Raw genomic sequence first — 64,257 nt, 5'->3', positions numbered from 1 at the left:
CTTTCTTAGTATTTGTGGTCATTTTTTGGCCTGTTTTAAGCTGCTCTTTGCCTATTTCTAATGTGCTTCAGGCTATTTCAACCTCTTGATGCCCATTTCCTAATTCTTCTGAAGCCATTCTGGCAGTTTCCAAACCATTTTGGTCCATTTCCTACCCATTTCTAGCCTGGTCTTGCCGTTCCTAGCTTGGTTTAACTCCTGTATGGTCATTTTATCTACTGTTCTGCATTTCTAAACCTTTTTTGATTCTTTTGGCACATTGTAAACAATGGAGAGGCTTTTCCATCTTATTCTGCCCATTCCTTACTAGTTTTTAAAGCTGGTTTTGTGGCTACTTCTTTAGTATTTGTGTTCATTTTTGGCCTGTTTTAAGCTGCTCTTGCCTATTTCTAATGTGCTTCAGGCTATTTCTAACCTCTTGATGATGCCCATTTCTAATTCTTCTGAAGCCATTCTGGCAGTTTCCAAACCATTTTGGTCCATTTCCTACCCATTTCTAGCGCTGGTTTTTGCCCGTTTCCTAGCTTGGTTTAACTCCTGTATGGTCATTTTTATTTTACCTTTCTCCGTTTCTAAACCTTTTTTAGATTCTTTTGGCACATTGTAAACAATGGAGAGGCTTTTCCATCTTTTCTGCCAATCCTTACTAGTTTTAGCTTGTTTTGGCTACTTCTTTAGTATTTGTGGTCATTTTTGGCCTGTTTTAAGCTGCTCTTGCCTATTTCTAATGTGCTTCAGGCTATTTCTAACCTCTTGATGCCCATTTCTAATTCTTCTGTGAAGCCATTCTGGCAGTTTCCAAACCATTTTGGTCCATTTCCTACCCATTTCTAGCCTGGTTTGCCGTTTCCTAGCTTGGTTTAACTCCTGTATGGTCATTTTTATCTTACTCTTCTCCGTTTCTAAACCTTTTTTAGATTCTTTTGGCACATTGTAAACAATGGAGAGGCTTTTCCATCTTATTCTGCCCAATCCTTACTAGTTTTAAGCTGGTTTTGGCTACTTCTTTAGTATTTGTGGTCATTTTTGGCCTGTTTTAAGCTGCTCTGCCTATTTCTAATGTGCTTCAGGCTATTTCTAACCTCTTGATGCCCATTTCTTCTAATTCTTCTGAACCATTCTGGCAGTTTCCAAACCATTTTGGTCATTTCCTACCCATTTCTAGCCTGGTCTTGCCTTCCTAGCTTGTTTAACTCCTGTATGGTCATTTTTATCTTACTCTTCTCCTTTTCTAAACCTTTTTTAGATTCTTTTGGCACATTGTAAACAATGGAGAGGCTTTTCCATCTTATTCTGCCCATTCCTTACTAGTTTTAAGCTGGTTTTGGCTCCTTCTTTAGTATTTGTGGTCATTTTGGCCTGTTTTAAGCTGCTCTTGCCTATTTCTAATGTGCTTCAGGCTATTTCTAACCTCTTGATGCCCATTTCTAATTCTTCTGAAGCCATTCTGGCAGTTTCCAAACCATTTTGGTCCATTTCCTACCCATTTCTAGCCTGGTTTTGCCGTTTCCTAGCTTGGTTTAACTCCTGTATGGTCATTTTTATCTTACTCTTCCCGTTTCTAAACCTTTTTTAGATTCTTTTGGCACATTGTAAACAATGGAGAGGCTTTTCCCATCTTATTCTGCCCATCCTTACTAGTTTTAAGCTGGTTTTTGGCTCCTTCTTTAGTATTTGTGGTCATTTTTGGGCTGTTTTAAGCTGCTCTTGCCTATTTCTAATGTGCTTCAGGCTATTTCTAACCTCTTGATGCCATTTCTAATTCTTCTGAAGCCATTCTGGCAGTTTCCAACCATTTTGGTTCCATTTCCTACCCATTTCTAGCCTGGTTTTCCCGTTCCTAGCTTGGTTTAACTCCTGTATGGTCATTTTTATCTTACTCTTCTGCATTTCTAACCTTTTTTAGATTCTTTTTGGCACATTGTAAACAATGGAGAGGCTTTTCCATCTTATTCTGCCCATTCCTTACTAGTTTTAAGCTGGTTTTGGCTACTTCTTTAGTATTTGTGGTCATTTTTTGGCCTGTTTTAAGCTGCTCTTGCCTATTTCTAATGTGCTTCAGGCTATTTCTAACCTCTTGATGCCCATTTCTAATTCTTCTGAAGCCATTCTGGCAGTTTCCAAACCATTTTGGTCCATTTCCTACCCATTTCTAGCCTGGTTTTGCCCTTCCTAGCTTGGTTTAACTCCTGTATGGTCATTTTTATCTTACTCTTCTCCGTTTCTAAACCTTTTTTAGATTCTTTTGGCACATTGTAAACAATGGAGAGGCTTTTCCATCTTATTCTGCCCATTCCTTACTAGTTTTAAGCTGGTTTTGGCTACTTCTTTAGTATTTGTGGTCATTTTTGGGCCTGTTTTTAAGCTGCTCTTGCCTATTTCTAATGTGCTTCAGGCTATTTCTAACCTCTTGATGCCCATTTCTAATTCTTCTGAAGCCATTCTGGCAGTTTCCAAACCATTTTGGTTCATTTCCTACCCATTTCTAGCCTGGTCTTTGCCCTTCCTAGCTTGGTTTAACTCCTGTATGGTCATTTTTATCTTACTCTTCCGTTTCTAAACCTTTTTTAGATTCTTTTGGCACATTGTAAACAATGGAGAGGCTTTTCCATCTTATTCTGCCCCCATTCCTTACTAGTTTTAAGCTGGTTTTGGCTACTTCTTTAGTATTTGTGGTCATTTTTGGGCTGTTTTAAGCTGCTCTTGCCTATTTCTAATGTGCTTCAGGCTATTTCTAACCTCTTGATGCCCATTTCTAATTCTTCTGAAGCCATTCTGGCAGTTTCCAAACCATTTTTGGTCCATTTCCTACCCATTTCTAGCCTGGTCTTGCCCTTTCCTAGCTTGGTTTAACTCCTGTATGGTCATTTTTATCTTACTCTTCTGCATTTCTAAACCTTTTTTAGATTCTTTTGGCACATTGTAAACAATGGAGAGGCTTTTCCATCTTATTCTGCCCAATCCTTACTAGTTTTAAGCTGGTTTTGGCTACTTCTTTAGTATTTGTGGTCATTTTTGGCCTTTTTTAAGCTGCTCTTTTTGCCTATTTCTAATGTGCTTCAGGCTATTTCTAACCTCTTGATGCCCATTTCTAATTCTTCTGAAGCCATTCTGGCAGTTTCCAAACCATTTTGGCCATTTCCTACCCATTTCTAGCCTGGTCTTGCCCTTCCTAGCTTGGTTTAACTCCTGTATGGTCATTTTTATCTTACTCTTCTGCATTTCTAAACCTTTTTTAGATTCTTTTGGCACATTGTAAACAATGGAGAGGCTTTTCCATCTTATTCTGCTGCCCATTCCTTACTAGTTTTAAGCTGGTTTTGGCTACTTCTTTAGTATTTGTGGTCATTTTTGGCCTGTTTAAAGCTGCTCTTCTTCTTGCCTATTTCTAATGTGCTTCAGGCTATTTCTAACCTCTTGATGCCCATTTCTAATTCTTCTGAAGCCATTCTGGCAGTTTCCAAACCATTTTGGGTCCATTTCCTACCCATTTCTAGCCTGGTTTTGCCGTTTCCTAGCTTGGTTTAACTCCTGTATGGTCATTTTTATCTTACTCTTCTGCCTTTCTAAACCTTTTTTAGATTCTTTTGGCACATTGTAAACAATGGAGAGGCTTTTCCATCTTTATTCTGCCCATTCCTTACTAGTTTTAAGCTGGTTTTGGCTACTTCTTAGTATTTATGGTCATTTCTGGCCTGTTTTAAAGCTGCTCTTGCTACTTTCTAATGTGCTTCAGGCTATTTCTAACCTCTTGATGCCCATTTCTAATTCTTCTGAAGCCATTCTGGCAGTTTCCAAACCATTTTGGTCCATTTCCTACCCATTTCTAGCCTGGTCTTGCCCTTTCATAGCTTGGTTTAACTCCTGTATGGTCATTTTTATCTTACTCTTCTGCCATTTCTAAACCTTTTTAGATTCTTTGGCACATTGTAAACAATGGAGAGGCTTTTCCATCTTATTCTGCCCATCCTTACTAGTTTTAAGCTGGTTTTGGCTACTTCTTTAGTATTTGTGGTCATTTTTGGCCTGTTTTAAGCTGCTCTTGCCTATTTCTAATGTGCTTCAGGCTATTTCTAACCTCTTGATGCCCATTTCTAATTCTTCTGAAGCCATTCTGGCAGTTTCCAAACCATTTTGGTCATTTCCTACCCATTTCTAGCCTGGTTTTGCCCGTTTCCTAGCTTGGTTTAACTCCTGTATGGTCATTTTTATCTACTGTCTCTGTTTCTAAACCTTTTTTAGATTCTTTTGGCACATTGTAAACAATGGAGAGGCTTTTCCATCTTATTCTGCCCAATCCTTACTAGTTTTAAGCTGGTTTTGGCTCCTTCTTCAATATTTGTGGTCATTTCTGGCTGTTTTAAGCTGCTCTTAGCCTTTTTCTAATGTGCTTCAGGCTATTTCTAACCTCTTGATGCCCATTTCTAATTCTTCTGAAGCCATTCTGGCAGTTTCCAAACCATTTTGGTCCATTTCCTACCCATTTCTAGCCTGGTCTTGCCCTTCCTAGCTTTGGTTTAACTCCTGTATGGTCATTTTTATCTTACTGTTCTGCATTTCTAAACCTTTTTTAGATTCTTTTGGCACATTGTAAACAATGGAGAGGCTTTTCCATCTTATTCTGGCCCATTCCTTACTAGTTTTAAGCTGGTTTTGGCTACTTCTTTCAATATTTGTGGTCATTTCTGGGCTGTTTTTAAAGCTGCTCTTGCCTATTTCTAATGTGCTTCAGGCTATTTCTAACCTCTTGATGCCATTTCTAATTCTTCTGAAGCCATTCTGGCAGTTTCCAAACCATTTTGGTCCATTTCCTACCCATTTCTAGCCTGATTCTTGCCGTTCCTAGCTTGGTTTAACTCCTGTATGGTCATTTTTATCTTACTCTTCTCCGTTTCTAAACCTTTTTTAGATTCTTTTGGCACATTGTAAACAATGGAGAGGCTTTTCCATCTTATTCTGCCCATTCCTTACTAGTTTTAAGCTGGTTTTGGCTACTTCTTTAGTATTTGTGGTCATTTCTGGCCTGTTTTAAGCTGCTCTTTGCCTATTTCTAATGTGCTTCAGGCTATTTCTAACCTCTTGATGCCCATTTCTAATTCTTCTGAAGCCATTCTGGCAGTTTCCAAACCATTTTGGTCCATTTCCTACCCATTTCTAGCCTGGTTTTGGCCGTTTCCTAGCTTGGTTTAACTCCTGTATGGTCATTTTTATTTTACTCTTCTCCGTTTCTAAACCTTTTTTAGATTCTTTTGGCACATTGTAAACAATTGAGAGGCTTTTTCCATCTTATTCTGCCCAATTCCTTACTAGTTTTAAGCTGGTTTTGGCTACTTCTTCAATATTTGTGGTCATTTCTGGCCTGTTTTAAGCTGCTCTTGCCTACTTCTAATGTGCTTCAGGCTATTTCTAACCTCTTGATGCCCATTTCTAATTCTTCTGAAGCCATTCTGGCAGTTTCCAAACCATTTTGGTTCCATTTCCTACCCATTTCTAGCCTGGTCTTCCCCTTCCTAGCTTGGTTTAACTCCTGTATGGTCATTTTTATCTTACTCTTCTGCATTTCTAAACCTTTTTTAGATTCTTTTGGCACATTGTAAACAATGGAGAGGCTTTTCCATCTTATTCTGCCCATTCCTTACTAGTTTTAAGCTGGTTTTGGCTACTTCTTTAGTATTTGTGGTCATTTTTGGCCTGTTTTAAGCTGCTCTTGCCTATTTCTAATGTGCTTCAGGCTATTTCTAACCTCTTGATGCCCATTTCTAATTCTTCTGAAGCCATTCTGGCAGTTTCCAAACCATTTTGGTCCATTTCCTACCCATTTCTAGCCTGGTTTTGCCGTTTCCTAGCTTGGTTTAACTCCTGTATGGTCATTTTTATTTTACTCTTCTCCGTTTCTAAACCTTTTTTAGATTCTTTTGGCACATTGTAAACAATGGAGAGGCTTTTCCATCTTATTCTGCCCAATCCTTACTAGTTTTAAGCTGGTTTTGGCTCCTTCTTCAATATTTGTGGTCATTTCTGGGCTGTTTTAAGCTGCTCTTGCCTTATTTCTAATGTGCTTCAGGCTATTTCTAACCTCTTGATGCCCATTTCTAATTCTTCTGAAGCCATTCTGGCAGTTTCCAAACCATTTTGGTTCATTTCCTACCCATTTCTAGCCTGGTCTTCCCCTTCCTAGCTTGGTTTAACTCCTGTATGGTCATTTTTATCTTACTCTTCTGCATTTCTAAACCTTTTTTAGATTCTTTTGGCACATTGTAAACAATGGAGAGGCTTTTCCATCTTATTCTGCCCATTCCTTACTAGTTTTAAGCTGGTTTTGGCTACTTCTTTAGTATTTGTGGTCATTTTTGGCCTGTTTTAAGCTGCTCTTGCCTATTTCTAATGTGCTTCAGGCTATTTCTAACCTCTTGATGCCCATTTCTAATTCTTCTGAAGCCATTCTGGCAGTTTCCAAACCATTTTGGTCCATTTCCTACCCATTTCTAGCCTGGTTTTGCCAGTTTCCTAGCTTGGTTTAACTCCTGTATGGTCATTTTTATTTTACTCTTCTCCGTTTCTAAACCTTTTTTAGATTCTTTTGGCACATTGTAAACAATGGAGAGGCTTTTCCATCTTATTCTGCCCAATTCCTTACTAGTTTTAAGCTGGTTTTGGCTACTTCTTTCAATATTTGTGGTCATTTTCTGGCCTGTTTTAAGCTGCTCTTGCCTTACTTCTAATGTGCTTCAGGCTATTTCTAACCTCTTGATGCCCATTTCTAATTCTTCTGAAGCCATTCTGGCAGTTTCCAAACCATTTTGGTCCATTTCCTACCCATTTCTAGCCTGGTCTTGCCCTTCCTAGCTTGGTTTAACTCCTGTATGGTCATTTTTATCTTACTCTTCTGCATTTCTAAACCTTTTTTAGATTCTTTTGGCACATTGTAAACAATGGAGAGGCTTTTCCATCTTATTCTGCCCATTCCTTACTAGTTTTAAGCTGGTTTTGGCTACTTCTTTAGTATTTGTGGTCATTTTTGGCCTGTTTTAAGCTGCTCTTGCCTATTTCTAATGTGCTTCAGGCTATTTCTAACCTCTTGATGCCCATTTCTAATTCTTCTGAAGCCATTCTGGCAGTTTCCAAACCATTTTGGTCCATTTCCTACCCATTTCTAGCCTGGTTTTGCCATTTCCTAGCTTGGTTTTAACTCCTGTATGGTCATTTTTATTTTACTCTTCTCCGTTTCTAAACCTTTTTTAGATTCTTTTGGCACATTGTAAACAATGGAGAGGCTTTTCCATCTTATTTCTGCCCATTCCTTACTAGTTTTAAGCTGGTTTTGGCTACTTCTTTAGTATTTGTGGTCATTTTTGGCCTGTTTTAAGCTGCTCTTGCCTACTTCTAATGTGCTTCAGGCTATTTCTAACCTCTTGATGCCCATTTCTAATTCTTCTGAAGCCATTCTGGCAGTTTCCAAACCATTTTGGTCCATTTCCTACCCATTTCTAGCCTGGTCTTGCCCTTCCTAGCTTGGTTTAACTCCTGTATGGTCATTTTTATCTTACTGTTCTGCATTTCTAAACCTTTTTTAGATTCTTTTGGCACATTGTAAACAATGGAGAGGCTTTTCCATCTTATTCTGCCCATTCCTTACTAGTTTTAAGCTGGTTTTGGCTACTTCTTTAGTATTTGTGGTCATTTTTGGCCTGTTTTAAGCTGCTCTTGCCTATTTTCTAATGTGCTTCAGGCTATTTCTAACCTCTTGATGCCCATTTCTAATTCTTCTGAAGCCATTCTGGCAGTTTCCAAACCATTTTGGTTCATTTCCTACCCATTTCTAGCCTGGTCTTCCCCTTCCTATCTTGGTTTAACTCCTGTATGGTCATTTTTATCTTACTGTTCTGCATTTCTAAACCTTTTTTAGATTCTTTTGGCACATTGTAAACAATGGAGAGGCTTTTCCATCTTATTCTGCCCATTCCTTACTAGTTTTAAGCTGGTTTTGGCTACTTCTTTAGTATTTGTGGTCATTTTTGGCCTGTTTTAAGCTGCTCTTGCCTATTTCTAATGTGCTTCAGGCTATTTATATTTATTTATAGATATGATACTATGAAATAGCTTTATTATCCCTTGCTAAAAATGCTTCCTTTTTTGCTTTCTTAGCAGTCAGTGCAAAAATTCAAGTTAATATCATAATATCATGGTAAAAGCTGCAAGCTCTGAAGTGGTACAGGCTGGCAGGAAGCTCCCAGTGTATGGTTTGGTGTGAGCAGCACCGATGTATTAGGTTTGGCATAGTAGTACATGGGTTTTTTTTCTTGTTTTTAGTGGCCATCTATGCCATCTATGCATCTATGCTTAACTTGTTAACAATTTATGTTCATATGTACGAGGAGGAGGAACATAAAGATGATGTAAGGATAGACAGGTTTGTAAAACCAGCCATTTCTTCAAGGGACGGCTGCTGCAGCAATACCCTGCTTGCACGATGCCCTATATGAGTGTCTGTTTTGAGCGAGTTTTACACGTGACCTGCACCCTGATCATGCGTTCTTTTTAGGCTGCACACCCGCCTATCAGCCTCATCAGCGTTGATGCTGTGGACCCACATCAGTGGTTTCTTGAGCTTTGAGAAAAACCCAGTTCTTGTTCTTAGATAAATACAAGAACCCTTCTGTTTCAGAGCAGCGTGCAGCCATGTGCACACTGTGTGTGCCAGAACAGACCCTTTCAAGAGCTCCAGAAGACTTTTTTAGCCTCTTTCTTTCATCTGCAAGACCAAAAAGGAAAGAGAGGTTTCTGCAACTGGGAAGCAGGAGAAGAGAGCGGAGGTATGTCTGGTAATCGTAGCACATGCTTCTCTGACCTTGCCGAGAGAGGAAATCCATTTACTCTCTGCTTTCATCGATTGGTCTGTAATTTGCCTGTAGTTATCCTCCCCATTTCTACATTTTACAGAATCATGGAATGGTTCATGTTGGAAGGGACCTTAAAGCTCATCCAGCTCCAACCCCTGCCACAGGCAGGCAGGGACACCTCACACTAGAGCAGGTTGCTCCAAGCCCCTGTGTCCAACCTGGACTTGAACACTGCCAGGGATGGGGCAGCCACAGCTTCTCTGTGCACCCTGTGCCAGCGCCTCAGCACCCTCACGGGGAACAGCTTCTGCCTAAGAGCTCAGCTCAGTTTCCCCTCGGGCAGGTTCAAGCCATTCCCCTTGGCCTGTCCCTACAGGCCCTTGTCCCAAGCCCCTCTCCAGGTTTCCTGCAGCCCCTTTAGGCACTGGAGCTGCTCTCAGGTCTCCCCTTCAGGAGCCTTCTCTTGTCCAGGCTGCCCCAGCCCAGCTCTCTCAGCCTGGCTCCAGAGCATAGCTGCTCCAGCCCTCGCAGCAGCTCCATGGTTTCCTCTGGCTCGCTTGAGCAGCTCCACGTCCCTCTTGAGCTGGGGCTGAAGATGTGGATGCAGGACTTTGTTTCCTCTTACATTGGCATAATGCAGAGTGACACTTTAACAGCTGGACAGATGTAGATTCTCCTACCTGGGGCCAGTAAATGAGAGCAAAACCACATCCTCTGCTTGAACAAGGAAGAAATTATTTTGTTCACCTTGTTTACGTGCTTAATTCAAGAAGTTTTTTCCCTTCCAGTCAATTACATTCACGTAATTGAAAACATTGTCCCAGGAAATCTCAGCTTGGTTTGCTTTCCTGCTCGGAGACCATTGCGCTGCTTTTTGCTTAAACAGCAATTGCTTTGCTTGCAGGCTGTTTTGCAGCAGCTCTATGGCTATGGGGAATTACCAGTGTTTTTCTAATCATCCTGTTGGATGTTGTGACAATGCAGGTCCCCGGTTTCCTCTTGACATTTGGGTACTGCCAGCAGAGTTTGCAGCCCTTGGTGTTGTCTTTGTTGAATTAGGACCTGCACTGCTGAGGAGAAGGCAAGGCCTGGAGGGAGGGAGGGAGAACCAGGAACAGGTCAGCCCCAGTATTTTTCTGTAATGAGGGTGGTAAAGCACTGGCAGAGGTTGGCCAGAGAGGTGGTGGATGCCCCATCCCTGGGGACATTCAAGGCCAGGCTGGATGTGGTTCTGAGCACCCTGATGGAGTTGAAGATGTCCCTGCTCATGGCAGGGGAGGTTAGACCAGATGACCTTTAAAGGTTCCTTCCAACCAAAACCATCCTGTGCTCATATGATTAGAACCCCAGGGAATGCAGGCATTTCCCTACAGCTGCTGAGGGTCTCTTTAGAAGCCCAAGGCCACAGTTACCCTTCTTTCTTAGGGAAGGGCTTCCCGTCCTCACGCTCTTTGGTGTGTCTGGTGGCATTGTGCCCATGCCGAAGCTTGTCTTTGGCACCTTGAGCTAAAGTGCTTCACTGACATGAGGTTAAATTCATCTGGAGGAGCCTGTTTTAATGCAGCCAGGGAGGGGAAACTGGCTTATTATTTGCAGTACTGAGCTCTGTTCAGCAGGTGGGTCACGGTAAATGTTTGCTGCCACAAGTACCAGTACCAGTGCGAGTAACACCCAGCTCTGGGCAAATGCACCTTGATTTCAACCTATTTGAACTGGTCACTTACCAGCATAGCAAGTATCACATCCTGCAGGCAAAGCTGCTCAGGTGCAGCTGATGGATCCCTGAGCCCAGCAGGAGGCCTGAGGCTGCTTTTCCATTTACCTCTAAGAGCAATGACATTGGAACCACGGCAGGACGTAGAGCTTTCGTGTGCATAACCCCAAATGTATCTGCCTTTCCTAGCCTGCCAGGCAGGCAGCGTTAGTGCCGCTTTCTAGCTCACTAAAGGGTATTATCTGCTCAACATTTTCCAGTGACAAGACTTCACCTGTAACGTAGCTGATGGTGGGCTCACAGACCAGAACACACACAGCCTATTGCACAGATCGGCTTTCCTGGCAGCCCCGGGCAGCACTTGCAGGGACAGAGGTGTGTACTTAGCCCCTGATTCCAAGAAGATGCCGTAACATGGCTGTTTCTAACTCATTTATGCCCACTTCTAAACTGTTTTATTTGCTATTTCTAAATTCTTTCTGCCATTTCTAACCCGTGTTTGGTCACTTCTAACCCTTTTAAAGCCATTTCTTAAAATTTCCCTCTTTTTTTGGCCCTTTTCTCACTCTGTTTAAGCCACTTTTTTATTTCTCTAACCCATTTTTTCCCATTTGTCAGCAGCTTTAAGCCTTTTTTGACGATTTCTAACACAATTGTGGCCACTTCTAACTAGATTTAAACCCATTTTTAGCCATTTGCAACCCTTATATGTCCAATTCTAACCTGGTTTAAGCCATTTTGTCCATTTCTAAACTATTTTTTCTTCTAACCATTTTTTTTTGCCACTTCAAACACATTTTTGCCCATTTCTGAGCCTGGTTTAAGCCATTTTTCCCCATTTCTACCCTATTTTAAGCCATTTTAGTCTATTTCAAAACAATTCATGGCCATTTCTATCCCAGTTTTGCCCATTTCTTACCAGTTTTAAGCCGTTTTTGGCAATTTCTAACCCATCTTTCCCATTTCTAACCCCTTTAAAGCTTTTTTGGGGGCTATTTCTGACCTGTCTGTGGCTGTTTCTGTCCCATATTTATCCACATCTTCCGCATTGTAGGCCATTTTTGCCCACTTCTAACCCATTTTTACCCATTTCTTGATTGTTTTAATCCATTTTGGGCCACTTGTGTTCCACTTTGGACCATTTGTAAGGTGTTTTGAACCATTTTTTTCATTTTCTAACCCATGTTTGCCCATTTCTTATCTCATTTTAGGTATGGGACGCCTAAAAATAGTTACTGAAAGAGACTAAAAGACAAGGACAGCTGGAAAAAACATGAATGAAAAAGGAAATAAAATGTGTAAAGAAAATAAAAAGCAAAAGAGAAGAATGTGATTATAAATCCCCACAAAGCAAACACAAAGCAATAAAAGTCTGAAAGAATCTCGAATAGAAGTTCCTTAAGCAACTTTGCCCCAGCCCCAATATTGCAAACTGTCCCCACTCAGCAGCTGGGGTCCCCGGAGGCTGTCAACGGGGAGGGGAGCCGCCGTTGCTCTCAGGCCGTTGCTTCTGCAGCGTGTGCTGCCACCTCGTGTCCAAGCGTCGGTACTGCAGGTGCTGGAGGTGGGGGGGCACGGCGTAGCTCGGGGCACTGCTCGCTGCTGCCATCCTGTGTCCAAAGCTCGGTACTGCAGGTGCCGGAGATGCGGGAGGGGAAGCAAAGGGGTGGCTCAGAGCAAAGGGAGGTGCTGCCCTCCTGTGGCCAAAAGTACGAACTGCACCCCAAGAGGCCGGAGCCGCCCGAAGGGAACCGAGCGGAGCCGAAGCCGCCTGAGGGGGACGGAGCCGCCCGGAGGGACCGGAGTGGCTTCCATGGGGTCCCAGGGGAGCCGACAGCTGCCATTGCCCCCCCCGTTTGCCTCCGCCAAGTCCCGTTACCCCCATGATTCGCCTCGGCTCGGTACGGTACGGTCCGGACCCGGTTCGGCGGCACAAGCCGCACCCCGACTGGCTGAGACGCCTGTCAGTCACTCTTACTCCCGCCCCGCTTCCGTTCGGCTTCTACACTGGCCCCCCCACTCCTCTGATTGGCTGCGGCGCTTGTCAGTCACGCCTAGTCCCGCCCGGCTCCGGCGGCGCCGGATCACTGCTCTGATTGGTTGCGGCGGTTGTCAATCACGCTTAGTCCCGCCCGGCGCCGACGGCGCCCCCCCACTCCTCTGATTGGCTGCGGCGGTTGTCTATCACGCTTAGTCCCGCCCGGCGCCGACGGCGCCCCCCCCACGCCTCTGATTGGCTGCGGCGGTTGTCAATCACGCTTAGCCCCCCCCCCTCTCCGGCTCCGCCCCCACTCCTCTGATTGGCTGAGGCGCACGTGACCCGCTCCTAGCCACGCCCCTCTCCGGCTCCGCCCCCCCTCTCCTCTGATTGGCTGATGAGTACGTCACCCGCTCGTAGCCACGCCCCTCGCCGGCTCCGCCCCCCCCTCTCCTCTGATTGGCTGATGAGCACGTCACCCGCTCCTAGCCACGCCCCTCTCCGACACCGCCCCCCCACTCCTCTGATTGGCTGAGGCGAAGCCGAACCCTCCCGAAGCGGCGGAACCGGCCGAAGAGAACCGAGCGGAGCCGAAGCCGCCTGAGGGGGACGGAGCCGCCCGAAGGGAACCGAGCGGAGCCGACGCCGCCTGAGGGGGACGGAGCCGCCCGGAGGGACCGGAGTGGCTTCCATGGGGTCCCAGGGGAGCCGACAGCTGCCATTGCCCCCCCCGTTTGCCTCCGCCGAGTCCCGTTACCCCCATGATTCGCCTCGGTTCGGTACGGTACGGTCCGGGCCCGGTTCGGCGGCACAACCCGCACCCCGACTGGCTGAGACGCCTGTCAGTCACTCTTACTCCCGCCCCGCTTCCGTTCGGCTTCTACACTGGCCCCCCCACTCCTCTGATTGGCTGCGGCGCTTGTCAGTCACGCCTAGTCCCGCCCGGCTCCGGCGGCGCCGGATCACTGCTCTGATTGGCTGCGGCGGTTGTCAATCACGCTTAGTCCCGCCCGGCGCCGGCGGCGCCCCCCCACTCCTCTGATTGGCTGCGGCGCTTGTCAATCACGCTTAGTCCCGCCCGGCGCCGACGGCGCCCCCCCACGCCTCTGATTGGCTGCGGCGGTTGTCAATCACGCTTAGTCCCGCCCGGCGCCCACGGCGCCCCCCCACGCCTCTGATTGGCTGCGGCGGTTGTCAATCACGCTTAGTCCCGCCCGGCGCCCAGGGCGCCCCCCCACGCCTCTGATTGGCTGCGGCGGTTGTCAATCACGCTTAGTCCCGCCCGGCGCCGGCTCCGCCCCCCACTCCTCTGATTGGCTGAGGAGCACGTGACCCGCTTCTAGCCACGCCCCTCTCCGGCTCCGCCCCCCCTCTCCTCTGATTGGCTGATGCGCACGTGACCCGCTCCTAGCCACGCCCCTCTCCGGCTCCGCCCCCCCCTCTCCTCTGATTGGCTGATGAGTACGTCACCCGCTCGTAGCCACGCCCCTCGCCGGCTCCGCCCCCCCACTCTTCTGATTGGCTGATGAGCACGTCACCCGCTCCTAGCCACGCCCCTCTCCGACACCGCCCCCCCACTCCTCTGATTGGCTGAGGCGAAGCCGAACCCTCCCGAAGCGGCGGAACCGGCCGAAGAGAACCGAGCGGAGCCGAAGCCGCCTGAGGGGGACGGAGCCGCCCGAAGGGAACCGAGCGGAGCCGAAGCCGCCTGAGGGGGACGGAGCCGCCCGAAGGGAACCGAGCGGAGCCGAAGCCGCCTGAGGGGGACGGAGCCGCCCGGAGGGACCGGAGTGGCTTCCATGGGGTCCCAGGGGAGCCGACAGCTGCCATTGCCCCCCCCGTTTGCCTCCGCCAAGTCCCGTTACCCCCATGATTCGCCTCGGCTCGGTACGGTACGGTCCGGACCCGGTTCGGCGGCACAAGCCGCACCCCGACTGGCTGAGACGCCTGTCAGTCACTCTTACTCCCGCCCCGCTTCCGTTCGGCTTCTACACTGGCCCCCCCACTCCTCTGATTGGCTGCGGCGCTTGTCAGTCACGCCTAGTCCCGCCCGGCTCCGGCGGCGCCGGATCACTGCTCTGATTGGTTGCGGCGGTTGTCAATCACGCTTAGTCCCGCCCGGCGCCGACGGCGCCCCCCCACTCCTCTGATTGGCTGCGGCGGTTGTCTATCACGCTTAGTCCCGCCCGGCGCCGACGGCGCCCCCCCCACGCCTCTGATTGGCTGCGGCGGTTGTCAATCACGCTTAGCCCCCCCCCTCTCCGGCTCCGCCCCCACTCCTCTGATTGGCTGAGGCGCACGTGACCCGCTCCTAGCCACGCCCCTCTCCGGCTCCGCCCCCCCCTCTCCTCTGATTGGCTGATGAGTACGTCACCCGCTCGTAGCCACGCCCCTCGCCGGCTCCGCCCCCCCCTCTCCTCTGATTGGCTGATGAGCACGTCACCCGCTCCTAGCCACGCCCCTCTCCGACACCGCCCCCCCACTCCTCTGATTGGCTGAGGCGAAGCCGAACCCTCCCGAAGCGGCGGAACCGGCCGAAGAGAACCGAGCGGAGCCGAAGCCGCCTGAGGGGGACGGAGCCGCCCGAAGGGAACCGAGCGGAGCCGACGCCGCCTGAGGGGGACGGAGCCGCCCGGAGGGACCGGAGTGGCTTCCATGGGGTCCCAGGGGAGCCGACAGCTGCCATTGCCCCCCCCGTTTGCCTCCGCCGAGTCCCGTTACCCCCATGATTCGCCTCGGTTCGGTACGGTACGGTCCGGGCCCGGTTCGGCGGCACAACCCGCACCCCGACTGGCTGAGACGCCTGTCAGTCACTCTTACTCCCGCCCCGCTTCCGTTCGGCTTCTACACTGGCCCCCCCACTCCTCTGATTGGCTGCGGCGCTTGTCAGTCACGCCTAGTCCCGCCCGGCTCCGGCGGCGCCGGATCACTGCTCTGATTGGCTGCGGCGGTTGTCAATCACGCTTAGTCCCGCCCGGCGCCGGCGGCGCCCCCCCACTCCTCTGATTGGCTGCGGCGCTTGTCAATCACGCTTAGTCCCGCCCGGCGCCGACGGCGCCCCCCCACGCCTCTGATTGGCTGCGGCGGTTGTCAATCACGCTTAGTCCCGCCCGGCGCCCACGGCGCCCCCCCACGCCTCTGATTGGCTGCGGCGGTTGTCAATCACGCTTAGTCCCGCCCGGCGCCCAGGGCGCCCCCCCACGCCTCTGATTGGCTGCGGCGGTTGTCAATCACGCTTAGTCCCGCCCGGCGCCGGCTCCGCCCCCCACTCCTCTGATTGGCTGAGGAGCACGTGACCCGCTTCTAGCCACGCCCCTCTCCGGCTCCGCCCCCCCTCTCCTCTGATTGGCTGATGCGCACGTGACCCGCTCCTAGCCACGCCCCTCTCCGGCTCCGCCCCCCCCTCTCCTCTGATTGGCTGATGAGTACGTCACCCGCTCGTAGCCACGCCCCTCGCCGGCTCCGCCCCCCCACTCTTCTGATTGGCTGATGAGCACGTCACCCGCTCCTAGCCACGCCCCTCTCCGACACCGCCCCCCCCACTCCTCTGATTGGCTGAGGCGAAGCCGAACCCTCCCGAAGCGGCGGAACCGGCCGAAGAGAACCGAGCGGAGCCGAAGCCGCCTGAGGGGGACGGAGCCGCCCGAAGGGAACCGAGCGGAGCCGAAGCCGCCTGAGGGGGACGGAGCCGCCCGAAGGGAACCGAGCGGAGCCGAAGCCGCCTGAGGGGGACGGAGCCGCCCGGAGGGACCGGAGTGGCTTCCATGGGGTCCCAGGGGAGCCGACAGCTGCCATTGCCCCCCCCGTTTGCCTCCGCCGAGTCCCGTTACCCCCATGATTCGCCTCGGTTCGGTACGGTACGGTCCGGGCCCGGTTCGGCGGCACAACCCCCCCCCCGACTGGCTGAGACGCCTGTCAGTCACTCTTACTCCCGCCCCGCTTCCGTTCGGCTTCTACACTGGCCCCCCCACTCCTCTGATTGGCTGCGGCGCTTGTCAGTCACGCCTAGTCCCGCCCGGCTCCGGCGGCGCCGGATCACTGCTCTGATTGGCTGCGGCGATTGTCAATCACGCTTAGTCCCGCCCGGCGCCGGCGGCGCCCCCCCACTCCTCTGATTGGCTGCGGCGGTTGTCAATCACGCTTAGTCCCGCCCGGCGCCGACGGCGCCCCCCCACGCCTCTGATTGGCTGCGGCGCTTGTCAATCACGCTTAGTCCCGCCCGGCGCCGGCGGCGCCCCCCCACGCCTCTGATTGGCTGCGGCGCTTGTCAATCACGCTTAGTCCCGCCCGGCGCCCACGGCGCCCCCCCACGCCTCTGATTGGCTGCGGCGGTTGTCAATCACGCTTAGTCCCGCCCGGCGCCGGCTCCGCCCCCCACTCGTCTGATTGGCTGAGGCGCACGTGACCCGCTCCTAGTCACGCCCCTCTCCGGCTCCGCCCCCCCCTCTCCTCTGATTGGCTGATGAGTACGTCACCCGCTCGTAGCCACGCCCCTCGCCGGCTCCGCCCCCTCACTCTTCTGATTGGCTGATGAGTACGTCACCCGCTCCTAGCCACGCCCCTCTCCGACACCGCCCCCCCACTCCTCTGATTGGCTGAGGCGAAGCCGAACCCTCCCGAAGCGGCGGAACCGGCCGAAGAGAACCGAGCGGAGCCGAAGCCGCCTGAGGGGGACGGAGCCGCCCGAAGGGAACCGAGCGGAGCCGAAGCCGCCTGAGGGGGACGGAGCCGCCCGGAGGGACCGGAGTGGCTTCCATGGGGTCCCAGGGGAGCCGACAGCTGCCATTGCCCCCCCCGTTTGCCTCCGCCGAGTCCCGTTACCCCCATGATTCGCCTCGGTTCGGTACGGTACGGTCCGGGCCCGGTTCGGCGGCACAACCCGCACCCCGACTGGCTGAGACGCCTGTCAGTCACTCTTACTCCCGCCCCGCTTCCGTTCGGCTTCTACACTGGCCCCCCCACTCCTCTGATTGGCTGCGGCGCTTGTCAGTCACGCCTAGTCCCGCCCGGCTCCGGCGGCGCCCCATCACTCCTCTGATTGGCTGCGGCGGATGTCAATCACGCTTAGTCCCGCCCGGCGCCGGCGGCGCCCCCCCACTCCTCTGATTGGCTGCGGCGGTTGTCAATCACGCTTAGTCCCGCCCGGCGCCCACGGCGCCCCCCCACGCCTCTGATTGGCTGCGGCGGTTGTCAATCACGCTTAGTCCCGCCCGGCGCCGGCTCCGCCCCCCACTCCTCTGATTGGCTGCGGCGGTTGTCAATCACGCTTAGTCCCGCCCGGCGCCGGCTCCGCCCCCCACTCCTCTGATTGGCTGAGGAGCACGTGACCCGCTTCTAGCCACGCCCCTCTCCGGCTCCGCCCCCCCTCTCCTCTGATTGGCTGATGCGCACGTGACCCGCTCCTAGCCACGCCCCTCTCCGGCTCCGCCCCCCCCTCTCCTCTGATTGGCTGATGAGTACGTCACCCGCTCGTAGCCACGCCCCTCGCCGGCTCCGCCCCCTCACTCTTCTGATTGGCTGATGAGTACGTCACCCGCTCCTAGCCACGCCCCTCTCCGACACCGCCCCCCCACTCCTCTGATTGGCTGAGGCGAAGCCGAACCCTCCCGAAGCGGCGGAACCGGCCGAAGAGAACCGAGCGGAGCCGAAGCCGCCTGAGGGGGACGGAGCCGCCCGAAGGGAACCGAGCGGAGCCGAAGCCGCCTGAGGGGGACGGAGCCGCCCGGAGGGACCGGAGTGGCTTCCATGGGGTCCCAGGGGAGCCGACAGCTGCCATTGCCCCCCCCGTTTGCCTCCGCCGAGTCCCGTTACCCCCATGATTCGCCTCGGTTCGGTACGGTACGGTCCGGGCCCGGTTCGGCGGCACAACCCGCACCCCGACTGGCTGAGACGCCTGTCAGTCACTCTTACTCCCGCCCCGCTTCCGTTCGGCTTCTACACTGGCCCCCCCACTCCTCTGATTGGCTGCGGCGCTTGTCAGTCACGCCTAGTCCCGCCCGGCTCCGGCGGCGCCGGATCACTGCTCTGATTGGCTGCGGCGGTTGTCAATCACGCTTAGTCCCGCCCGGCGCCGGCGGCGCACCCCACTCCTCTGATTGGCTGCGGCGGTTGTCAATCACGCTTAGTCCCGCCCGGCGCCCACGGCGCCCCCCCACGCCTCTGATTGGCTGCGGCGGTTGTCAATCACGCTTAGTCCCGCCCGGCGCCCAGGGCGCCCCCCCACGCTTGTGATTGGCTGCGGCGGTTGTCAATCACGCTTAGTCCCGCCCGGCGCCGGCTCCGCCCCCCACTCCTCTGATTGGCTGATGCGCACGTGACCCGCTCCTAGCCACGCCCCTCTCCGGCTCCGCCCCCCCTCTCCTCTGATTGGCTGATGCGCACGTGACCCGCTCCTAGCCACGCCCCTCGCCGGCTCCGCCCCCCCTCTCCTCTGATTGGCTGATGAGTACGTCACCCGCTCCTAGCCACGCCCCTCGCCGGCTCCGCCCCCCCACTCTTCTGATTGGCTGATGAGCACGTCACCCGCTCCTAGCCACGCCCCTCTCCGACACCGCCCCCCCACTCCTCTGATTGGCTGAGGCGAAGCCGAACCCTCCCGAAGCGGCGGAACCGCCCGAAGAGAACCGAGCGGAGCCGAAGCCGCCTGAGGGGGACGGAGCCGCCCGAAGGGAACCGAGCGGAGCCGAAGCCGCCTGAGGGGGACGGAGCCGCCAGGAGGGACCGGAGTGGCTTCCATGGGGTCCCAGGGGAGCCGACAGCTGCCATTGCCCCCCCCGTTTGCCTCCGCCGAGTCCCGTTACCCCCATGATTCGCCTCGGCTCGGTACGGTACGGTCCGGGCCCGGTTCGGCGGCACAACCCGCACCCCGACTGGCTGAGACGCCTGTCAGTCACTCTTACTCCCGCCCCGCTTCCGTTCGGCTTCTACACTGGCCCCCCCACTCCTCTGATTGGCTGCGGCGCTTGTCAGTCACGCCTAGTCCCGCCCGGCTCCGGCGGCGCCGGATCACTGCTCTGATTGGCTGCGGCGGTTGTCAATCACGCTTAGTCCCGCCCGGCGCCGACGGCGCCCCCCCACGCCTCTGATTGGCTGCGGCGGTTGTCAATCACGCTTAGTCCCGCCCGGCGCCGACGGCGCCCCCCCACGCCTCTGATTGGCTGCGGCGGTTGTCAATCACGCTTAGTCCCGCCCGGCGCCGACGGCGCCCCCCCACGCCTCTGATTGGCTGCGGCGGTTGTCAATCACGCTTAGTCCCGCCCGGCGCCGGCTCCGCCCCCCACTCCTCTGATTGGCTGAGGAGCACGTGACCCGCTTCTAGCCACGCCCCTCTCCGGCTCCGCCCCCCCTCTCCTCTGATTGGCTGATGCGCACGTGACCCGCTCCTAGCCACGCCCCTCGCCGGCTCCGCCCCCCCCTCTCCTCTGATTGGCTGATGAGTACGTCACCCGCTCGTAGCCACGCCCCTCGCCGGCTCCGCCCCCCCACTCTTCTGATTGGCTGATGAGCACGTCACCCGCTCCTAGCCACGCCCCTCTCCGACACCGCCCCCCCACTCCTCTGATTGGCTGAGGCGAAGCCGAACCCTCCCGAAGCGGCGGAACCGGCCGAAGAGAACCGAGCGGAGCCGAAGCCGCCTGAGGGGGACGGAGCCGCCCGAAGGGAACCGAGCGGAGCCGAAGCCGCCTGAGGGGGACGGAGCCGCCCGGAGGGACCGGAGTGGCTTCCATGGGGTCCCAGGGGAGCCGACAGCTGCCATTGCCCCCCCCGTTTGCCTCCGCCGAGTCCCGTTACCCCCATGATTCGCCTCGGTTCGGTACGGTACGGTCCGGGCCCGGTTCGGCGGCACAACCCGCACCCCGACTGGCTGAGACGCCTGTCAGTCACTCTTACTCCCGCCCCGCTTCCGTTCGGCTTCTACACTGGCCCCCCCACTCCTCTGATTGGCTGCGGCGCTTGTCAGTCACGCCTAGTCCCGCCCGGCTCCGGCGGCGCCGGATCACTGCTCTGATTGGCTGCGGCGGTTGTCAATCACGCTTAGTCCCGCCCGGCGCCGGCGGCGCCCCCCCACTCCTCTGATTGGCTGCGGCGGTTGTCAATCACGCTTAGTCCCGCCCGGCGCCCACGGCGCCCCCCCACGCCTCTGATTGGCTGCGGCGGTTGTCAATCACGCTTAGTCCCGCCCGGCGCCGGCTCCGCCCCCCACTCCTCTGATTGGCTGCGGCGGTTGTCAATCACGCTTAGTCCCGCCCGGCGCCGGCTCCGCCCCCCACTCCTCTGATTGGCTGAGGAGCACGTGACCCGCTTCTAGCCACGCCCCTCTCCGGCTCCGCCCCCCCTCTCCTCTGATTGGCTGATGCGCACGTGACCCGCTCCTAGCCACGCCCCTCGCCGGCTCCGCCCCCCCCTCTCCTCTGATTGGCTGATGAGTACGTCACCCGCTCGTAGCCACGCCCCTCGCCGGCTCCGCCCCCCCACTCTTCTGATTGGCTGAGGAGCACGTCACCCGCTCCTAGCCACGCCCCTCTCCGACACCGCCCCCCCACTCCTCTGATTGGCTGAGGCGAAGCCGAACCCTCCCGAAGCGGCGGAACCGGCCGAAGAGAACCGAGCGGAGCCGAAGCCGCCTGAGGGGGACGGAGCCGCCCGAAGGGAACCGAGCGGAGCCGAAGCCGCCTGAGGGGGACGGAGCCGCCCGGAGGGACCGGAGTGGCTTCCATGGGGTCCCAGGGGAGCCGACAGCTGCCATTGCCCCCCCCGTTTGCCTCCGCCGAGTCCCGTTACCCCCATGATTCGCCTCGGTTCGGTACGGTACGGTCCGGGCCCGGTTCGGCGGCACAACCCGCACCCCGACTGGCTGAGACGCCTGTCAGTCACTCTTACTCCCGCCCCGCTTCCGTTCGGCTTCTACACTGGCCCCCCCACTCCTCTGATTGGCTGCGGCGCTTGTCAGTCACGCCTAGTCCCGCCCGGCTCCGGCGGCGCCGGATCACTGCTCTGATTGGCTGCGGCTCCACCCGCGCAGCCGCTTTTCTTCACCGTGTGCAGTACCGAACTTTGGCCACATGATGGCAGCACCAGTCGTCTCTCGGCGCTGCACCTCCGCTTTCCCGACCCGGTTTGCCGCTGATTGCCGCCCGAAGGACACACGGTAGTACCGGACAGCGGCCCCCAGCCGCTTTCTCCCCCGTCGCCCCCCATTTCAATGCTGAATTTTCGACAGAGCGGCCCCCCCCTCCCGTCTTCACCGACACATGACGGCAGCAGCGAGCGGCTTCCGGAGCCGCTCCGCCCCCCCCACCTCCACCACCTGCAGTACCGCCGTTCGGACGCACGGTGGCAGCACACGCTCCCTTTTTCGGTGCCGCAGGGGAAACGGGCTCCGGAGCTGCTGCTCCGCGCCCGGCTTCAGTCCTCCGTGGAATGCTCCTCGGAGCGGTGCTTTTGGTTTTGCAAACGCCGCAGGCATCACCTGCACACACAGAGCTCCTGCCCTCGCTTGGCCACCTGAAATTCAGAGGGAGCTCTGCACACGGCCTCTCCGGTGCCCGATCTCTGGATCTCTCTCTAAGAGATGGGGCTGTTCTCTGGATAAAGCACGCCGGGGTTTGCTCTGTTGAAGAGCCCTTTTCTCCCTGGATCTCCTCCTGGGCTGCAGCCATCAGCCAAAACGGAAAGCACTGCTCATCCTACCTCTTTTACCCCAGGTGCTGCTTTGCCCCCAGATCATTGAGGGAGGAGTTGTGGCTGCTGCCTGGGGTATAAAGGCGCAGTGTTGCCGGGAGAGGCTCATTCAGCTCTCGGGCTTCAGCGGGTTGAGTTCTCTGTGCTGTGCTTTGTGTTTTGTAGCTTTGGAGTCTTGCGGCGTTTTTGTGCTGTTGTGCTGGGATGTTTGCCGTAATGGAATCAGCTGAGTGCGGAGCATCAGGACCTCTCAAGGCTTCCCAGTGAGTGCATTAACAAGTGTCTCTGTACGGCTTTCTTTTCAGGGCTGTTATATTTATATTGTTATAATTTTATTATACTTGTCAGTCACAGCACACGGAGCGCGAGCGTCCAGCCCGGCTCCCACAGTTGGGGAGCCGCTACCGAAAGCTGGTGCTGGGCATCCCCTACACACGGAGGCACCCGGAGCGGTGCCACCAGTATGCCGAGCAAGCCTGGGTAGGGGATGGCCAGCGACAGCTTTTCCGGACAGATTTCAGCCGTCCATGCCTCAGTTTTCCTATCTATAAGCCAGGAACAACAGCAATTCTCCCCTGCTTCCCTGCGCTTCCCAGTTTGCCGGTTTTATTTATTCTCTTCTCTGTTCCTTTGAAAGGCAGCTCCCACCCGTAAGCACCAAAGAGTCCTCCTCAGCCTCGGGTCTGAGTCAGCTCCCCGGGCATGGGGCATTCTGTGCTGCAGGGAACAGAGCGTGCGGGCGACACGGGTCCTGCATGGACAGTAAGTAAAGGGCTCAAAGGAAAAGAGGGGGAAACAGAAAAGTCTAAAGCCATTTTTCAGGGTTCCAGCCCCTTCCCCAAATTGGTTGCTTCTTTTTGGCACTTCCCGCTGTTTCGAAGAGCTTTAATGATGCTGGGTTGTATGAGCCGATAGGCTCAGAGCCCCGCAGTCATGCTTTTGCTGGGCTGATGTTGTCAATTCTCCTTTGTTTTCCCTCAGCCTCGTTGCTGCTCTCGTCTGCGTGCGATCATCCAGGGTGAGACCAGGGGACATACTAGGAAGACTGCTTGGGATGCCTTCCGTCTTCTCCCTGCGTACCAGGAACTCTGTCATCTGACGGTGAGTAATACCAGTGTGCTTTTGTACACGGTATGCAGCCTGCCAAAGTGTTTTGCTTCCAAGTTACCATTGTGTATTACCCAAAAGCAACTGAGACATTTGGGGTTAGCTTTGTATATAGATACAGATGAGGCATCTGAAGCGTGTCTGTCTGTAAAAAATACCTACATTTAGATCAGACTCAAATCTCTCTGGAGAAGATGTTGTTCCTTATGGTCCTGCTGAAGTCTGTTTGGAAGAGATACCAAGCAATAGTGGCTCTGTCTAAATAACAAGTATTATTAGTTTGGGCCTGTTTTATTGGCTGGAAAGGCTTCTGAAGAAGCACACCAGCGTACTGGGAATATAATGGGAGGTGTAAAGGGCTTTGTTAACCTTTACTGGGACTTGAATGCTTGTGGTGGAAGGAAAATTTGGCAGGCATAGGTGTTAGTTTGTATAAGGGAAGCCTTAGGTTGGGTGGTGTCAGTGTCGGTTTGGGTCTTACAGGGGTCAGGTTGGATACTGCTGGTGGCCCTTTGGGAGCCATTGGTGTTAGGATGGATAGTACAGAGTGGGTGAGGTTGGAAGGGATTTCCTGCTGTTTACTCCAAGCCCTTGCTCAGCCTCTGGTGCCTTGTCCTCTCTGAACATCTCCAAGATCTCTACAAGTTCTTTGGGCAACGTGTTCTGGTGATTGGTTTGTTTGAGAGTAAACCTTTTCTCTTAATGTTTAAATGAACTTTCCTGCCCTGTGTTTCTTTTCCTGCCCATTGCCTCTGTCTGTGGTTTTGGTTGTGTTGTGACACGGGGAACAGCTCCATGGGGTGCTACAAAATGTCATCAGACAGCCTGGGTGACCTTTGAAGGTACCACCTTTTCCATTGGCAGTGAGATAAGAACCTGGTTTGGGTTTTTGCCTTCCCCTACATGTGTTTGCCTTCCCCCTGATGTGTTTGGAAAATAATGCTAGGACTGCTGGCTTTTGTGTTGCAAGGAGGGGAACAGGTAGGCAGAAGTATTTGTAGAATATAATGCATCCCATTTTTATTTTATGTAGATGAGGTGCCAACCAGCAATTAATAATGTGGGAAGTTAACCAGATTTGAAGAAACATGAAAGAGGGTTTATGAGTGAATCAGAACTGAGCAGATGACCTGCTTTGATTGAGCTCTATGCACTTGCTGGAATGTTTTTCTTTTTTTGGGGTTTTTTTTTTTTGGTCAGTTGAGGGAGTCAGTGCTGACATGCTGTAGAGAAGTCAATTGGTGAATCTGGGTGAAACTGGCTCAGTTTAATTTGTATACACAGCCCCACAAACATAGGAATTTGTAATCCCTGTGATGGATTTGAAATGAAAATCTACTGCTGTGACATGTGAGGGTGAGCGGACATTGCAATTGCCAGACAGAACACCAGACTTTAACAGTAAAATTCGCTCATCTCATGCAGAAGTGGAGCAGCAGACTGGGTATTATGGTGCAGTTCAGGGCTCAAACTCAGAGAAGCTGTGCTTCAGCTCCTGTTTTCCTAGCATTTAACCATACGAAGAACCTATGGAGAAGCTTGGTTGCAACTTGTGGTCTGCTAGGGTAGTGAAGGAAGTAGGCTGTGAGGGAGATCAGGTCTTTTAAGTTTTAGGTTGCTACTTCTTTGGGCACTTGGAGGACTAGTTTCAGTCTGTTACTGTTCTCTGCTGGTAACAAGGAGTAGCTGATGACTAAGACAGTCAAGGTAACCAGATGGTCCATTGGGCCGTTCCACCTTTCACTTGTACGTGACAGGACTGAGTGGCACAAGCAAGCAACCTATCCTGTCCTGTAAACTCCATTACTATTTATTCCCTTTTTTTCTCAACTTAAACCACATAAAAGCAGCTACTTTTCTTTCCGGGCATAGAAACAATGTTCTCCCTGTAATGAGCTGCTCCATGGTGTGTTCCTACCCATGGATATCATTAAAATAATAAACTCCAGATCATTAATTTGCTGCACACTGCTTGCTGTGTTAATGGCTGCTGCCTTTCCTTCCCGTCATCCTTGATGATACTGAGGGCAGGTGGCTGTTTCTGGGAGGAGCAGTCTGGTTTCCCATGGAGAAGCTGAATTGTTTCATCTCACTCTCCATCACTGGCAATGGCAAACAAGGCTCTTAGATAAATGCATATTGGTGCTTTTTTTCCTTCCTGTTGGAAAAGGTGGTACAGGCTATGTTTGTGTGTGTGTGTTCCAGTATCCAGGGGCTGGTTCATAGCCTGTTGAGCTGTGCTAGATAGTAAAATATGTTACCTCTTCTGAGAACTGATAAATATGCTTAAAAGTCTTCTGTGGAGGTATATGGATAAACTTGAAGTATCTCAGATATATGGTGCTAGATATGTTTGCTAAGGGTTTATATACACTTTGAATTGAGATATGAGTAGTGATCATCAGGGAAGAAATCTTTTCATTAACTTGATTAGGCCACAGATCCTTATACCCTGTCTTGACAGTTCTTGGACAACAACAGTCTTGCCTTAAATGGCATAGATCAAGGTCAGTCAGTAGAATATGAGATGTCTTATAAGTATCCTTACTCTATCCCCCAGTATCATGAATATTTAAAGAACTAATAACTATTTTCAGTGTATACGCAGGTAAGCTTTATCCAAGTAGACAGGTGCTCATTGTGAAGTACAGTTTTAGTCCCTTCTTTGTAATTCTTCTGTATATAGGTTGTGGTAATGGAGAGACAGAAGTGTTTGGCACTGCTGCCAGATTGTAACCAGACCTTACCTCTGCCTTTTTCTTCTCCTTGTAGCTCCTCCAGATGGACCTCCTTTCCAGCTGAACTCAATCACCACTGCACTGATTTCAGGCCTTGTCCACCTAGGAGTCACAAACGTTTTCTTTTTCGTATGTTCCTTAACTCTTCTGTGCAGAAAGTGGCATGACAGTTCAGTCTTGAGTGGCATCTGAAATGCAGGTTTCAGCTGAAACCGGTGATTTACTTGCACTTTTTCTGTGGGGCTGTCTTTCTTGTCCATGAAATATGATTCCATTAAAAAATGTTGACACAATGTTCCAGCTGTATCCAGCTTCTATACCAGCTGTTCTGTATTTTTATTTTGCTAGATTATGTTGTGTAGGTAAAGCAGCAGTGGTATTGGTAACATTCAGAAATGCTCATAAGTTCATACACACGTAGTAAGATAAGGATCTCGTCTATTTTGTCATGGCATTTTTCACATGTTTGCTTCTCAGAAGGACTTTGTTTTATTCTATCTTGGTTAAAAATAAAAACAAACCAAAACTTGCGACACACTTAGAATAAGTGATTTTGTGTATTGTTCATTTGGAAGTGTTTTTAGATGTATCTTCCATTGGATTGTGATGATAACATGTGAAGGACATAATTTGGTTGCATGTCTTTAAGTCATATAGTTTAAGGCAAACTGCACTTGGTCCCAGGGAATGATGCTGCAGTTCTTGAGGTGGAAAAATCTTTTTCCAGCAAAATCGTTGTGTAAGAAGCAGTGAAAACTTTAACTAATGTTTACCATCAAGTTAATTATGCACAGATGCACAAGTGTCCCAGGCCAAGTGGAATTCTGACCTTTGGCCATCAGAATTGATGAATGGCTTTTGTGGCAAATGAGGAGTGCCAGCAGAAGGGATTCAGGGCCTTGTGTGACTCCTTGGGAGAAGGCTTGGTTTGGAAAAGAGGTCAGATGTGGACTTTGGGTTTCGTTTACCCACATCTATAATGGGGTCAAGAGTAGTTCCACATAGTTCAGTGTGTGGTTCATACTCTGTCCCATGAGGTGGGTCTTCTGTGGCCTAAGTCCAGTTTATTTAAGAACGTTTCATGTGCAGAGCAGTTCACAGCCTGAATTGGTTTAATCTGCAACATCTGGAAATAACTTTACCGAAGTCCCCTGACAGTGAAGACTAAGCCATTACAGAAGGTAAGTCCTTGTAGCCACTGAGAGCTGGCTAAACTTGCCCCTTGAGGTGGTAGAAAAACTGACAGTCCAGAAGGCATTTAGGCACAGGGGTAGAACAAATAAATTCTGTTTAAGGGCCTCTCACTCGGGCACAATCATATGATAAACCATTTAAACAGTTTCCAGTGTATGGTGCTGCGTGGCAGCCTTGGAGCCCAGACAAAGCCACCCTGAGCGCTCTGCAGTTGCTGAAGTAGGTGTGCTCTCCAGCTTCTTTGGAATTCCTGCTTCGGCTTTATAAATCCCTTGGTGATCCTTCTGAGAAAATGCCAGTGTCAGAGCAAATTATTATTACTACTGACATGATAATAAAAGGTGAAATCAGATGTTGCTTGGAAAATTGAATTCCTGCTATAAAATGATGCTGTCAGGGCTGTGCATTGCACAGTACCTGCATTTGCTCATTTAAAGTAGTATGTCATCTACTCTACAGCTGCTTTTCAGCTCCTCCCCTCTCCTCCCAGTAATTGGCAAATGATGGGATGTGGTTACATGGCCATTTACAGTACTTATTAGCATTTCATTTATAACATTATCATCCAAACCAGATTTAATTGCTGTCTGGGTGTAAACATTTCTATCTTGCAAATGGCAACTCCATTCACTTCTCTGCCACTGAGGAATACGGTATATTCTCAGAAGAGAAAACACAAATTTGTCACGGATGGCTGCATCCACTGTACCTGAAGAAGAAAGAGCTTAAAAGACGCTGTGGCTCCTTGGGAGTATAGACAAGGATAACAGCATAAATTGCATTCAAATATTTGCAAATATGGTACAGTAATTTGGCATGGCTCCTTTGGTTTTTATCTCATAGGAGGGAAATGTTATAAATTTTCTGATTTAGTATCCTAAAGATCACAAAGTCTCGCTCTTAAAAGTGTTTGTGAGAGCATCCGCAGCCTTGCCACTGTACGATTGTTCCCAAAAGAGCATCTGTCTGTGCTTTGCCAAACCTGTGTTTAAATATAAGTGTTGATAGCTTGGCATTCATTTCTGTTGGAGAGTATTGCAGATGCTAAGCAGTGGTCTGGGAATTTTTCCTTGGTGTTTAGTCCCAAACTTCATTATATTTCTCCCCCTGTACTTACCTGGATGTATTTTTAGCTATCCACATTTAAATCCCCTTCAAGGGATGTATGAACCCCTTCAGGAGCTGCTGCTTTCCACAATATGGTGCTTTTTAAATTCCCACTGCGTATCTCTTCAATAACAGTCTGCCCCTGCCCTCAAATATCATTGACCATTTTCTTCCGAGCCCTCTTTGGAAACCAGCTCTCTCAAACCACAGATGCTGCTGTGCTGTGCTTGTGGGTCTGGTCCAGTAGGCACTGCAGCCATCAGAAATTCTCCATTTATTTTTTGACTGGGACCATAATGAAGAATAGGGAATAAAATAGTGGTTCATAACTGACATCTCTGAAATGTGAGCCTGCATCACAGTGCAATGATGGAGAAGTTGAAGGCTAAAGGTCTTTCACAGCCATAATCAAGAGGTCCTGTGTCCAAAATACTGTAGGCAGTACATTAAGAGGGAAATTTGTGTATCTGAAATTGAAACAATAGAGACCAGTTTGTATCTGAAAAGGAACAGAAGTTGCTTTCTGAGAGGGTGTGAGAGCCCTGAATTCACAGAGTTCAGATATTCCTGCTAAATGATGAATAGTGGAGGAACTCTTTGAAGAAATGAGAACATATCCTTTGTAGATTCTCAAACCTATCAAGAGCTCACTTAGAGGAAGGTGGAGTTTGCAACACAGGCCCCTGATTTTTCTTTTCTCTTCTTCCCCCCCCCCCAAAATGCAAGTGGAATGCAGTGTATTAGGTGACATTTCATTCATATTTGTGCCATTTTTTACAACCAGGAGTATAGGAGTTATGCAATTAATTAAAAATCATTACTGGAATCTGGCAGACTGCACCCCAGAAAGCCATAAATCACAAACCATGTAGGCCTTAGTGAGCTAGGTAAAGAGAAACAAAGAAAAACCCCAGCACCTTATAAAACTTTTTAAGTGTGTCAATATTTTGGAAAGAATGTGTTTGAAAAGATCTGTTAAAAATATTTTCAGCAAATTTGCGATGCAAGTAATGGCTCATTTGTTACATAGGATTGTAAAAATAGCAAAAGATCACTTTTCAGTGCTCAGTTTTTTAATTTTTGAATGGGAAATTTCACCTCCAAGTTGAAAGCCATTCCAAACGTGACTGAAATGGTCCATGTTTAAAAAAACTTTCACAGCATTCATGCCTTGAGAGACTGTTTTGTGGTGTTTTGCTCTTTATTTTCCAGCAGAGCAAGTTAATGGTGAAAAGCTCTCACAGTAAAGTATAACAGAGCAGCTTCCTATTCAAAATCTTCCAGAACCCATGATGGCAGCCACGATTTTTGGGGTAGTTTTCAACAGAAGTTCCCCATATTCTTTGCGTACTTAATGAACTTCTTGCTTGTCTTCAGAAGGTTTGATTCCAGTGGGCATTCCTGGGTAAGCTGCAAAGTAATCCCAGACCATGCTGTTTTGTGCTTGGAGAAGATGAAGACACACTTTTTGGTTTCTAGGATATGTGGAGATGTTTCTTTCCTTCATTCTCTTGGCAAGAAGAGAGCACTTGCTCCCCAGGTGGAAAGGGTAATCACCTTCCTCTGTGCTTGAATCAGCAAGCAATTGGATCAGTTTCTGTGGGCCTTTTCAACACATGCTTATAAAGGGAAAGGAAGGAAATCTTCCATGTGTTTCCATGAAAAATACACTGTGTCTTCTAACCCTAACCCTAATCCTCCCAAAGCTCTCACAATGGAGCAATCTCCACGTGACCATGGTAACATGTGAAGTAAACCACCTTTTTTCCCCTTGGTTCCACTCCTCAAGTGAAGAGGCAGGGACCTAACTGCACCTCCACACCTGGCATGCTTCTCTCCCTCAAATGGACACCTTTGCTTCTCCTTGGCTTCTCCTTAGCCCTCTGGAAGCTTCCTCTTGTTCTTCAAGCATTGGCCTCTTCTCCCTTTGGCTGCATTGGTCCCTCAAGGTAAGTTCCTGCTGGGAGATCAAGGACAGTTCTTCTAGGGTCTCTGACCCTTTTCTCCTGGCTGCTCCACATCTCCTAACAGGGACCCCCTTTAGTGTCAAGCCTGGTGCCTCTATACATGAGGAGTATAGCTGCCCAAGGCAAACATCTGATACACACTTCTAGACAAGGTCACGGGTAATGGAGCATGTGCAAGGCTAATGTGACCTCAGAGCACTTTAAAAGGCCGTATTCTTTCCTTCTATGCCAATGGCAGCACTATTACAGGCAATTTGGCAGGAAGTATATGGCAATTAATTGAGCAGCAATTTTAGCCATTGTAACGCTCTATTGTGAGGGTATTTATGGCAAAAGGAGTGATGTCTCTTGGGCTGCAGGTAAATGTGATTCCTGGTGCTGGAGTCAGTCTGACCAAGGAGAAGTCAATAATAACAGGGCGTTCTAGTAGAGAAATAGGCTTTGTAAGAATGAGTAACAGCATATACGTAATATTATATGTAATGCTATGCATATGTGTTGGTGTTTCTTGATTTTTTTTTTTTAATAAGAAGCAGTCCAGTTCAAGCCTTGACAGACAGAAGCTAAGTGGTGTTGATTTCAGCTGCTAATGTTGCTAAAGGCTGCTCGGGCTGGAAATGTCTGACACTTCCGCTTCTGTGCCTTGGTCACTGCATCTGAAAGTGGCTATTCATGTGGGTGGTATGAAGAGTAATACTTCTGGGAAGGACTAAGGAAGGGAGCATCCCCTTTTGCTGTGCTGGGCAGCCCTGAACCTCAGGGCTCCTTTGGTGTCATGGGATTTGTTCAGCTGTCAGTGCTTGTGCCTCTCCAGTCAGGTTGCAAACCTGGGAAGGGGGAAACAGACGCACCACAGCAAACGATGAGCGTTATGCATTATCCTCATTTTGTTGGGAGGGCTCAGCAGTTCAAGTGCTCTGAGGGAGTAATTGAAGTGCCAAGCACAAAGAGCTAACTTGTCATGGCACTCGCGAGAGGAATGAAAATATAAATGGGAGAAGGGAGTTCACTGTGTGAACTGTGTGGGAGAATGGCAGTGGCTGAAATTTCAGCCTGCTTGAGAAATTGCCTCTCTTCTATTACTGTCTCAGCTAGAGGTTTTGTGGGGGTGCAGCAGCTAACTTTCGAGCTTGATGAGGTTTACAGAAGCACAAAAGGGAGTTTTCCTTGTTCCTGCCATGACATCTGTGGGGAGGGAGTGTGGGAGGTTTTGCTCCCATGGGACATAGGAAGTTTCCTGCTGCCTCCAGGGACCTCTTTACTTCTCAGAGGTCCCTCCCTCAGCATGCAAGGGTAGAGGCTGCTCCCAGTGTAGCCTCCTAAACTCTGGGATTCATGATTTTGAGGTCAAACCCACTTTTCTCCATACCTTTCTCTGGTGATGGGAGTTCACAGGGCACTATAGTGCCTGGCACTTCACTTAACTTTCCTGCTGGTGGAATACACAAAGTGGTAAGTTATTCATCTTTTGAATGTGATCTTAATCCTAAATCCTTGCTAATCCTTGTATCCATAGCACAAAACCATACAAACGACAAGATGTGTGGAGCTTCAGCTCATTAGGAAGAGGCAATTATGTAGCCAACTGCAGCACTGGGCAATGGCAAGTGAAACTCAGATGTTTAATTTGGTGTGGAAAAAAAATGAGGTTCAGAACTTGTATTGCCTAGTTCCCAAATTTATAAGCATGCCAGATATATCAGGGTACTGCTAGAATGAATGACTTCTGGTTTTAGCCAGAATATACAGTCTGTGTTAGTACAGCCCTCATATTTCCAGTCCTGGGTCGTTTTCAAGTGGAAAAAGGGAGACTTTTAAGATAAGTTGTAAAAATCATAGCAGGAAGGTGAGGAAATTGTATGATCTCTTCTGGCTTTCCTAAACCAGGCAGTGCCAGATGGATCCAGGCTATGGGTATAATCTAATTCGCATACTCCTGTTTCCTTCTACAGAATTTCTCCATATCACAAAATATTTCCGTAAGGCGAATGGCTGTACAGGATTAGGTGGGTAAGATTAAGCACAGTAGAAAGGCAAAGAAAAGCTTGCTACATTCAAAGATTTTTCATGATATCAGAAGGCTTTCCCTATCCCTTCACTTCGTATAACTGACGGATGTAGCCTATCTGGAAAATGGACATGCTTACGCTGCTATATAGAGTGGGTTTTGAGTGAGTCCTAAAACATTTTAACTTATTAATCAATTGACTATGTTGTCATTGCTACATAAAACTACTCAGCATAGAACATCTATTACTGGGGCTCCTATTGAAACATTGCCCTTGTTATGCAGCACTATTTAACTTTGTCTCTTTGAAATGAAATGCAAAATGTTTTTTATCTTGCAGGAAAAGACAGATTTGCTCTCAGACTTGTGAAACACAGGTAGATGAATCTGGAAAGATTCGTTCAGTTCTCACCAGTAAGGCTTCATTTCTCCTTCAGCTGCACTGGAAAGTAACACAGTCTGGTGCCATACAAAGAGTGAAATGCATGCGACCTTCCCCCAGGCACTTCCCATTTTCGTGGCTTGGACAAGCACCCTTGAGGACTACATGGGAAAAGGTCGAGGTTTGGATTTTTTTCCTTTTTCCCTTTTTCTTTTTCCCTTTCCTTTCTCCCCGCCCCAAAATGTAGGTTATTAGAAACTCCCAGCTCCTCCAGTTTAGGAGCAGGGGCTTTGGGAAGCCCAGTCCTCAGGAGAGATTCCTCCACTCCCCTTCCCGTCGCGGTGCCCGGTCCGGAGCCGGCGCCGCCGCTTCCCGGAGCGGTCCCGGCCGCCGTCGCTGGGTGCCAGTGCAGCCCGCGCCTGCCTCTCCCTTGCTGTCTGCGGCTTCTTCGTACTCGCATTTTCCCTCTGCTCCTTTTCCTCTCACTTTTCTTCTCCTCCCTTCCCTCCGTGTAAGTGCCAGGACAGTGCTGCCGGCCCAGCCGTGCTGCTCCTGCCCGCCTCTGCGGTGGAGGCTGCGGGCTGTCCCGGCCGGCAGTGCCTGAGCGGGTTAAAGCGGAGGCGAGGCAGCGCAAACAGTGCGAACAGTGAAGACGCTGAGCCAGAGCTTCCTCTACCGAACTTTTTGGCTGTCTCCGACTCGGGCTCTTCGCTGTGTCTTTGACCTGGAAATTGCGGGGAGGGAAGCAGGGCTGGCAGCAAGAAGGGAAGACGCTGCTCCTGCGGACATCAGCGGAGTGGATGCTCTCTTCCACATCGGGGTGTTTTTCCCAGCCTTGCAAAGCACGGTCAGTGCTGACAGGCTATGCTCTCCGGCTGGATGCAGGAGGGAAAGATGGTTGCTCTGCAATTCGCATGAGTTGGCCCTTCCTGCAGAGCTCCTGGGACTGGAAACGGCAAAGACCTTTAAGATAACCAAGTCCAACCGTTACCCCAGGATCGCCAAGACCACCACTAAACCATACCACTGAGGGCATATAAGACCCAAAGGTAAGAAAATCTTTCATAAGGCACATTAATCACAAAATCAAGAAGAAAATCTTAGACCATGACTATTTGTGGGTATGCAAGTACCCCATTTTAAGTTTACATATAATGAACACATTCTGTCTCTCCCCTAGTATGCTGAAGTTCAAAACCAGTTTAAGAACACACTACAAAATGTTCAGATGAAACTGATTATCAGTAGACAGACAGGTCAAAGCATCCAAAATGCCAAAGATAATAAGCTGATCTTGTTTTCTTACCTGGAGCAGTGCTGAAGTACTGTTTATGGCAATGGTCCCCGATAACACGGAAAGAACAGACAGCATGCCCAGCTTCAAGCTGTCATAAGGAGTGTGAAGAGCAGATTCACAGAGTGCCTAAAGAGTAGCAGGAGAAAAGATCCAGAGGGAAGGAAGTCCCATGAGTCATCTGTATTCAAAAGTTTGGTTGCACTTGGCTATGAAAAGTTTTGAGAGTCAAAATAGACTCTACTGAAATTAAAATCAGGAGTCAGGTCCTGAAGCATCTGTTTCAATAGCAGACCTAGGACATGGCTTGCAGAAAAAGGACAGCGGGTTTCAGATGCTAGGAAACACCAATTCTAAGTCATTTCTTACTTAAAAATCAGTTGCAAAAAAGTTATCAGTTCTCACTGATCAAATATTGGTAAAGATGATAAGACAGTTCTCCAGTCTTAGAGACATGCATGATTACAAAGTTTGTTTACCTCCAAAATTGTTCTTCTGAAAAGAATCCTGCAACTAATTGCAAATTTCCCTAACAAATTATAGCCTAAAAGAATGCATCAACCTGAATGTTTTCTCTGCTCCACGTATGTGGTGTCTTGTTGGCCAGCAACTTTAAATCTTGGATTGCAAGTCTCTTCACAGCCTTCCTGGGGTCATTCTTCAAGTACTGCAACAAAAGCTGGATCTGCAACAAAGTAAATTCACTGTTTGAGAGAGATGCTACTAGAGGGAAGGTCTTTTTAAAGGTACGTGTGATGGAATTTTGAGCATACACAGCCAAAACTAACTCACCATATCTGCCCGATGGCTCACCACATGGAAAAGCCACTGCTTAGGCTGCAATGCCACAGCAAGCTAAGACAGTCTGACAGCTGATTTCTACCATGCTGCTCTGCTTGTTCAAACATCCTTCTCTATCTTCTCTCACCCTGCACACCTGAGAAGCCTCGAAAGCTGTTTTGACACTCTCAGAGCTACCATAAAGTATCTCCAAGAAGTTCAGTAAAACCCTTATACTGTTGTGATTATACTACTAGCAACTACTGAAGCTTATCTGGGTGGCTGCATGATCTGCAGTTAACAGACATCAACACAGACACCTTCTATGTGGTTGCCAAACCCTAACCCAAACACCCCAAACCCCTACCCACCCCCTCTGAAGCCTTGATCTCTTATTAAATGACACTTAACTGCATGTCCCTTGTGGTGTTCTTTTCCTGAAACTTCACAGAGATGGAAAGATGGAATAGCCAGCACATGAAAAAGCACGAAGATGCTGGCCATGCTTTTGCTTTCCATCCCCACAGTGGCTTATCACTTTTAAGCAGCAGTGGCTGTTCTGTTACAGAAATACAGCCTTAATCACCAATCTTACCTCATAGAGGTAATAAATCGCCACTCTTTACTCATTAAGAAAACCCCGAACGCCTAGGGAGTGTTCTAATGTTGTTTCAGTTGGCTTAGATTCCATACTATTGAAAGCATCCTCTGAAATATAGAAATCAGCCACACCAAAAAAGAAGTTTCAGACAGATCAATGTTACTAGTTTAACAGTAACAGACATCAGCCTTTCATAGCTGTGCAAGATGGAAAGAAAGCAATGACTTTCGCGACTACAAGGACTAGCTAGTCTCAAAGGTCACTGTGCTCAGACTCGCTACGTAAATCGTGGCCACAAAGCACATTACCAGAACATAAAAGTATTGTATTTTTCTATCACAATCTTGTTTGTAGTCCTAAATTACAGCAACAGATTCAACCTCCTCAGAGTTCTTCAAGAAATATTTTCAAACACATTCCCTGCTATTAAAATATGCCTTCACTTGCATGTAAGGAAGGCAAAACACACGCACCCAGGACCTGAGAGGATGCACAGTAGTGAGAGGTGAGGCCTGGGTTCTACAGGTAAAGCTGACATATTTTCAGAGCAGGCCAGGGTTGATGTTAAGGTCCTGCTTGATTTCAACCTCAATTGTTTTAAAGAAAGACCTGTAAAGAAGGGTTCCTGTGTTTGACTGGGTTATCTGGAAATACGACCAGAGAGGGCAAAAAACATGATAGCAGCAGCAGTTTTCAGGGTGTTCTTTCTCTATAGCACATAGAAGCAACCTTCCCAGCATATCTGTGCATTTATTTTTCAGCATCAGCTAGAATCTGAGGTCTTTTAAATGTGCTTTAAGTTGAAAGACATAATTAGGAAGAATTACCTGCTTAGGAATGTCAACCAAAGAAGAAGCAGCAAGCAGAGTAAAGGTGTGCAGAGTAACAATGACCATCTTGGTGGAGGGATATGATGTTACCAGCTGCTGGAGCAGCTGCCGGGAGCTGGAGGCTAGGCTAGCATCATGATGCATGTGCTGTAGAATAGGGATCAACTTCAATAAGTCCACAGGTGTGGCCAAACCTGCAACAGGGAAGAGAAACAGGTAGTGTTAGTCCTTTGTACTGGCTTTCAGCAGTACTGAGGCACAGGTATGTCTGCATTGCTACCACTGCTGACTGCAGTACCAAGCACTTCCACAGCTCTTGGAGAAGATTGCTTCATTGTAGGTAAGACACACATCTGGTGTCCTCAACGTAAAGAGGACATGGAGCTGTTGGAGCAAGTGCAGAGGAGGCCACGGGGATGAGCACAGCCTGCAGCACTTCCCATAAATGACAGGCTGAGAACACTGGGGCTCTTCAGCCTCGGGAGGAAAAGCCACATGGAGACCTCAGAGCAGCTTCCAGTGTCTGAAGGGAGCTACAAGGATTTCTCAGGGACTGCAGCAACAGGTCAAGGGGTGATGGGTTTAAACATAAACAGGTGAAGTTCAGGTTAGATCTAAGGCAGAAGCTGTTCCCTGGGAGGGTGCTGAGGCGCTGGCACAGGGTGCCCAGAGAAGCCGTGGCTGCCCCATCCCTGGCAGTGCTCAAGGCCAGTTTGGACATAGGGGCTTGGAGCAGCTGCTCCAGGGAAAGGGGTCCCTGCCCGTGGCCCGGGTTGGAGCCGGAGGAGCTTTAAGGTCCTTTCCAACCCACACCATTCAATGATTCTGTGATTAACTCACCTGAAGCAACCTGTTATAGGCTATGCAAGTTTATTCATCATGCTATAGATGAGCTTTCACTCTTTACCAAACAGGTGTTTTGAGAACTTAAGATTTAAAGAGGAGGTACAAGCCAGGCACTAGATTAATGGTTAGCTAATTTAACTTAAAACCAGGAAATATTTGAGAATGAGGGCTACAGCATTTAATATTTATATAAGGATAATAAGGAACTCTCACAGAAATTAGGTTTTCCCTTTTATCACTCAATGTAACACATGTACCTTGTATCATCTCGCTGATTTTATTACATATGCCAGCAGCAAAATCCCTGTAGAGAAAAGACAAAGCATCAGGTGAGATAAATACAAGAGGGAAATCACTGAAAAATAAAACCATTTTTGAACTACCAAACACTGTGCTTTAGCAATAAAAGCTTTCACAAGAGAGAGCTTGCCAAGATCCCATTCTTTCAGAAACCCTGCACATGATCAAATGCGGGCTTCCAAGAACATGTCAAAGTGACAAGCAGCGCTACGTTTCGTTCCAGAACAGGATTTATGTAAAATACTCCTTGATTAAAGCTGCTGCTCCGTTTTGCACTCCCATATTTATGAGCTTTCCACTACCATTTTAGAAAAAAAGAAGTATCTGTTAAATCTGTGCTCAGATTTCTTCATAATGTTCCATACAAGCAAACATTTTGATAAAAATTACATGGTTGGCACTACCAAAGGTTTGTGAATGCCAGTGCTAACGGGGTTTCCATTCTCTGTGATACGAAAAACTGGAAACAAAAATAACATCTTACTTTGATTGTGCAGAAAAATTGGCAGCAGCAAATATTGCAGCTTCAACTTCCACATTATCATGGGAATCCAAACTTTGACGAATACTGTGATGTGCATTCTTCCTTTCTGGAATGACAGACGCCATGCTGCCCAACATCCTACAGGAAGAGATGACAGCAAAATCAGGAAGAACAGTGATCATGAAGAAATGCCAGATAAAAACAAACAGAAACAGAGAAAGGCTGGTTAAAAGCCTATTTTGATAGAAAAATATGTTTCTTTCTGTAATAGATGTGGATGAGCACGAACAGAATCATAGAACCAACCAGGTAAGATCATCAAGTCCAGGTTCATTAATGTCATTACATACCGAAGGGTAATGGCCCGAGCAACTGGATCATTGCTGTGAATGACGGAGAAGACTCTTTTGACGAACTCATCCACATTTAGGATCTTCTCTTAAGTGCTTCTCACTCTGCTGAGTAACTTTCAGCACACAGAGCCTCAGGAAGTTGTTTCTGTTAGGAGGCACACACATTTCCACACACATTCCTTTATCAGGTTGTTCTATATTAAATATTCAAGCACTTTCAAGATGAAAGTATCATAAAAACCAAAACAACCTCCCAAGAGTAAATTAAAGCAAGAAAAGATCTATACTTTAGAGGCATATTTGACTAAGAGAACAACAAAGAGACTATAGCCACACTACGGTGTTTGTCTTCTAGTATGGTAGGGTCAGATTCAGGCCCAGTTTCAGGGAAATTCACTCAGTGACACCAATGAGGAGAGCATAAGCAAATAATAAAATCATAGAATGGGCTAGGCTGGAAGGGACCTTAAGCTCATCCAGCTCCAACCCCTGCCATGGGCAGGAATCCCTTCCACTGGAGCAGGTTGCTCCAAGCCCCCGTGTCCATCCTGGCCTTGAGCACTGCCAGGGATGGGGCAGTGCTTCTCTGGGCACCCTGGCAGATGCTTCTCTGGGCACCCTGTGCCAGCGCCTCAGCACCCTCACAGGGAACAGCTTCTGCCTTAGATCTAACCTAAACTTGCCCTGTTTCAGTCTGAACCCAACACCCCTTGTCCTGTGGCTGCAGTCCCTGATGCAGACCCCTCTCCTTGTAGCCCCTTTCTGATACCAGATACCTGTTTTGGGCACACTTAGGGAAAAAAATCTAATAAAAAACCATGTCCAGAAAAGCCTAAGCACAGCTTGTGCTCAGTGTAGCAGTATAATCACAAACGTACAAAAAACCTCACATGTGCCCAAGCTGCTGTGCAGCACCACTCCAAGACACACTACACTACTATGGATAACTGACTGAGGCTACTTACCCGACTCAGAACACATCAGCCAACTTTAGGAAAGCTGAATTAATGAGAATGGGGAACGGGTATTTCTGGAAGAGCCTGGGAAAACGAACGACGGCTTCGCACTGCTCTCCGAGCTTCCCATACCTGAGACCTAAACGAGACACCAACAACCACTGCGGACACCGACACTGCTTCCCGGCCATGCCCTCTCCACCCCCCGCTGGCGGTACAAAAGCGAGCTCCCGTCAGCTGAGGACCGCGGGCCGAGACAACACCGCCCCTCAGGCGGTGGAAGCCGAGGACCATAACGGCAACATTACAAGGCAGACACTGCCATGGCCGCTCGGCCTCACCTTTGTCGACTTCCATGAGAGCAGAGTTCGCGTCCAGCTCCTACTCCCCATAGCCCGCATCGGACAGGAACGACTTGGCGCTGGCAGCCATACCGACCGCTTCAGCTCGGACGGGACACCTGCGCATGCTCCGCTCAACCACACCGCCTCAGCGAACGCGCAATACGCACGCGCAGCCGCCGTACGCAGCCGCCGTACGGAGCCGCCACTACGCACGCGCAGTAGGCAGTACGGAGCCGCCGTACGCAAACGCCGTACGCAGCCGCTGTACGCAAACGCCGTACGGAGCTGCGGTACGCAAACGCCGTACGCAGGCGCCGTAGGGAGCCGCCATTACGCACGCGCAGTAGGCAGTACGGAGCCGCCGTACGCAAACGCCGTAAGGAGCCGCTGTACGCAAACGCCGTACGGAGCCGCGGTACGCAAACGCCGTACGCAGGCGTTGTACTGAGCCGCCGTACGGAGCCGCCATACGCACGCGCAGTAGGCAGTACGGAACCGCCGTATGCAAACGCCGTACGGAGCCGCTGTACGCAAACGCCGTACGGAGCCGCTGTACGCAAACGCCGTACGGAGCTGCGGTACGCAAACGCCGTACGCAGGCGCCGTACGGAGCCGCTGTACGCAAACGCCGTACGGAGCCGCAGTACGCAAACGCCGTACGGAGCCGCGGTACGCAAACGCCGTACGCAGGCGCCGTACTGAGCCGCCGTACGGAGCCGCCATTACGCACGCGCAGTAGGCAGTCCGGAGCCGCCGTACGCAAACGCCGTACGGAGCCGCTGTACGCAAACGCCGTACGGAGCCGCGGTACGCAAACGCCGTACGCAGGCGCCGTACGGAGCCGCCATTACGCACGCGCAGTAGTCAGTACGGAGCCGCCGTACGCAAACGCCGTAAGGAGCCGCTGTACGCAAACGCCGTACGGTGCCGCCGTACGCAAACGCCGTACGAAGCCGCTGTACGCAAACGCCGTACGGAGCTGCGGTACGCAAACGCCGTACGCAGGCGCCGTACGGAGCCGCCATTACGCACGCGCAGTAGGCAGTACGGAGCCGCCGTACGCAAACGCCGTAAGGAGCCGCCGTACGCAAACGCAGTACGGAGCCGCTGTACGCAAACGCCGTACGTAGCCGCGGTACGCAAACGCCGTACGCAGGCGCCGTACGGAGCCGCCATTACGCACGCGCAGTAGGCAGTACGGAGCCGCCGTACGCAAACGCCGTACGGAGCCGCTGTACGCAAACGCCGTACGGAGCCGCGGTACGCAAACGCCGTACGCAGGCGCCTTACGGAGCCGCCATTACGCACGCGCAGTAGGCAGTACGGAGCCGCCGTACGCAAACGCCGTACGGAGCCGCTGTACGCAAACGCCGTACGGTGCCGCTGTACGCAAACGCCGTACGGAGCCGCGGTACGCAAACGCCGTACGCAGGCGCCGTACGGAGCCGCCATTACGCACGCACAGTAGGCAGTACGGAGCCGCTATACGCAAACGCCGTACGGAGCCGCTGTACGCAAACGCCGTACGGAGCCGCCGTACGCAAACGCTGTACGGAGCCGCTGTACGCAAACGCCGTACGGAGCCGCTGTACGCAAACGCCGTACGGAGCCGCGGTACGCAGGCGCCGTACTGAGCCGCCGTACGGAGCCGCCATTACGCACGCGCAGTATGCAGTACGGAGCCGCCGTACGCAAACGCCGTAAGGAGCCGCTGTACGCAAACGCCGTACGTAGCCGCGGTACGCAAACGCCGTACGCAGGCGCCGTACTGAGCCGCTGTACGGAGCGGCCATTACGCACGCGCAGTAGGCAGTACGGAGCCGCCGTACGCAAACGCCGTACTGAGCCGCTGTACGCAAACACCGCACGGAGCCGCGGTACGCAGGCGCCGTACGCAGGCGCCTTACTGAGCCGCCACTACGCACGCGCAGTAGGCAGTACGGAGCCGCCGTACGCAAACGCCGTAAGGAGCCGCCGTACGCAAACGCCGTACGGAGCCGCCGTACGCAAACGCCGTACGGAGCCGCCATTACTAGTTGTTGTAATGAGCAGGTCTTGAGGTTTTTGATTGGATGTAACATTTCAGTTGGAGGAATGCTATGCATCAAATAAATATTTACTGCAGAAACCTTTAAGTATGCATTACCTTGGGATGCTTAATCTTAAGTGCTTATTAATGGTAAGAGTTACCAATACAAATACAGGGATGTTCAGTGTGCTACCGTTGTACATCATCTGTAGCTCCACGTGAAAATATCAAAGTTTATGTGAGACTGTATATTAATATGAACTGGAATTATGTGCTCATCTAATCTTGAAGCTGAAATACAAGTTTAAGAATCTTGTCAAAAAGCAGATGCAATATGCTGTCAGCAAACCTATAACTCCACATCAGCAACTTACCTACAGGGACACAAAACCATTAGGTTTTAAGTGAAGATTCCCCTAAACTACAGCACAGGAGAGAAAGAAACCCTGGACTTCAAACTGGTTTTACTGGGGGATAGGTGGAAGCATGCTTTCACTGTGCCAAATGAAAGTTACGATTAAGAGAAATTCCTATCTGTTTGCAGAGACAGGATTTAAGTACTCACTGCAGCTGTTCTAAAAGACACTGAAGTTTCTTAGTTTTATTAAGCTAGCATCTCCAGAAAGCCCCCTGTTCCATCCTAGAACTAAAACAAGTTTATATAAATGTTGTTTATATATAGAATTTATGTCTAATTGTTCATATTTCATTTCATATTACTGAAATGTAATTTTGAGGTACAAAAGAAAACTAATGTATTAAGCCAGGGGTTTTCTGTAGCTCCACGTAAGGTATGGTTATGCAAAGACAAAGAAGGCATTTATTTACTGATTTCTTTTCACTGACAAGAAAAATTGTTGTATGCAGTTGGTGTCCCTGTATGGGGTCTTCGCATTGTTTCTTGCTCTTGGTCTTGCAGTTACTCCTAAATAAGACATTGTATTTTAATGATAATGAAGTATTTGAAATTGACTGCATTTAATTGACTTAAAAATTGCCATTTGAATATACTGAGGAGTAAGAGTTTCCTTTCATATCCTAATTCAATTTGTAGAAGCAAATTATTTTCATTCTTGAGAGCTATTACTGTGTTTTATGCTATTAGTTCCTTGTCTGAACAGCATATGCTTCTTGGCTTCTACGATCGGAAATTAAAAACACATACAATCTTAATGTCCATTACAGTCTCTGACCATGTAATATCTTATACCTGAAACCTATTTTAATAGGTGTTTACACCAGCAACTATCTTAAGCTAACTTAAATTCAGAAGCTACTACATCTTACGGTGGTACTAAATTACAGGTTTATCCAAACAGCAGCAGAATAAACTTTTTCCTTGGCCAGTTAAGTTTTATTGTGATGATAGTAGTATTGCAGTTATAGCTTTTGCTGAGTGATGACATAAAACAAATTGGCTGCTTGTGCATAAGATTAGAAACATCACAATAATCCCAGTTTGCTTTTTACAAGCTTTGCTTTTTGTGGATAGAAGCAAAACTGTGGAACAGTTTGCAGAACTTATCAGTTGCATTGCCCTGCTCTTTGATTGCATGAACTTCAGAAGTACCTGCTTTGCTCTTCAGCATAAAAGTTGTTCTTAAGCAGAACTGAGTGCAGAATTCTCATTTTCTGTATGGCTTGGTTATTGGAAACCCTTTATTCTTGGAGTTACGGGAATTGCATTTTGTGTTACATTTAGCAACTTGGGTTTGAACTCTTTTGGTTTACCCATTAGGACAGGACATTAGACCGGACTAGTGAACTAGGACAAGCATAAGGTGCATGGCTTGTATACTATGTGGTTTACAGGTGTGGAATTATGTATGCATTATATTGCACTTCGATAAAAACGAAAGGTCTTGATTATTTTTGTTAGGACTGCTATATTAAAAAGAGAAAAATAATATTAGGGTTGTATATGTCAACATTTCCTGGGACTTATGGCTTTTACAAGTTAGAGTTCTCCATTTGAGAACCAGGAGTAGGTTGTAAAAGTGCTTTCTCTTACTATAAGACACTACAAAGCTGCTATATACCAACTAATGCTCTGCTGGGTGGAAGGATGGCTTTCTCCCCCCTCGCAGACACGTCCATAAACGCAGATAACAGCAGTACTTCAGAGCATCCATAAAATAACAGAACTTCTCAGTTAAAACTTAGGATTTTCACAGCTTTTCACTGGGCTGTGTGAAATACCAGCTCATTAATTGCAAATGCAATAGTGCAATACTTATAATTGCAATTGCTGTCATGTATTCACACTTGAAACACTAAACTCTGTTTGCTTCTACTGTTTTCATCCTGCCACTTATGTCATTTCTCTTACATCTAGTTCTCTTTTTCTGATGTCTTTAAATATTTCCAACCTATGTATTGAGATTTATTAATCTCAAATAAAGAAGACACTTTCTTCTGTGCATTGGGATATTAATTGGTAGGCTGAAGAAGAAAAGCTGGGCTCCAAACAATGTTTAAGAAAGGACTCTACCATTCAGAATGTGAAACTCAAACTACTACTTGATTGTGAAGGAAATGTGATGCCTTGGGAGCAGCAATACAACATGGACAGTGGATACAGGGCACACTGCCCACTTATTTAAACTTTGACGTGGAGGCTTCAAAGAGATCCTACTGCATAGCTTCAGGTGCCTATAGATGCTCAATACCTCAAAAACAGTTCTTAGCATGTGATTTCAAACCAAGCTTTCAGTCTGGGAAAAGACTATGAGCAGGATGGCATAAAACAACCCTCCCATGTGCACTGCATTGGAACCAGCCAGTGACATAATCCCTCACTTATCCGCCTGCTCTAACTGGAAGGCCCTCATATACCATTCTTTCTACAAATCTGTACTGCTCAATGTTTGACTTTCATGAAACCTTGTTTGATTTCAACTAGTCTGAGCACCAGGAGCCATTTAAAACTAATGGCATAGACCAGGATTCAGAGCTTGTTGCTGCTTTTTATAATAATAAGTGTTTTTGGAGGCATTTCTTTACATATAAGACATATATTTAGAGTGGTACTGGGACATGATTGATGGTTGTGGTGCAGAAATTCAGCTGGGTTTTGCAGCTGAATTCTGTTTTCTTTGAAACAGCATCATAGAATCACACACCAGAGATGTTTTAAAATCCATTTCTGATTTCTTTTAAACTGATTGGCCTCCTGACTGTCCTGTAGAACAGCTGAACAGTTTGTAATCCTGAATAGTAAGTCAAAGGCGACTTAAATACCTCAGTGGTCTGAGTTGGAAGGCACCTCAAAACTCATCCATCTCCAACCCCTGCCACGGGCAGGGACCCCTTCCACTGGAGCAGCTGCTCCAAGCCCCTGTGTCCAACCTGGCCTAGAGCACTGCCAGGGATGGGGCAGCCACAGCTTCTCTGGGCACCCTGTGCCAGCGCTTCAGCACCCTCCCAGGGAACAGCTTCTGCCTAAGAGCTCAGCTCAGTCTCCCCTGTTCTGGCAGGTTCAAGCCATTCCCCTTGGCCTGTCCCTACAGGCCCTTGTCCCAAGCCCCTCTCCAGGTTTCCGGCAGCCCCTTTAGGCACTAAAGAGATGCAGTGGTTGTAAAAGCTGATGGCTTAATATGCCCAAAATTCATCTTTACTTGTGCGTAGTTCCTGCATTGGTAAATCAAGCTCCTGCAAAGCCTCCAAGGTGTGAGGACAAGCTGTGTCTGTGTTCCTTTGGCCAGGGGCGAGCCTGTTCTTTCTTATTGTCCCAAAGGCACCCTTTGCCAAGCACAGAGCAATTCCACTGGGCAGATCCAAGAGCTTTACTTTGGGTTTCAGGCCCAACAGATAGATGATAGATAGATGATAGATACATAGATAGATCATATATAGATAGATATGGAGACAGATAGGTAGGTAGACAGATGATAAAAAGATGATAGGTAGATAGATAGGTAGACAGATGATAGATAGATGATAGATAGGTAGATGATAGATATGGAGACAGATAGGTAGGCAGACAAATAGGTAGACAGATAGATGATAGATGGGTAGACAGACGGATGATAGATAGGTAGATAGATGATAGAGAGATGATAGATATGGAGACAGATAGGTTGACAGATAGATGATAGGTAGACAAACGATAGATGATAGGTAGACAAATGATAGATGATAGATAGGTAGACAGATAGATGATAGGTAGGTAGATGATTGCTAGATGATAGATAGATGATAGATTGATAGACAGGTAGACAGATGATAGGTAGACAGATAGATGATAGTTGATAGATGATAGCTAGACAGATAGATGGTAGATAGATTTATGATAGATAGGTTTATGATAGATGATAGGTAGACAGATAAATGATAGATGATAGATAGACGACAGGTAGATGATAGATAGATATGGAGACAGATAGATAAGTAGACAGGTAGACAGATAGATGATAGGTAGACAGATGATAGAAAGATAGATGATAACTAGCTAGACAGATATATGGATTTATGATAGATGATAGGTAGACAGATAAATGATAGATGATAGATAGATGATAGATAACAGGTAGATGATAGGTATGGAGATAGGTAGACAGATGATACAGAGATGATAGATATGGAGACAGGTAGACAGATAGCTAGATGATAGGTAGACAGATGATAGGTAAACAGATAGGGAGACAGGTAGACAGATGAGTAGATAGGTAGACAGATAGATGATAGGTAGGAAGATGATAGATAATAGGTAGAGAGATAATAGATAAATTATAGGTATACAGATAGGTAGACAGATGATAGATGGGTAGATAGAGAGGAAGACAGATAGATGATACCTAGATAGATGATAGGTAGAGAGATAGTTGATAGATATATAGATGATAAATGATAGATGATAGGTAGATAGATGATAAATGATAGATAGATGATAGGTAGATGACTGATGATACATAGATGATAGATAGGTGACAGATGATAGATGATAGGTAGACAGATAGGTAGGTAGATAGATGAGGGATGATAGATAGGTAGATGACAGATGATAGGTAGATAGATAGATGATAGGTAGATGACAGGTAGACAGGTAGACAGGTAGATAGATGATAGATGGATGATAGACGATAGGTAGACAGATGATATATAGACTGATAGGTAGAGAGATCTGATACAGAGATAGATGATAGATAGGTAAACAGATAAGTAGGTAGAGAGATAGGTAGACAGATAAATGATAGGTGATTGATAGGTAGACAGATGATCAATAGATAGATGATAATTAAACAGATAGATGATAGGTAGATGATAGAGATGATAGATGGGTAGACAGATAGATGAGTAGACAGATAGATGATAGACAGATGATAGATTTTTTTCATAAAGCTTTTTCCAATACTAATTAAAAATCATTAAAATATAATAAATACAATTATTAAATAATTATTAAAACTAAATACTGATGTTTTGTGACTCACAATAAAAAAGATGCTTTCAATCGCTCAAAGTCTCCGTACACCAACACTGCAACGTAACGTGAAAATATGCAAGGCACAGAAAACCAAGCACATTCTGATCTTCCACACTTCTCACAATATCTGAGGCCCTCCCTATATAGAACCCCCCCAAATCCAAGTGCCCAGGTCCGTGGCCCCTCGCAGTCTAACCTAGAACAGCCCCAAAATCCAACCGGCCCCCCGTCCGAACCTAGAACCGCCCCAAAACCTAGAACCGTCCCAAAACCCAAGTGTCCCCCGTCCACGGCCCTCGCGGTCTAACCTAAAACCGCCCCAAAACCTAGAACCGCCCCAAAACCCAAGTGTCCCCCGTCTGCGGCCCTCGCGGTCTAACCTGGAACCGCCCCAAAACCTAGAACCACCCCAAAATACAACGGCCCCCGTCCGTGGTCTAACCTAGAACCGCCCCAAAACCTAGAACCACCCCAAAACCTAGAACCACCCCAAAATCCAAGTGCCCCCGTCCGCGGTCTAACCTAGACCCAGCCCAAAATCTAGAACCGCCCCAAAACCTAGAACCACCCCAAAATCCAAGCGCCCCCATCCGTGGTCTAACCTAGAACCGCCCCAAAACCTAGAACCACCCCAAAACCCAAGCGCCCCCGTCCGCGGCCCTCGCTGTCTAACCTAGAACCGCCCCAAAACCTAGAACCGCCCCAAAATCCAAGTGCCCCCGTCCGCGGTCTAACCTAGAACCAGCCCAAAATCTAGAACCGCCCCAAAACCTAGAACCGCCCCAAAATCCAAGTGCCCCTGTCCGTGGTCTAACCTAGAACCGCCCCAAAACCTAGAACCACCCCAAAAATCCATGTGACCCCGTCCGCAGCACTCGCAGTCTAACCTAGAACCGCCCCAAAATTGAAGCGGCCTCTCGTCGCCTCACCTTCTCTCCTAGTACATATATAGTAGTATGTATACTACTATACTATATACTACTGTATACTATATGCTAGTATATACTGTACTATATATACTACTAAAAATATACTATACTGTATATACTACTAGTATATATACCATATATACTATTATATACACCACTATATACTATATAATATACTATATACTTGCCTCATCTGTCTACTTATCTATAATCTACCTATAAGATCTATCATCTATTTGTCTACCTATGTCTGTCATCTATCATCTACCTGTCTGTCTCCATATCTATCATGTACCTATCATATATCATGGACTCATCTATCATCTATCTGTCAGCTATTGTGTACCCATCTATCAGCTATCGTGTACCCATCTATCATCTATCATCAGCTATCATCAGCTATCATCAGCTATCATCAGCTATCATCAGCTATCATCAGCTATCAGCTATCATCTATCAGCTATCATCATCATCTATCATGGACTCATCTATCATCATCATCATCTATCATCATCATCATCTATCATCATCATCTATCCTGGACTCAGCTATCAATCATCCATCATGGACTCAGCTATCAATCATCCATCATGGACTCAGTTATCATCTATCTACTTATCTATATGTTTCCATAGATATCATCTGTCTACCTATCATCTATCATCTACCTGTCTACTTATCTATCTATCATCTGTCTACCTATCATTATCTATCAGTCTATCATCTGTCTATCAGATCTGTCTATCATCTATCATATATCTGTCATCTAGCATCTATCTGTCTACCTATCTACCTGTTTCCATATCTATCAGCTGTCTACCTACCTGTCATGTATCTGTCTAGCTATGTATCATTATCTATCACCTGTCTGTCTATGACATCTGTCTGCCTATTTGTCTACCTAGCTAATCGACTTACCTGCAATACTTACCTGCAAAACAGAAACAATATCCAAACCATACACAGCCTCACAAGAATAAGACACCCACTCAATTTTTTTTATTAAGACAACAATTATTACAAGTTACAGCCAGGGAGGAAAACATCATAGGGGTACAGAAACAACCCATACAAGTACAAGATCAATAGTCAGTCCCATCCACCCCTACCCTCTCCTTTTTTATTGAGACAATTGTAACAATTATAGTCAGGGAGGAAAACACCAGAGGGGTACAGAAACAACCAATACAAGATCAATAGTTCATCCCATCCACCCTCACCCTCTCCTTTTTCAGTTCAGACAACAATTACAAGTTATAGTCAGGGAGGAAAACATCATAGGGGTACAGAAACAACCCATACAAGATCAATAATTCATCCCATCCACCCTCTCCCTCTCCTTTTTCAGTTAAGACAACAATTATAACAAGTTATATTCAGGGAGGAAAACATCATAGGGGTACAGAAACAACCCATACAAGTACAAAATCAATAGTCCCTCCCATCCACCCTCACCCTCTCCATTTTTTTATTAACACAACAAAAAGCATTTCTACAAGTCCGTACTCGTGCAATTCTTGCAGAGCCAAGGCCACGTAGTGAGCCATCCCAATACCCTGAGCCTTGTTACTGGACCATAAGAAGATTCTTGGCAGGCACAAGCAAGGTCAATTGTCTTGTTATGCTTCTGTAATATCCCATGTTTTCGTGCAGAGAATGATCTCTGCCAAGGCTGTAGTTTCCCACTGTGTTTTTACAAATACAGTATTACAAAATACACAAATGCAATTTTACAAATACAAGAACAAACAAGTTATAAACATTAGCTTTGTAAACAGTAGTAACTTCTAGACTCACCACTTAGAGCTCAGCATCCAAGGTTGCTCAGCTTTCTCCTTGAGTCAGCTACATCCACCTGCTAAACATGCACAGAGTTACCCACATGAATTCAAGCTAAATAGATTAGCCTAAAGAGAAAGAGGTTCAGTATCGCAGCAAAAACCTCAGCTTTGCAGAGCCTAACATTTACTCCCAACACAACCCTTTCTTCTACCCATTCCCCAAGAGCTATTCACGCCTCAGTGCTGAAGTTCCAGCTGAATGCACTGTTATTCTCTCTAGTTCCACCTACTTACCATAAGCAGCTTCCTCAGTATGCTCGTCCGCAGTGCCACATCTTCTTTTGCTGTGTCAAACACAAGGCCAGGAAGTGCATCCAGTAAGTAAACTCCCCAAGAGGTGAAGGACAGGAATTAATAAAAAAAAAAAAAAATTACTGAAATAGTTGCACTGAAATAAAACAGACAACTGATGTCAAGGGCTGGAAACACAGGGCTCCAATTCCAAATCTGCTTCATGCTTCTAGCCCTTCCATTACCACTCTGTAGCCCCATGCAGTAGCTCACTCTAAACTGTATGTGCATTCTCACTAGCTCCAGGTCAGTGGCACAGAGAGAAGGGACTGGCCTGACAAGGAAGGGAGAAGGGACTGGCTTGACAAGGTTCTCCAACACATGCTTCACTCTCTGCTCTTGCCCTCTCTCAGCACTCTCCATTTCCAGCACTGATCTCTGGATGCTACTTTAGAGGGCTGGTTGGTTTTTAAACACACCAGTTGAGTTTGCAGGTGTAACATCACCTGTCACATTAAAGTCTGCCTCTGGTAAATCATCAAATATCAAATTAAAACGCAATCGAGCTTGTGGCACAACAAACCTGGTAAACAGGTGGCTTCAAACAAACCCCTCCTTCTCCCAAATGCCAAACCTTCAATTACTGCTACCTGAACACTAGCTTAGCTTCTGTAACCAACACAAGGGCACATACGTAATAGGGGGGTACCAACATATATTCGTATCCTTACATCTCTGGGGCAAAGGCAACATGCCCTATCCCCGTGTTACAGAAAAACAAACCCCACAAGGGCTAAATAGAATGAACACAGGGAAGAGCTAAGCAGAGCTCATAAGGGGGTTTTCATTTTAAGAAACAGAACATTTCAGAAGCACTGATTTCAGGTCTGTACTATGCACACACATTACCTGGCAGAAAACCATTTCAGAAAAGCCATACTAGAAAAAGGCTAAAGAACACTTACTTGTTTTGGTAGGTACTGATGGTCACATGTGTAGAATAGGAGATCCCAGGAGGAGTGTCAGCTCAGTGAATAGTCCCTCTTCAGAAGTACAGCAAGTCACCTGGCTGCAAGAAAATGAACTGATTCAGAGCACCTGGTCAAACCTAAATGTGGTCAAAATAGAGACAATACTCCCTGAGCAGACAGAGTGACAACAGCTGTTCTTTAAAATCACAAAGTAAAAGATCTGCCACTGTACACTTTAATAACAGAGAAACTAATAGAAACTAATAGCATAGAAACAATCTTAAGCCAGAAGTCCAATACCTTAAACTTTCCAATTTACTGTCAATATTTACTATACACCAGTCTGAAAATAGGAAGCAAGCTTTTACCATGATTGAACAAGCATACCCCAACTCAGCTACATAAAGGAGACAAGCAGCTGAGATGAACCTGCTGACAATACAATGGGTTAGCAGAAGAGCAATACAAAGTAAATTTGGTAAAATCACGTTAAAAGGTCAATATCCCACAAGAAAAGCCAAATATTCTATTAAGATGTTATTATGTTACAATACTGTTGTCTGAAACTTCCAATTAAAGCACTTGAACAGGTATAACCTTCCTCCTACCCATCTTCTCACCTATCTCAAATCTCCACACTGATAAAAGGTTAGACTCGGGGAAGTCAACATAAGAGAAAAGCACAAAGAACTCAAAATTGCCTCCAAGAAGCAAAAATCAGTTTACTTTTGGCTTCTCCTATAAGCATTTATATAGTTGGGTAGCACAGTCAAAATTCATAAAGCAACAGTGGTGAAATCTGATTCCATTTTAATTTTACCATTCCTTAAATTCAGTCCCATCACCTACTTAGAGCCCAGGGAACTGTAACACAAATACATTTCCAGTGAACGCTACCCAAGTTTTCACTGAAAGGCCTCTTTAGATTATGAGGCTTCACAGCACTTGGCAAGATCAAATTTCCTCTTCCTTTTCTCACAAGCATCACCGATCAGCTTTGCATGATCTACTTGCTCTGAAGCAAGCCTGTCTCTCATTAATAAACTGCCTTCCTTACCAGTGCAGGGACTACACTATCCAACTAAGAGTATTTTTAACTCTCTTCATTTGTTACGTTGCACATCCTCAGCAAGAAAGTAAACCGAAGGAAGGGTCACACAGGGGAACAGCAAGAACCATGACCATCTACCAGAGTGGTGACAAATAGTCTGCAAAAGAAGTTATTTCATGCTGCAGCACCCTATGCCTACCACTAAGAAGCAGGATCACGATTTTTCCAAGCAGTCTTCACTGCAAAGTCCAGCTCTTATTGATCTTATTGTCTGCTGGACAGTCTCATCACCACCATTCACATGAGCCAGTAATCACAACACTGCCATTAAAATACCCAGGATCTTCAGATTCCAGGTGGCAAGAGCCAGGCTGGGGGAGGACAGAGCAGGTGACAAGAGACAATGCAGATGCTTCCTTCTTAACTGGAGGAAGAAGGGGAGAACAAGGGAGAAGTACCAGGAAATCAAAATGGAACACCATACAGAAAAAGGATAGATCATCTCCTGTTAAGTAAGCTGTGCTTGACATCAGTTAACAAACCAGGCACTGCCACAGCCTGCTAGGACCTTATACACAAAGCAGCATGCTTGGCTCTCAATCGCCTACCAGGTTGTGGTGGGAAGGGAGAACACCACCAGTACACTCTCTAAATGGTCTATTTGTTCTACACTGCCCAAGGAAGGCAGACTGCAGCAGGAACACAAAACAAGAAATATTCTAGCAAGATGTTTGGGCAGGGAATCTGAGAGCATCCCTGTCAGAGACAGCTCCAGACGAACAATGAGAACGTGACAGCAGAAATGGGTCATGAGAACTGCACAACATCAAACACAAGAAAAATAACCATAAAAAAACCACCTTATATCATTCATAAGCCCTTTCCAGAAGCAAGCACTGTCACCCCATTAATGCCAATAAAATGGCTTGTGAGAAATACCATTACTCCATAAAAATCAAAGGTATTGAAGTCCAGCCCAAAATGTTCCCAAAATCAAAAAAGGACTTGTAATTTACTAGGTTTTGCATCACTCAATAGGTCAGGACAATTGCAAATATTACCAGCTGTCAAACTACACAGCTCATGATGTCAGCATCACATCAAATGTGTCATACAGGAACTACCTACAGCCAAAGGCAGGACTGAACAATGGGAAGACGTCCTACAGACAGGCCACAAGGCAGAGAAACTAAGGAAGCTTCTAAGTGAGTGGTGCTGTCTGCAGGATCAACACCATGCCTCAAAAGCCAAGCACATAGAGCAGAATGGGACAAGGATCAGATGCCTTGCTGACCAATGGGCTGCATTCATTAATCTCCATGAAACGCCCTTTTCATTCCAAATAACAAAAACAGTCATAACTCGTTTGGGGTTTAGGAAAGAGAAAATAAAACCAAACCCAACTAACACATAAATTAATATGGGGTTTAGTTCATGCTTTTGTTTAACAGCCAAGGGTAAATATTTAAAACTGATTCACCAGAACAGTGACAACTCTTGGTAAAGCAGTAAGTCTCAGTGCATAGAAGGATCAGCCTGATGGATTACAGACAGCATGTAAAAGCATTAACATGTTTCATAACCCTATACAAGGCTAGGGTTTTTCATGCACACAACTCCACAAACGTGATCCAGGAGTCAGGATGCCCAACTTGGAGAACACTGACAATTTCCAGAAATAACCAAGAAGTCCATTGTTTAAATACTACAGCAAATGAAGCCTTTGAAAAAGGATAGGTCAGACAACTGGCACCCAAATCTCTTGCGCTCACGGTGTTTCGTGCACCAACCCTCCCCTCAACTTCACAACCACCATCATTCAGAATACTGCCTTCAACAAACAGACCATTTTACATGTGCCTACTTTTCTGGCAACCACAACCCAGGCCATATAAAATTATCCAATTATAATACTTTTAATATGAAATCAAGCATGGGATTCCCAATCCTGTCTTCTGATTCAACATTATATTCCATAGCTAAAGGCACCCTTGGTTTATAGAGCCGCCAGTGTTTCTGGCCTTCCAGCTGAAGGTTAAGCTCCTGCAAAAGACCATCAATCCCAATGCATAAGGAGGCATTGCTGCCCCTCACACATCCAACTGATCAGGAATTCTGAGTCATCTGACCTGAAAAGCCTGTGGAACCATGCCACAAATAAGGGATGGAGGTTGTTTCTGACAACAGAAGAAACAGATTTTATCTCCCCTGCTCTCAGCACCTCCACAGCACAGCAGGATTGCTTTCACATTACTTTTTAGATGTCTACCATGCAGAAATTTACATTCAAACTACTTCTTTAGGCTTCAATTAGAGAGCAACAGAGAGAAGAGTTGGGAAATGTCATCTGTTTCATCCTAAGGTAGGCATTTGCAAATCACTGTTTCTCTCCAGTCCCGTAAACAAGTGCCAGACAACTAACTCCAACCTAATGCCTACCACACAGATACTCAATATCTCAGCTGAGAGAGGTCTTATCACCATTCACTGACAAGCAAAGCATCAGAAACCTGCTGTGAGCATCTAGAGTTGATGACATACACCAGAACATGCAGACTGTGGGGCTGGCTGCTGAACAGCAAGCATAAGGAAAACAAAACTGGAGCTGTATTTAAGGGAAATTCCAATAACAAAGAGCAAAAACAGAAATGTAAGGGTCTGGGCCTTTTTAGTTGGTTTAAGTGGGACAGGACAGCTTCTTTTTTTCCAATTAAATGCCTCTTCAAATGCTTCTTTTATAAGCTGATTTAAAACGCATTTGGATCACACAACTTCTTCATACCAGCAAGTTCTTAAGAACAGTAGGACAGCAAATAGGAACCAGCACAACCTGTCTGCTTTCACTATCCACCTGAAGAAAGGACACATGCTTAGGAAAGGAAATAACTACTAGATGCTCAGGGGTCTGAATGAAGTGAAACTGAAGAAAAGGTGCTAGAAAGCTTCTGCAGGGGAAGAAAACTAATTATCTTATCATCTAATGGAAATACCAGGTCTGGAAAGCTCAGTTCACATGGCATTACCATTAGATATACTATTTTCAGTGAAGTTATACGTGGATGGTTTTTTTAGCAAAGAAAGACCACGTTCCCAAGTCAGCAAATGCCTACATGGGGCTCTACATGAACTGAGGATGGAAAAAGCCATGGGTGAAGAAGCAAAAGTAACAATGCAAGCACAGTAAGAAGAAACTGGTAAGGGCCAAGACACAAGAGTGAACTGTTAGCAACTTCTAAAGGCTCAGTCCCCATACACTATATTTAACCAATTGTATACTACTTGCTGTGTGCTACATTGCATATGGATCCACTAATGTAACAAACTATTGAATATGTAACCAATCTTAATACAGCAATCAAATGTGTATCCAATCTTAACACAGCAAGCAAATATGTATCCAACCTTAATACAGATAGGTATTGTCTTAATGAAGTTATTGCATATATATCCAATTATAAGACCCCAGGTTACTGCAAGCAAATGAAGATAACAGTATAAAAAAGATAGATGCTTTGTAATAAATGGTTTTGCTTGATCACATTGATCTCTGAGTACATTTCTGTGCAGCAAATATAGAAAAAAAATTACTGTATGTATTTGCAAAAAAAAGTACTGTTAAGTTTTCAGTGGGAAAACAAGACACGGGGGGGGGGGGGGGGGGGGGGGGGGGGGGGGGGGGGGGGGGGGGGGGGGGGGGGGGTGGGGGGGGCAGAAAAAACCAGCACACATCCCCTGCCGCTAGCAAAAGCTCACACAGAGTCCGACAGCCACCGCTGCGCAGCCCCACCTCAACATCATTGTAGTGAGGTGGAAAGCCCTGGGACCCCTAAAGAATCATAAAACATTGGATCCTACCAGAGACCCGAAACAGCACTCCAGCTTCTCCCAAACCTTCCCCAGCTCTTCCTTCCAAGAAAACAGATGATGCTGTTGCTGATGCTGTTGCTGATGCTAAAGAGCTCAGCCGAACCAAGCCGCGGAGCTCCGAACCCGGTACCCGTTGGTGCCAGGACTGCGCCAAAACCTCCCCCCCCCCCAGCAGAGAGGCCACGCACAGCCCTTCTTCCAGGGCAGGCCCCCTCAGCTCAGCACTCCCACCAGCCCCATGGAGCCCGAGTTACGGGCCGGCCATCCTGGCTGCAGCACAATGCCCCATATTCAGGAGCTCCGCTTGCCCCCACCCCAGCCTGTGGACACGGTGGCTATTACCTTGCTTACAAGGTTGCCCCTCTCTCCGGGAAGGCTACCCACCCATGGAGCAACACGGTAAAAGCAAAGACCCCAACCCTCGTTACAGGGAGGGCACCCAGCTCAAAGCCAGCCACCAGGGCAACCCAAAGGTGCCGGTGACGCCCTTGTGTGACCCCAGCCTCAGTGACAGGGAGGTCCCTGTACCGAGAGTACCTTTCTCTTTCCTCCTCGTCAGCCTCCTGGGCTTCCCCCAACTCCGCTCCGCTCCTCTTCAGCCTCCTGGGCTTCCTCCGCTCGCTCTGATCCTCTTCAGCCTCCTGGGCTTCCCCCAACTCTGCTCCGCTCCTCTTCAGCCTCCTGGGCTTTCCCCGCTCGCTCTTGCCTCGCAGCCTCACACGACGAATGCCTCCTCTGTCTGCTCCGCAGGCCGGTGCGAAGCAGGAACATGCGGTCAGGGGCGAGAGGCACCGGGAGATCCCCCCCAACACCACCGGCCCCGACGTCCTCCCGCACCTACTCCCGACCCCCTTCCCTCTGCCCTCCCCCCCGCCCACCTCCCAGCCAGTAAAAGCTCACCGATCGGCTCCTCTCACGGGATGGGTGCTCCGGAGATCCCTGCAGGAACGAGGGCGAAGAGCTCTCTGCTGCTCCGGGACGCTCCAGGTGGAGACTGGATACTCCATGGTCCTGCTGCACCTCCTTCGGCAATGCCTGACCGCTCCTCCCGGGAAGAGGCAGAGCTCGGCCGGGCCAGCGGCGCTCGCCGAGCCCCGACGGCGGTGACCGACCCCCAGCCAGCCCGGCCCGCGGCGGGCACGGACCCTTCCCTGACGGCACCGACCCCTTCCCCATCAGAGGCAATTACAGACCCTTCCCCACCAGCACGACGGCACCGACCCTCCTCCTTGAGGCAATTACGGACCACCTTCCTTGCGGCAATTACAGACCCTTCCCCAAGAAAACGACGGCACCGACCCCCCCCCCCCCTTGAGGCAATTACAGACCCTTCCCCACCAAGACAACGGCACCGACCCCCCACTTGAGGCAATTACAGACCCTCCCCAGCAAAACGACGGCACCAACCCTCCCCTTGAGGAAAATACAGACGCTTCCCCACCAAAACGACGGCACTGACCCCCCCCTTGAGGCAATTACAGACCCTTCCCCACCAAGACAACGGCTCCGACCTCACCCCCCCGCCTTGAGGCAATTACAGACCCTTCCCCACCAAGACAATGGCACCGACCCCCCCCCCTTCAGGCAATTACAGACACTCCCCATCAAAACGACGGCACCGACCCCCCCCCTTGATGCTATTACAGACCCTTCCCACCCAAAACGACGGCACCGACCCCCCCCCCCTTGAAGCAATTACAGACCCTTCCCCACCACAACGACGGCAGCGATCTCCCCCCCCCTTGAGGCAATTACAGACCCTTCCCCACCAAAACGACGGCACCGACCCCCCCCCCCCTTGAGGCAATTACAGACCCTTCCCCACCAAGACAACGGCACTGACCCCCCCCCCTTGAGGCAATTACAGACCCTTCCCACCAAAACGACGGCAAGGACCCACCCCTCTTGAGACAATTACAGACCCTTCCCCACCAAGACAACAGCACCGACACCCCCCCTTGAGACAATTATACACCCTTCCCCACCAAGACAACAGCACCGACCCCCCCCCCCCTTGAGGTAATTACAGACCCTTCCCCACCAAGACAAAGGCACCGACCCCATCCCCTTGTGGTAATTACAGACCTTTCCCCACCCAAGATAACGGCACCGACCCCCCCCACCCTGGAGGCAATTATAGACCCTTCCCCACCACAACGACGGCACCGACCCACCCCCCTTCAGGCAATTACAGACGCTTCGCCACCAAAAAATGGCATCGACCCCCCCCCCCCCTTGAGGCAACTACACACCCTCCCCACGAAAACGACGGCACCGACCCCCCCCCCCCTTAAGGCAATTACAGACCATTCCCCACCAATACGACGGCACCGACACCCCCCCCCTTGAGGCACTTACAGATTCTTCCCCACCAAAACGACGGCACCGACACTCCCCCTTGAGGCACTTACAGATTCTTCCCCACCAAAACGACGGCACCGACCCCCCCCCCCCTTGAGGTAATTACAGACCCTTCCCCACCAAAACGACGGCACTGACCCGCCCCATTGAGGCAACTACAGACCCTTCCCACCAAAACGACAAGGACCCCCCCCTCTTGAGACAATTACAGACCCTTCCCCACCAAGATAACGCCACCGACACCCCCCCTTGAGACAATTACACACCCTTCCCCACCAAGACAACGGCACCGACCCCCCCCCCCCGGAGGCAATTATAGACCCTTCCCCACCACAACGACGGCACCGACCCACCCCCCTTCAGGCAATTACAGACCCTTCCCCACCAAAACAACGGCACGGACCCCCCCCCCTTGAGGCAATTACAGACCCTCCCCACCAAAACGACGGCACAGACCCCCCCCCCAGCTTGAAGCAATTACAGACCCTTCCCCACCAAAACAACGGCACCGACCCCCCCCCTTGAGGCAATTACAGACCCTTCCCCACCAAGACAACGGCACCGACCCCATCCCCCCTTGAGGCAATTACAGACCCTTCCCCACCAAAACGACGGCACTGACCCCCCCCTTGAGACACTTACAGACCCTTCCCCACCAAGACAACTGCTCCAACCTCACTCCCCCCCCTTGAGGCAATTACAGAACCTCCCCACCAAAACGACGCCACCGACCCCCGCCCCTTGAGGCAATTACAGACCCTCCCCACCAAAACGACGGCACCGAGCCCTGCTCTTTAGGCAATTACAGACCCTTCCCGACCTAAACGACGGCACCGACACCCCCCCTTGAGGCAATTACAGACCCTTCCCCACCACAACGAAGGCACCGACCTCCCCCCCCTTGAGGCAATTACAGACCCTTCCCCACCAAAACAACGGCACTGACCCCCCCCCCTTCAGGCAATTACAGACCCTTCCCCACCAAGACAATGGCTCCGACGTCACCCCCCCCCTTGAGGCAATTACAGACCCTTCCCCACCAAAACAACGGCACTGACCCCCCCCCCCTTGAGGCAATTACAGACCCTCCCCACCAAAACGACGGCACAGACCCCCCCCCCAGCTTGAAGCAATTACAGACCCTTCCCCACCAAAACAACGGCACCGACCCCCCCCCTTGAGGCAATTACAGACCCTTCCCCACCAAGACAACGGCACCGACCCCTCCCCCCTTGAGGCAATTACAGACCCTTCCCCACCAAAACGACGGCACTGACCCCCCCCCTTGAGACACTTACAGACCCTTCCCCACCAAGACAACTGCTCCAACCTCACTCCCCCCCCTTGAGGCAATTACAGAACCTCCCACCAAAACGACGCCACCGACCCCCGCCCCTTGAGGCAATTACAGACCCTCCCCACCAAAACGACGGCACCGAGCCCTGCTCTTTAGGCAATTACAGACCCTTCCCGACCTAAACGACGGCACCGACACCCCCCCTTGAGGCAATTACAGACCCTTCCCCACCACAACGAAGGCACCGACCTCCCCCCCCTTGAGGCAATTACAGACCCTTCCCCACCAAAAACAACGGCACTGACCCCCCCCCCTTCAGGCAATTACAGACCCTTCCCCACCAAGACAATGGCTCCGACGTCACCCCCCCCCTTGAGGCAATTACAGACCCTTCCCCACCAAAACTACGGCACCGACCACCGCCCCTTGAGGCAATTACAGACCCTTCCCCACCAAAACTACAGCACCGACCCCCGCCCCTTGAGGCAATTACATACCCTTCCCCACCAAAACGACGGCACCGGCCCCACCCACCATGAGGCAACGCCAAAACCTTCCCCACCACAACAACGGCACCGACCCACTCTCCCCTTGAGGCAATTACAGACCCTTCCCCAAAAAAACGACGGCACCGACCCCCCCCCTTGAGGCAATTACAGACCCTCCCCACCAAAAACGACGGCACCGACCCCCCCCCCCCCCTTGAGGCAATTACAGACCCCTCCCCACCAAGACAACGGCACCGACCCCTCCCCCCTTGAGGCAATTACAGACCCTTCCCCACCAAAACGACGGCACTGACCCCGCCCTTGAGGCAATTACAGACCCTTCCCCACCAAAACTACGGCACCGACCCCCGCCCCTTGAGGCAATTACAGACCCTTCCCAACCACAACGACGGCACCGACCCCCCCCCTTGAGGCAATTACATAACCTTCCCCACCAAAACGACGGCACCGACCCCCCCCTTGAGGCAATTACAGACCCTCCCCACCAAAACGAAGGCACAGACCCCCCCCGATGCAATTACAGACCCCCCCTCTGAGACTATTACAGACCTCCCCACCAAAACGACGGCACAGACCCTCCACCCTTGAGGCAATTACAGACGCTTCCCCACCAAAAAATGGCATCGACCCCCCCCCCCTGAGGCAACTACAGACCCTCCCCACGAAAACGACGGCACCGACCCCCCCCCCCCTTAAGGCAATTACAGACCATTCCCCACCAAAACGACGGCACCGACACCCCCCCCCTTGAGGCACTTACAGATTCTTCCCCACCAAAACGACGGCACCGACACTCCCCCCTTGAGGCACTTACAGATTCTTCCCCACCAAAACGACGGCACCGACCCCCCCCCCCCTTGAGGTAATTACAGACCCTTCCCCACCAAAACGACGGCACTGACCCGCCCCCTTGAGGCAACTACAGACCCTTCCCACCAAAACGACAAGGACCCACCCCTCTTGAGACAATTACAGACCCTTCCCCAACAAGATAACGCCACCGACACCCCCCCTTGAGACAATTACACACCCTTCCCCACCAAGACAACGGCACCGACCCCCCCCCCGCCCCGGAGGCAATTATAGACCTTTCCCCACCACAACGACGGCACCGACCCCCCCCCTTGAGGCAATTACAGACCCTCCCCACCAAAACGACGGCACAGACCCCCCCCCCCCTTGAAGCAATTACAGACCCTCCCCAACAAAACGACGGCACCGACCCCCCCCGCCTTGAGGCAATTCCAGACCCTTCCCCACCAAAACAACGGCACTGACCCCCCCCCTTGAGAGAATTACAGGCCCTCCCCACCAAAACGACGGCACAGACCCCCCCCCAGCTTGAAGCAATTACAGACCCTTCCCCACCAAAACAACGGCACCGACACCTCCCCCCTTGAGGCATTTACAGACCCTTCCCCACCAAAACGACGGCACTGACCCCCTCCCTTGAGACAATTACAGACACTTCCCCACCAAGACAACGGCTCCGACCTCACCCCCCCTTGAGGGAATTACAGACCCTCCCCACCAAAACGACGGCACCGACCCCCCCCCCTTTGACGCAATTACATACCCTTCCCCACCAAAACGACGGCACCGACCCCCCCCCCTTGAGGCAATTACAGACCCTCCCCACCAAAAGGACGGCACAGACTCCCCCCCCGATGCAATTACAGACACCCCCTCTGAGACTATTACAGACCACCCCACCAAAACGACGGCACAGACCCCCCACCCTTGAGGCAATTACAGACGCTTCCCCACCAAAAAATGGCATCGACCCCCCCCCCCCCTTGAGGCAACTACAGACCCTCCCCACGAAAACGACGGCACAAACCCCCCCCCCCCCGTCGAGGCAATTACAGACCATTCCCCACCAAAACGACGGCACCGACCCCCGCTGTCCTTGAGGCAATTACAGACGCTTCCCCACCAAGACAACGGCACCGACCCCCCCCCCCCCCTTGAGGTAATTACAGACCCTTCCCCACCAAAACGACGGCACTGACCCGCCCCCTTGAGGCAACTACAGACCCTTCCCACCAAAATAACGACAAGGACCCCACCCTCTTGAGACAATTACAGACCCTTCCCCACCAAGACAACGCCACCGACACCCCCCCTTGAGACAATTACACACCCTTCCCCACCAAGACAACGGCACCGACCCCCCCCCCCTTGAGGTAATTACAGACCCTTCCCCACGAAGACAAAGGCACCGACCCCATCCCCTTGTGGTAAATACAGACCTTTCCCCACCCAAGACAAGGGTACCGACCCCCCCCCCCCCCCTTGAGGCAATTATAGACCCTTCCCCACCAAAACGACGGCACCGACCCCCCCCCTTGAGGCAATTACAGACCCTTCCCCACCAAAACGGCGGCACCGACGCCCCCCCTTGAGGCAATTACAGACCCTTCCCCACCCAGACAACGGCACCGACCCCTCCCCCCTTAAGGCAATTACAGACCCTTCCCCACCACAACGACAGCACTGACTCCCCCCCTTGAGGCAATTACAGACCCTTCCCCACCAAAACGACGGCACCGACCCCCGCCCTCCTTGTGGCAATTATACCCCCCCCCCGTTGAGGCAATTACAGACCCTTCCCCACCAAAACGACGGCACAGACCCCCGCCGTCCTTGAGGCAATTACAGACCCTTCCCCACCAAGACAACGGCACCGACCCACCCCCCCCCTTGAGGTAATTATAGAACCTTCCCCACCAAAACGACGGCACCGACCTCCCCCCCTTGAGGCAATTACAACCCCCCCCCCCTTGAGGTAATTACAGACCCTTCCCCACCAAGACAACTGCACCGACCCCAACCCCTTGTGGTAATTACAGACCTTTCCCTACCCAAGACAATGGCACCGACCCCCCCACCCTTGAGGCAATGCCAGACCCTTCCCACCAAAACGACGGCACCGATCCCCCCCCACAACCCTTGAGGCAATTCCAGACCCTTTCCACCAAAACGACGGCACCGATCCCCCCCCACCACCCTTGAGGCAATTCCAGACCCTGCCCACCAAGACAACGGCACCGATTCCCTCCCTTTCCCCTCGGCCCCGGGTTCCGCCCCGTACCCCGGCGGGTCCCGCTCCCGTCTGCCTCAGCCGCCCCCCTCACACTCCTGAGGTAACCCCTCACGCGCCCGCTCTTCCCGCCCAACCGCTCCTGAGGCGGGGGCACGAGCCCGGCGCGTGCAGCGCCCCCCCCCACCTTGAGGCAATTACAGACCCCCTTTTTTGAGGCAATTACAGACCCTCCCCACCACAACGACGGCACCGACCCCCCCCCCCCTTGAGGGAATTACAGACCCTTCCCCACCAAGACTACGGCACCAAGCCCCCCCCCCGAGGCAATTCCTGACCCCCCCACTTGAGGCAATTGCAGACCCTTCCCCACCCAAACGACGGCACCGATCCCCCCCCCACCCCTTGAGGCAATTCCAGGCCCCCCCTCCCTTGATGCAATTACAGACCCTTCCCACCAAAACGACGGCACCGATCCCCCCCCCACCACCCTTGAGGCAATTCCAGACCCTGCCCACCAAGACAACGGCACCGATTCCCTCCCTTTCCCCTCGGCCCCGGCTCCCGCCCCGTACCCCGGCGGGTCCCGCTCCCGTCTGCCTCAGCCGCCCCCGTCACACTCCTGAGGTAACCCCTCACGCGCCCGCTCTTCCCGCCCAAACGCCCCTGAGGCGGGGGCACGACCCCGGCACGAACCCCCCGCCGTTCCCGCCGCACGTCTGCTTGCTACTGCTCTGTCCTAATGAACCAAATGCTTCCATGGACTTGGGATCAGGCAATTGCTGCCACACACACAACTACACTGATGAAACCCAGACGTGTGAAAACGCTGAACCAGGGAAGTTCTCCGAGTGCTTAGACCAGCCCATGCCATTATACAGTAATTCACATTCCAGGTATTTCACCGAACACCACTCAGGATCTGTTCAGAGCAACAGCAGAAATGTATCTTTAAAGTTTCCACACGCCAGTTTACATAGAGTGAGCCATCAAGAAGCACACCAGAATTTATTCCATAGCATGTCTTTGCGTCACAGAACATACCCCTCAATTCGTAAGATGATGTTAAACAACTGGTTTAGCCATAGAGTTCTCTCCCAGGTTTCTTCTTAAGTTAAGCAAAGCTGAATGGCATTTCACTATGGTTACAGGTCTATCGTTAGAAACACACAGTCTGTTCATCAAACAGATGGTTATTC

General features: G+C 49.8%; 1 protein-coding gene and 3 long non-coding RNA genes across 9 annotated transcripts; 3 read left to right on the top strand and 1 right to left on the bottom strand.

The window, feature by feature from the left end:
- Positions 1–8,063: 8,063 nt before the first annotated feature.
- LOC115946451 (uncharacterized) lies at positions 8,064–11,829 on the top strand. The gene is made up of 3 exons (XR_004549748.1): positions 8,064–8,813; positions 10,815–10,929; positions 11,766–11,829. It is a non-coding gene; the product is annotated as an uncharacterized lncRNA (long non-coding RNA).
- A 9,658-nt stretch (positions 11,830–21,487) lies between these two features.
- LOC117436305 (uncharacterized) lies at positions 21,488–26,588 on the top strand. 4 transcript variants are annotated; one of them, XR_004549729.1, is made up of 5 exons: positions 21,488–21,680; positions 22,379–22,476; positions 22,855–22,975; positions 23,195–23,314; positions 26,093–26,588. It is a non-coding gene; the product is annotated as an uncharacterized lncRNA (long non-coding RNA). The 4 variants fall into 4 exon arrangements; XR_004549727.1 differs by having other exon boundaries at positions 21,490–21,680; positions 22,851–22,975; XR_004549730.1 differs by lacking the exon at positions 21,488–21,680 and adding an exon at positions 21,736–22,236.
- Positions 26,589–29,543: 2,955 nt separating this feature from the next.
- On the bottom strand, positions 29,544–39,665 carry LOC117436270 (integrator complex subunit 7-like). 3 transcript variants are annotated; one of them, XM_034063833.1, is made up of 9 exons: positions 39,502–39,665; positions 39,170–39,299; positions 38,202–38,349; positions 37,852–37,989; positions 37,325–37,371; positions 36,219–36,415; positions 34,573–34,695; positions 34,023–34,139; positions 29,544–33,679 (listed from the first exon to the last, which is right to left on the bottom strand). In XM_034063833.1, the coding sequence occupies exons 4-9, from the start codon at positions 37,986–37,988 to the stop codon at positions 33,389–33,391; spliced, it is 912 nt and encodes a 303-aa protein (XP_033919724.1). In that variant the 5' UTR covers position 37,989; positions 38,202–38,349; positions 39,170–39,299; positions 39,502–39,665; the 3' UTR covers positions 29,544–33,388. The 3 variants fall into 3 exon arrangements, with proteins under 3 accessions (XP_033919724.1, XP_033919725.1, XP_033919726.1); XM_034063835.1 differs by having other exon boundaries at positions 33,436–33,662; positions 39,502–39,664; XM_034063834.1 differs by lacking the exon at positions 39,502–39,665 and having other exon boundaries at positions 39,170–39,457.
- On the top strand, positions 33,053–35,205 carry LOC117436271 (uncharacterized). Its single transcript, XR_004549693.1, has 2 exons — positions 33,053–33,765; positions 34,554–35,205. It is a non-coding gene; the product is annotated as an uncharacterized lncRNA (long non-coding RNA).
- Positions 39,666–64,257: the final 24,592 nt, after the last annotated feature.

The sequence above is a fragment of the Melopsittacus undulatus genome, chromosome 6, assembly GCF_012275295.1.
Source record: "Melopsittacus undulatus isolate bMelUnd1 chromosome 6, bMelUnd1.mat.Z, whole genome shotgun sequence".
In the NCBI taxonomy this organism is placed as follows: Eukaryota; Metazoa; Chordata; class Aves; order Psittaciformes; family Psittaculidae; genus Melopsittacus; species Melopsittacus undulatus.
The sequence above is the reverse complement of the archived record's forward strand: the minus strand, read 5'-3'. Positions and strand labels throughout refer to the sequence as shown.

Bases quoted from the DNA above. Each gene is read 5' to 3' on its own strand.
- LOC117436270 (XM_034063833.1), bottom strand. From the start codon at position 37,988: ATGTTGGGCAGCATGGCGTCTGTCATTCCAGAAAGGAAGAATGCACAT. The intron at 34,696-36,218 runs GTAATTCTTCCT...ACTTTGTTGCAG, and splicing joins TGGTTGACATTCCTAAGCAG to ATCCAGCTTTTGTTGCAGTA. The intron at 33,680-34,022 runs GTAAGAAAACAA...GTTATCTTAAAG, and splicing joins GTACTTCAGCACTGCTCCAG to GTCTTTGCCGTTTCCAGTCC.